The sequence below is a fragment of the Photinus pyralis genome, unplaced genomic scaffold (assembly GCF_008802855.1).
Source record: "Photinus pyralis isolate 1611_PpyrPB1 unplaced genomic scaffold, Ppyr1.3 Ppyr1.4_unclustered_Scaffold6229, whole genome shotgun sequence".
Lineage (NCBI taxonomy): Eukaryota > Metazoa > Arthropoda > Insecta > Coleoptera > Lampyridae > Photinus > Photinus pyralis.
In genome coordinates, this window is record NW_022171924.1 from 519 (window position 1) to 72,607 (window position 72,089).

At 36.1% G+C, this 72,089-nt stretch overlaps 2 protein-coding genes across 2 annotated transcripts; one reads left to right on the forward strand and one right to left on the reverse strand.

The window, feature by feature from the left end:
* Positions 1–479: 479 nt before the first annotated feature.
* LOC116182611 (protein FAM91A1-like) lies at positions 480–3,552 on the forward strand. Its single transcript, XM_031503156.1, has 7 exons — positions 480–1,261; positions 1,310–1,534; positions 1,582–1,767; positions 1,817–2,286; positions 2,364–2,470; positions 2,661–2,730; positions 3,262–3,552. The coding sequence occupies exons 1-7, from the start codon at positions 1,111–1,113 to the stop codon at positions 3,370–3,372; spliced, it is 1,320 nt and encodes a 439-aa protein (XP_031359016.1). The 5' UTR covers positions 480–1,110; the 3' UTR covers positions 3,373–3,552.
* Positions 3,553–6,988: 3,436 nt separating this feature from the next.
* On the reverse strand, positions 6,989–30,815 carry LOC116182610 (neurogenic locus Notch protein-like). Its single transcript, XM_031503155.1, has 10 exons — positions 30,803–30,815; positions 30,461–30,697; positions 30,109–30,415; positions 28,117–28,367; positions 27,551–28,063; positions 27,202–27,496; positions 17,041–17,330; positions 14,156–16,986; positions 13,881–14,100; positions 6,989–8,786 (listed from the first exon to the last, which is right to left on the reverse strand). Exons 1-10 carry the CDS (start codon positions 30,813–30,815, stop codon positions 7,765–7,767), a joined length of 5,979 nt encoding a protein of 1,992 aa, XP_031359015.1. The 3' UTR covers positions 6,989–7,764.
* Between the last annotated feature and the right edge of the window lie 41,274 nt (positions 30,816–72,089).

A 72,089-nucleotide genomic window follows, 5' to 3' on the forward strand; every position in this document is an offset into this window, starting at 1 on the left:
GGCACTAACGAAGCACTAACGATCAGAACTTGTCCGGTCGTTAGTGCTTTCAACGAGGGTAGGAAGTCAGCACTACATAAGGGAGGGTCGTTTTCTCGGAAACGGCCGGTCGTGCTGATGCAAGTTATGAAGCACTAAGAGGCACTAACGAAGCACTAACGATCGCTACTTGTCCGGTCGTTAGTGCTTTCAACGAGGGTAGGAAGTCAGCACTACATAAGGGGGGGTCGTTTTTTTGGAAACGGTCGGTCGTGCTGATGCAAGTTATGGAGCACTAAGAGGCACTAACGAAGCACTAACGATATGATCATGTACCGTCGTTAGTGCTTTCAATGACCGTGCTAACTTCACGGACCTACAAATAAGAATAGGTTTGCTTTTTTTCTATATCTAGGCGATTAATTAATTGACGTTTGTTAATTTATAGGTTGACAGTCTCAAATCGTATCTAATTGGACAACCTTGGACAGACTCGTTTACCCTGAAACTCACATACCCAGGCAATGTCCTTGACCATATTTTCGTTACAATTAGCAGTCCATGTACTATATGGTCTAAGGTGTATAATCAATGGTAACACATTTAGGTATATTTAAAAGCGACCTCTACTGAGCATCAGTATAAACTTAAACATATACCGTTTAAAACTGTAAAATGACCCTTATGGATATATGCATTTGATATCAGTCTGTTTAATTGAACAGTGGAGTTACTCATTTGCTTTAATTTTTTGCAGCGACATCTAATGCATAATCCATAAGTGTACACGTACAGTTTGGATTAAGGTTCGACACTTTTATGGTTTGAAAACTCGGCAAAATCTTCACCAATAACTTTCTTTGCTTTTAACTAACACTCGGTTATCATTGATTGATTGATTTGAGTAATTACGCAACCTAATTAAGTATGTTATTAGTTATGTGTGGTATCACAGCATTTTATCGCCTTAAATTTGATTAAAAGTACAATTCTACAAAATAAAGCGATTTCTCGCGTGTTAATTTTACATAAATATGAATTAGGTATAGACCAACATGAACCATTATGTGTACCTAATGGTCTTTGTTGGTTAGCTACTGTATTAACACCAATTTTAGGCTATTAGTTTCAATGGCACCACTCAGCAGAGAAGTGCGACCTGTTTCACTACTATCTCCTCCACATTTGGGACCACCTGTACCTGAAGTAAATTCAATATGGTTTAAAATGTTTCTCTATCATATGACTGGATATGGACCACCTTCACTACTGCTAGTCAAAGGCGAGTTCCTTACTACCTGCGGTTCAATTGTAAGAGCTTTTCTTGTAGGTACCCAATTGAAGCAATTACCTCGAATGTTTTTGGGTTTTTCAAAGTTCTTGGTAATGGCTTGGTTACACGAACCCGCCGTTCTTCCTGTAGCAAATATCATGTATGTAAATGCGGCTTTACAGTACTCGCCAGTGCTACTGCAAGCGTACGGAGTGCATCAATCTGCTCAAGTTCACATTAAACCATTCCCGTTTGAAAAAGATACAAACATTATGTGCCATGGTAGGATTACAATATTGCATTTATCGTTTATGTAATTTCTTGTACAGGCGAAGGTGTCCACGCAATTCCGTGGGCTAAACATCCAGCTGTACAACGATTGTCTGGTCTTGTGGATCTAGAACAAAATTGTGGGTATCTAACCTTCGTTAATATTGGGGTGAGAGATCTAGGATGTCCGAACAGGGACCCCATCGTCCGCCTAGGACGGCAGAAAGTAAACCCTAATAATCCTGGTAAAATAGTCAATTTATCATAAATATATACTAATGCATTCATTTTAAGGGGTGGCAAAATTGCATAAAAGCAATGTAAAAAAAGCATCAGAACCAACAACGTTCGCAAACGAAAATTTTAGCTTTACAAATCGCTCTAACGAAATAAATCAAAATGAAATTGTAACTGACAACCCGGAAAAGCAACTACAATCACCCGTCGAGTCTCATTTCGCGGTTACACCCGTTCATAGCAGTGAAAGATCGTCTCCTGCAAATGGATTTATGCACCAAGATTCGACAGAACTCTTAAAGGAGGAATTAGATTTGTTGGATAAAGATACGATTCTTTCTCAAGAGGTCAAAGAAAAACCATTAAATCAAAGTATACAAAGCCTCTACTCGTTTGAGACTCTTTTAAGTCCAACAGATGAAAATATTAGTATGTTTTCGAGGCAGGGTGATTCTGACCCACCAAGTAATAAAGCAACTGATGAGAATAGCGTAAATAAGCCGGTTGAAGAAGAAGCAAATGGTGAGGTGTGTAGATGAAATTTGTGGAACACTAGTCTTTAGTTTATACGAAATGATTATTAAAGTTAGTTTTTTACATATAGATGTGGACTTTGTTGGACTGCCACTTTGGAATACCGTTATTTGATGCAGATGCCAATACGAAAATATGTGATGCCATTGTCTCAGGAGGATTATGTCACTCTTCTAGGTGAGTTTGAGGTTAAAATCACAAAACAAAGTGTATATGAAGGTTCATTTTTGGGAACATTATCTTGCGTATGCTTGCACTACTGTGGTTGCATGTCTCTACGCCCTCTGTGTAGTGTATTGTCAAACTTTCCATTTGAACCAAGAGTCGGAGAATTATAATGAAGTAATACTCAAAAAATTGATTTCAGTCTCACACACTTAACCGAATCTAGTCGAATGCTGGGAACATCTTTGTTAGAATTTATCTCTCAATGTCAGGTAAGTTTTTTTTTAATTTTTGAAAAACATCATGGACGCTATTCTTGACGTCACTCGAATTGGTTCGTATTTGTGTTAAAACTATGTATGAACATTCGCATACAAGTATCATTTACTATTCCCTCTGTAACGCTTGTCATTTCAATTAGAATGATATGTTTGGCAACGTAGAGTTTGCTAGTAGTAAATAGCTTCATAGTTTAGATTAGGAAAGAGTATGGATCATCATGGTGAATTGTGCAGGTTATGGATGCAAAATCCGGAGTGAGAAGGAGGATCCAGGAATTTCATTTCAGACATAAATATTGAAAATGTGCCTAATGCCGTTACCACGTATTTTCCTATTTTTCATCATAAAGCTTTTTCTTGGAATATTCTTTATTTAATATGTTAAAATTCATCGTTTTGGTTCAAAAAACGAATGATCTTGATAAATACATAGAGTCAAGAATAGGGCCCCTGTTCGTATGCACATGGCACTTACTTATCTGAGTATTTAAACTTGTCAATTTTAATAAGTGCCTCTTTCAGTATTATCCAGGTGAAAACATGGGCATAATAAAACGTGGCAGGCTCACCCCTCTTCCCAGGCACAATTTAATGTTTGACAATGGCAGAGTTTGTGAATGGGGTGGAAAATAATAGAGAAGACAAGAATATTTATATTTTCCATACTTATAGCTACAGTCAGTATTTACAAATTGTTTTATGTAGGTTATTTTAATTTTAAAATGTTGTTATATTTTAATTATGTTAAATATTGTATATATTGTATATTTCAATGTAGATAAGTAAGCTAAAATAGATGATTCTTATACTGAAGTTTAATTCATTATCCAAGGTGTCAGGTCAATGTTGTGTTTGGTCGATCACTATTTGTTAATTTGGTTGGATAGTTCCGTAGAATAATACACGTGAACCATCCTTAAATTTATGTCGTATGGTGTATGCAATTTTGGGTCTGATGCCCTTTTTTCCAAGCCACAATTTTTCGTGGCAGTGAAAACCGGAACTGAGATGGAATGCACTACAATTTGCTTATATAGTAAACGACAATTGTTCTAGAAAGATCGGGATGTTATTGAATCACATTCGCCTTCGCTCTTTATCGCCGATGACTAATCTTTCATGGCGCCTCGACGTCTATCGGGATTTCTGGAATATTCGCTACACTTCCCCCCCCCCCTTAAAACTGTTGCGTCGGCTGACCGTTGTAGCGGAGACACAGTCTTAGACAACTCGGGTTCCGTAACGCGAACTTGTGGCAGTACTAGCACGACGACCTCCTCCTTCATCTTCCATTCTTGAAGAAAAAGCAATCCATCGTCTTACAAATCGGTTGCGGGGTTCCTCTGGAGAACAAACCAATAATTCTACTCCGGTACCCCGGAATACCGCTTCCAGCATATTGCGCACAATGCGCCAGTCCACTTTAGAAATGCTAACTTGGTAACGCCATGCATTTGTAGTTCTCGTTCCAAGTGCTGTAGCGCATTCCAAAAAATCTTCGTAACTAGGCTTATCACAAGACCGGTCGTTTGTCTCGAGATAATAAACAAATTGTTCCTGCTCCTATAGGCCTCTACTGCAATACCATGGCTATTGCAACCATTATACAGGGTGGCCATTTGAAAACGAAACAGAGCCTATTTTGGGAACCTCAAAACATTAACGAAAAAATCCTCGGACCCGTCAATTTTTGATTCAAAGGAGAACAATTTTTTTGGTAGCTAAGGACAAAGCCCTAACGGGGGTGACGACCGCTCCTAATTTGCCTAGCCGATACAGGGGCTAATAAAAGTTAAAAACGTGTCAACATTTTCTTATGAAAAAATATGCTTGTAAATTAATTAGTTAAATAACAACAATTAATACAACAATAAATACAAAAAATGTTGTTATCGTACATTCTGAACTGTACTTTTTTTTGTTCTTTTTTTTTCTTTTTAATATCTGTAGGTGGCTATGACGAATGTTCCTTTTTCCTAAACGGTACTGTGAATCGTCACAACTGTCGCTATTGGGCTGATTCAAATCCCAGAATATTTCGTGAGGTGCATACACAATGTCCCGAAAAATTGAATGTTTGGGCTGGCATTTTTGGTAACCATATCGTAGGCCCCTTCTTTGTACCTGGCAATCTAACAGGAGAGATGTACCTGGAGTTATGAGAAAATACGATTCATCCAGCATTAGTGCAGATACTAGAAAATAACAACGAGTAGGTACTTGAAAAATCGTCTAGTATTTCAGCAAGATGGTGCGCCACCCCACTATGCTGCAAGGGTTCGTCAATATTTGGACCAAACGTTTCCAGGACAATGGATTGAAAGAAGAAGAGGAGCGAATGGCCTCCTCGTTCCCCGGACTTTCCGTTAGATTTTTTTAATGGTGACATTTAAAAATTAAAATTTATACTAGTCAGTCAACATCGCTAGAGAACTTGCGACAAAGAATAATTGATGAATGTCGTCAAATCACCCCAGAAGTTTTTGAAAATGTACGGGAGAGGTTTGAACAAAACCTGTATTATTGTATGGAAGTCGAAGGCCAACATTTTTAATATTTACTTGATTGATTTTAGCTTTAAGCACTTAAAATAAAATTGATTAAAATGAGTTATAATCTACATAAAAATACCTTCAAAATAAGGTATCACTCGACCCCCCATTCGATTTAAAATTTTGGGGGCAGTTGTCACCCCCGCTATGGCTTTGCCCTCAGGGGGGCGAAACTAGCAAAAAATAGTTCCCCCTTGGATGAAAAATTGACGGGTCCCAGGATTTTTTCGTAAATGTTTTGAGGTCCCCAAAATAGGCTCTGTTTCGTTTTCAAATGGCCACCCTGTAGGTCACAATACAGTAAAAATATGACAAAACCGTAGAGGCGGTAAATTACCACCTATGCTATAAAGTATAAAGTATACTTTAAAAGTATACCTTATTATGCTATAGTGGGGGACGTGCCCACATGAATGTTAATTGAACTAATTTAATGTTATAATTTACGCAAAATTTCTTGAACTCTACACATTGAAATTGTGGTCCATTGTCAGTTTTAAGAAAGGTTGGAATTCCAAATTTTGTAACGAAGGACCCGTTTTCCGCCTTGAAGTTTCATACCCGAAGTTATGACCACACTGTATATTTGTGAAGTTTGTTGAACACCCGGTCTCTAGAAGCGTTTTAAGTTGGCTTTCTCGGGCGCTTTTTACTAAGTAGTTTCTGAATTTGCTTATGTACTCTTTTCTATGTACATAGACCTAACCCAAGATAGATTTTGTTTTCTATGATCTCTTGGAGACGAGGAGTGAGCTTTATGCGTTTCCATTTTGTTGAATTGATGAATATTATGATAATTGCTTCAGATCACACCTACTAAGGGTGACTTTTTCCTGATATGGAGTCAGTTAATTCCCACATGGCGCAACACTGTCCAAAATACGTGAGCCTAAAACTATTTAATCATCTGCCCCACGACCTACAAGAACAGGAAACCTCAATCAACAAAATTTTTGATATATGGCAAATGGCCTCATCGTTAATCATCCTTTTTATTCAAATAGCCGAATATCTATGTTCTTCATTTTGACTGTGTTCCTATTGTTACAGTATTGTTTTATTTAAATTTGTAGATCTATTTATTATACATTTGACAGCTCATATTACTCTATGGAAAGCATATACGTATTATGCATGATCTAAGATGGAAAGAGGAAAATAAAAAGAATAAGAATAATTGAATAGCCTTGAATTTGCATAAAAGATTGTCCTCTCCCATGCCTACAGTTTACGACTGCGTGGCACAAGTATTATCCCATTGAGCAAATTTCAATATTTAAACGAGAATTTATTGTTGTAGCTTAAATAAATTAAAATAAAAGCATTCTGTCATTCTATCTTGCCATACTTCTACTGGACGTGGTAAAATCTTAATCGTAAATATCGCTTTTTTTTTACAGAAAAACACATCCTTTTGTTATGAAGGATAATGAGCTCTTAGTAAAAAGAAGGCATGGGATGTTAAAGATAAAATAGCTACTTTAAAGGAACTAAAGCAAAGAAATCTATAAAATCAGTTTATTTATCCAAAGTATATAGTACACGGATGTAATATTAACTAAGTCTACAAGTAAAATATTCTCGTTTACTCTGTAAGCATGCGACATGTAAACTAAATGATTAAAACTTAAATGTAAATAATAAGAGTGTAAGACTAATTAAAAGAAGTTACCTAAAATCAGTACTTTTTACAATAAAAAACGTACTAAAATTTTTCAAATGATTTTTGTGAATGTACAATAATGAAAATCTACTTGTATATGTCTACTTTCTTGTAGGCGGTCACACGGATAAGGTTAAAGGTGGTGGTATTCTGCCAAAGACATTTTAATTTAACACAATTTCTCAAACGATATTTTAAATTCCTAATTTTTAACATTCAGTTATATAACTGTCTGTTTGTGATAAATCTTTAGCATAAAATTTAGAATACCAGATACCACCACCTTTAACCTTATCAGTGGCCACCTACAAGACAGTGGCTATTTAAATTAAAACTTATAAAGCTACTGTTACCTTTAGCAAGGATGTTAAAAACATAAATTACTTAAAAATCACAGACATGTAAGACACTTTTGTAGTTGATTTTTGAAATTTTGGCGATAGTGTATTCTACCTCTTAACTATATAAAACCAGTATCTTGCATTAAAAAGAGATATAGCTAACAATATTAAAATAACTATTTACAGGGCATTTTGTAAATACATATTACATTAAAATTACAACATTTTTAACAAGTGTCAAGGCACGTGATAAGTTACAAATAAATTTTTATTTAAAACATTGGCGTCATTCTGGTTAAGGTTAATATTGCCATTACCAAACATATTCTACTACGCAAATGTACACGGTACATTTGCCGCCATTCGACAGTTTTTCCGATATACTATTTTCGAAATGCAAATGAGATCTTAGAATATGTCATGTTAGGGGAATAGCTTAACCTAAACAGGACTTTAGTGTCCTCGACTCTCAAATATAAACGGCGTCGACACCTTTATTTGTCTGATGTCCGGAGGTGTGGTATGTATTCGGGCTGGTGATATTTTCCGACCAATCGGATACACACGAGTGGGGAGAGCTCGACGACCAGTGGCCCGGACTTTCCGGACTGGGCGTGGGGAAGTTGTCCGGTCCTAAATGCTGCGGAGTAATATCGGAATGTTGAGATGGAGGCGTTAGAAAGTAATTCTGTTGAAACTGCTGCGGATGCAACGTGGGCGGCGTGACGCTGTGCGGCTGCGCGGACGTGTACGCTAGGGATAACTCGAGTCCCGCTTGGCTAAAATCGAAACCCATCGGGAGATTTTGAGTTTGTGGCACTCCGCCGTGCTTTTGCTGGGTGGCGGCTCTCATTGCAGCTATGTGGGTCGGGCTTGTCGGTAAAGACGGACGCGATTTTGCAGGCGAAGGAGATCCGTTATATGCTTGAGGTGACAATGACATGTTTGATTGAACCGAATGGGGTGGCGATTGGTTGGAGTAAGGAGGACTAAGCGTATTTGGTTGTAACTGCCTTTGTAAGATTAGCTGATCTTGGAAATTTGATAGTGTGAAAGGCCCATAATTTTCCAAGTTTAGAAGATTATGAATGGACTGATTGGTTTTTATGACATCTTCATAACTTGGTGGTTGTTTATTACTTATTAATCCTTCTAAGGCAGACGCCATTCCCATGTTGGAATAAATCGAACCCGTATCGTAAGGGCTGGGCAGCGAATTATTGGTCATGGGTGATTCCACAGGACTAAGTGTGGAATTGACAGAATCGATGCTGTGCGGAATTTCAGTGTGGTTTACGCTATTTATGCCCTTTTTCTGACATTTCTTTATACTAGGTTTACGTCTTATACTCCCTCCAGTGTTTGCACCTTCTATTTCTGGACTTGCCGGATCTAAAGGTCCATTGTGACCCATCTTACTTGGCCTCTTCGATTTCTGTCTTTTAGCAACTATAACGGTGGGCTGCTGAATCATCTGTCCATTTGAGGATGCTGTAACAATTTATTATTATTATTATTTGATTCATAAAATTAATAAGGTACAACAAATGTACAATTACCTGGAGTAGTGACTACTTATTTATTTTTACTAAGATGGAGACAATTTTCTGCAGGGTGATTTCATCAAAACATAACTTGAGACTAAACGAATGATTGATATGAACACAAGGACACTAGCCTACAAGAGGATGGTGCCGGGTTCAATCCTTGGGCCCACCAACACATTACCTTTGGCGTTTTTACCAGCACGTTAATAAGGGAAGTATTACATTGGGGTAAAAAACGATCCTCTACTTTTTTAAAAGAAATACACGTTTTAGAGCACCAGGAATCCGAATCAAACAAAATATTGATGATCTCGGTCGATCTGTCTGTCTGTACTCGCATTTCCAGCTAAACCAATTGGAACCAAATTTGGTATGCATAGGCTTAGGCATAAAAGGAAGAGCTACAAAGATTGTGGGCAGAATCGAGGTATTATTACTTGTTGGAGAACCCCTGTAGCATCTAAAGCAGTTTGATAAGAGGGCTCCACCTATCGATACAAAGTTTATTCACGCAAATTTGACGCGCTGGGATTGGGAAATTCCATTCATTCTCAGCAAATGGTGTGTCAATTTCCTTAAGGTGGATTGTATATTAAATAAGAAGCTTTTCTATCACCTGTAGACACACAGGTTAGATGCGTGGATTTCCTTTCTCTTTTGATTTGTTTTAGGTGATCATTGCAACGTCAACGTGGAGAGCTCCTTCAGCCATTTACCCACAGGTAAGATTTCTCTTTTTCTTTGCGTTTTCTATATCGAAACAATTATTAAGTGTTGTCATATTGTGTGGGGAGACTTTTGTGTATTCTGCCCTGTAATTTGTATGCGATCATTGTTGAATTGGGGGGTTTTGGATGTTTAATTGGCTAATGCTCAGTTTCACAAACAATGATTAAGGTTAATCACCGATTCAAAATATTAGAATGGGAAACAAATGGGCATATAATCAAAGGTGGCCACGAACTTATAAATTAAGATGAACTGCTGATCAAACAGTTGCATAGAGGTAGAAATGGCCCTAGCATGAGCGCCGCCATGATGTGCACATTTCAGTTATTTTCTAGGAGAATTTTCCTAGTGCTCAAGTTTTGAGACTATTGCAGCCTTGGAAAATGACATGTGTCACAGTAATTTATTTAGAAAACGTGAGGTTTATGCTTGTTTATTAGTTGATTTGAATTTCGCGCCAAGTGAGTGCACATCATGGCGGCCCCCATGTAGGTGCCATTTGTTAATTTAGCATTAGCAGTCCATCTTAATTTATAAGTTCGTGAAGGTGGCTAACATTCTAATATTTTTAATCATTGAATTATCCTTAATCATCCTTCGTGAAACCGGGCATAAGAGTTTTGAGTCAATTTTAATCGATCATTTTGAATATTGGAGGAGTATTTTGTATCTGGGGATATGCTATCCATTTTTAGAGACAATTTTATTTTAATATCGACTAGAATAAACCATTATTTCTTTTGTTGATTTGATTTCACTGTTATTTCCCTTGTATCTTCTCAGTTTTATTCAGGGAAAGTAAAGTATTTAAAGAAACTGGGTGGCCTTCAACCATAATATGATAAGTTGTGACAAGGTACGATCACCGATTAAAGTTATGATAATCGGAAGCTTACTGCCACTTAGGCAACCAACCAACACTATCTAAAATGGCAACGTTGAAGATAAGGTTTACGGCGGTGACTCGGGTGGGATGGACTGCATGTCGTCTTTACTTCAGCGTTTTTTCGTCACTGCCTTGATATAAACGCTACAGTAGGTATAATTACCAAAATTGGGTAAAACCAGATTTTATGCATTATAGTAAGTGGCGTAAGCTTCCGATTATCATTACTTTAGTCGGTGATCATACCAAAGAATATATAGCCTAAACGAATCAACCGTTGTGAGAGATCTCAAGCACTGAACTATAATTACACTGGACGCACCGAGAGAGATATTGCAAGCGAGATTTCTGTCACTGTCATTAATATAAATTCAAAACATATCAAATAAGCATGCGCGAGAGTAGGACAGCAATCCCCCTTGTCGCCCTCTCTCCCGGATCGCGCGTTCCAGTATAATTATAGTTCAGTGATATCAAGCCTTTAATTTTTTCAGCTCTGAACTAGTTGGTTAATGACTAATGAACCTTAGAAAATACAATTTATTATCAATAAGGACCAAAGATCTACTGACGTTCAATAGGAATGCCATACCTCATAACTAGGGACCGGACTTATATGCATATGAAAACACGTCAAAAATGCACATACAGGGTGAGTTTTTTTTCATTTTAAGCACTGGGATCTCGGAAACCACAAGACATATGGATTCGGTTAAAGGAGGAAAGAGTTGTCGTTTTAAGAGCTTATTTAAGATATGCTTTTGTGTTTTGAAAAAATCCACAGTTCACTAGATATGAGCGAAAAACAGATTTAGTGATTTTTCATATAACTGTTGTAGAATCGTTATTATCAGAAATACAATAAAATGACACGAATAAAAGTTTTAGACATTTTAATGTTCAACATGATGAACATACTAATTTATTTTTAGATCTTACAATTTTTGAGTTATAATACAAACTTTAATTTTTTTAAATGGTAGTCATAGTTGGCTTTGACATTTTTAAAAAGGACAAATTTTTCTCTTTATAACGATATCAGGCTTGCTAAATGTACTTTAATAAATAAACGCCCTGCAGTAATTTTCGTATTATTGAGAGGTAAGCAAACAGAGTTGGCCATGGAAAACAATATCTAGTAAGATAGGTACCTTTCATTTACGACGAAAATTGGACAGGCCAATGTTATCTTCATTTTCTACCAAATGAATTTCAAGATATGTAGGATGGGTTAGATTTGGAAACACGACGTAATTTACTCTGGTTTTAACATAACGGTGCTCCGCCGCACAACTAACTGCAAGTTAAATATTATAATAGACAGTAATTAAATGAACAAAAATGTTTCCCATGGCAAAATCTGTTTTTACTACTCTTAATAATACAAACAGGTCTGTATCATGTTTATCTGTCGAAGTAAGTACAATGAACCTTATATCATTGTAAACAGAAAAAAATGCACTATTTAAAAATGTCACAGCCAACTATGATTCCCATTAAAAAAATGTATGTTTGCTAATAATAACTCGAAAATTAATACTAACCATCCTACAACAGTTAAATGAAAAATCACTAAATATGTTTTTCGCTCATATCTAGTAAACTGTGGATTTTTTTAAAAAAACAAAAGCATATCTTGAATATGCTCTTAAAACTACAACTCTTTCCTCATTTAACCGAATCTCTATGTCTTACGGTTTCCAAGATCCTAATGCTTAAAATGAAAAAAAACGCCTGTATACATATATGCACAAAAAATATGGCAAAAAAGCATGAAGATATGCATGAAAAATTAAATAATGCACAAAAAATTATTCCAACTTTTTTAATTCGACCTTTTTAAACATAAGCTGTATTTTAAAACAATGATTAAGTATTGTTCCAAGTGATCCATCTTAAAATTTGTGCGCCTGTTACTTAGTACATGGTTATACACAGAGAAGCATCTTTCCGTATCGAAACGAGTAATTGGAGCGTACTTTAGTTGAGGTATCAGACAAGATTCTACATTTAAATGTTCAACATTTTCCCCAGGCAACATTCGTCATCTCACTTGTTGAACTTGAAAATCTGCTTGCATTATAAATTAATGCTAATTGAACACCGCTGCCGTTTTATAATTTAACAAACTTGGGCGCCATATTTTTTTTGTATATCATTTACGAGATCATTTATTTTTTATTCCTTTTTTCTTTTGGTTTTTTTTCTTTTTATTTTTTTCTATTTTTATTGTTTTCTTTTGTTCTGTTTCTATCTTATAATTTTTGTTTTATTTGATGTATTATTTGTTTATAATTTAAAAATAAAAATATGATTGTTGCAATTAGTACCACTGGAAACTTGTTTTGTAAAAAAAAATGGGTCAAAAAATTAATAAAATGCTAATCTATCTTAAATATGCACAAAAACCCCAAAAATGCAAAATAGGCACTATTTGCTTTGCGCTGATAGGCGTATTCGTTTCTGGTGATTTATAAATCACAATCAGTTTCACTAAAATCAGTCAGTTAAATCACTTGAAGAAAACACGACTTCTGACAGTTTGGTGTTTGTTATTACTTAACATAACCTAAAAAGAAATGGATTGGTTTATTATAGTTTTTTAGTGGTAATATTGTTTAAATCTTGCTCATTCTATTCATTTAGAATTCATATTAAAAGAATTCTTGTTAATATTTAATGTCTAACTTTGTACAATGAAATTTTTCCGTAAATAAGCATTATTATTAGTATTATTAAATATGTGACACGTTGAACGAAAAAGTATGAACTTTAGTTGTATAGGAAACTGATTCAGGTGGCATTCGACAGGTACACTACCCATAAACAGTTCTTAAATGTCCGATAAAAAATAAACAAACAGCCTGGGAGGTTATGTATCCAGTTTTCTGAGGTTATGTTAATTGAAGTGATTTAACTGTACCAACTTTTCCCGCAATCAGATAATAGTGATTTCTGTTCACTTGGTCCGTAGTGGGGGGAACTGATTGTAAACGAAAAAAACAAAGTGCAATCACTTCAACTGATTTAACTTAGTTAAATCACTTGAAATGAATACAGCTAATCTGATGATTCATTTTTGTGTAAATTATTGCCTTATTTTGAACTGCATACAATATTTATGTAATGCATAAGAGCATGAAATCCGGTCATAACAGATCTAATGAAGGCACATCCAAGAAACAAGCCTCCAAGTAAATCCACTAGACCCTTTAAAGATAGATCACAGGTAGAGAGATCTTTGAGACATCATCCACCTTGTGATTATAGATCTGAAACTGCTGACATGAGTGGAGTGGGCAGTGGCACATGGTTAATCAGAACAAACTGTAAACCTAGTAACTACCAGATGATCGTCAGTTCCCTACATTCCCCACTATAGCAATTTTGGAGTCGTAAATAATAAAATAAAAAACAACTTACTTAGCATCGAATTGCTTTGAACCACATTAACCATCTGGGGACTTCTAGGAATGTGCTCCTCGAGAAGCCTAACAATATCGTGATGCAACCGTTCACTAGCGACATCTCTCGGTAATCTATCCATATGATCCGTTATTTCCCTATTTGCGTATGCTTCCAAAAGTGCTTTACACGCTTGGTAAGAGCCTTCCCTGGCAGCTAAGAAGAGTGGAGTTTCGTCCTAGAAAAGAACAATGTTAGGATAACCACATGCAAAGTTTCATTTCTCGTACTACCTTATCGTCTTGAGCGTCCCTATTAGCACCATGTGCGAGAAGAATATTAACCGCTTCTACATTGTTTACTGCGGCCGCCCAGTGCAGCGCCGTTTTACCCGAATTGTCCGCGGCATTTATGTCTGCTTCTGCGCTAATTAGATCTTGTACCATACCCTCTATAGCTAATCGGGCAGCAAGAATTAGAGGTGTGGTACCTTCGTGCATGCGTGCATTAAGGTTAGTAGCTCGATTCCGAAGGAGAATTTGGAAAACTCCAACGGCATCGGCGGCAACCGCGGCATGTAGAGGGGTACGACCAGTGTTATCTTGAGCATTCGCGTCCGCACCAGCGTCCAACAGTCGTTTTGCAGCATCTGCTCTGGCGTATCGTGCGGCCAAATGTAAGGACGTTTCGCCGGTTTTATCCATGGTGGCGTTGAGCTCGGCGCCTTGAGCTACAAGATCTTGTATAACGTTTCCTGCTGTATCATCTTCCTCGTCTTCTCCAGTATCAATACCTCCACCGCGTACAGCTGCCACCATAATTGGCGTCATTCCACAAGGACCTCTGGCGTTTATGTCGCTAATGTCGGTATTTTGAGGAGGTGTTAGCATAGAAGCTGGGGGTCTTAGATCGGCCGCCTCCAAATGCTGCTGGCCCCAAGTTCGTGGCTCCGCCTCCTCATAGTCGGTAATTGCAGTATGATCGCTCGCGTATCCTGCTTCTAACACGCGCATGCGTTTCGGTTGGTGCATATCAGATTCATCATCCGACCACTGTTGGGCATGTCCCATATGTCCGCCGTGCGAATTTAAGTCAAGATCCATACATGCTATGGATGGGTTTTTATTCAGATCGCGCATTTCTTGACCATCTGGTCCTCGGCGACGCGACCTTCGTCTTGTCCCGGAGTTAGTTCTGAGGAAGCCTTCTGGAAACCATGTAATTCCAGATGCGCGTTTTCTTTGAGTGGTGACAATAACTCCAATGACCGCGCCCACTAAGAACATTAGCAAAATTCCTATTATCACATACTTGGCGTTCGTGGGAGTTTCTCCACCATCTTCTATAGGAGCATTAACACCAGTGACTTTATAGATTGGGAATGACTGGGAAAGTGTGTGTCTAGAAGCTTTAGCCGCCAGAAACTCGGCAGCTGCATTTGCAGATTGGAAGCAGTAATCTGAATCAGATAAAGAGGTACATTTTCGGTTGTCGATTTCCAAGTAAACTTTAACCCCAGCATTTCCGTACTGTTCTGAAAATATCACACTGTGTTTTTGGCCATAATAAGTATCTTGAAGATTTGTTGTCGACGTTCCCGTCCAGGGATAAATCATGTCATTTCCAAGCTGATCTTTTTTCACTCGCACCGTCGTCCGTAACTGATAACTGGTGTCCCTCAAGAAAGCGACCAAATTCTGTTTGAATGCCTGCATATCCATTAGCACAATCATAACGATAATTCCCTCAGCTATTTCTGGTGGTTTTCGATCACAATCTAATCCGTCCCAATTACATTCAGCGTTATTACACCCGTAATCGCAGTGGCCGTTTGCGTAATGTTTTTGACAATAGGCGTCGTAAACTGGATTACAAGGTTGCAGTGATTTTTCGCAATCGCGCCCGTCAAATAAACACTGTGGGTTGTTGCACTCCTTATCACAATTCCCGTCCATAAAAACCTCCCAGCATTTAATTGGTGCAGTGCAATTTACCCACGGATTTATACCCAACGAACAGTCGTTCCCATCAAAATCACAAGCATACGTGTTACATTCTTCGTCACATCTGAAATTACCTCGCTTTGACGAGCAGTTGTTCTTCACACATTGTTTTCTTTGCAATTCCAAATCTTTCGCATAAAATGTATTGACATCCTTTCGCGAAACGACAATGGTTCCCAAACCTCCTGGGGAATTACGATCGTAAATTTCGCAATTCTTGCCTGTATGTTTCGGCGGGCAGTAACATGCGTAGTCGCCTAACTTATCCTGGCAAATTGCGTCAGGATGTCGACAGGGATTGCTATTACATTCGTTCAAAGAATCAATTTCACAATTTGTACCGGTGGTTCCTTCGAGACATTCACAAACATAACCCCCACCATCCGAAATTCGACACAGTCCGCCATTCTGACAAGGGTCTGAATCACAATCGTAACCACTAAACTCGCAATTTTTACCGTAGAAACCATCCGGGCACGTACATCGATGTCGTGCGTGTACCGCCGTGCAAACACCACCATTTTGACATGGAGAGTTTGCGCAAAAATTAACCTTCACCTCGCAATGCCTTCCCATGTATCCAGCTTTACAGTTGCAGTGATAATCATTGATGAGTTGTACACAATCCAAAGTTCCGGGTGTAGCGCAAGGGTTGGATAGGCACTCGTTAATGTCACCTTCACACCTAGGACCGACAAATCCGGCCGGACACTTACACTCGAATCCTCCAACTCTATCCATGCAAGTGCCGTTATTGTGGCAAGCACCCGGTCGGCAATCGTCAATATTGATTTCACAAATGTAACCCAAAGTTCCAGGCGGGCAGGAACATTGGAAACTGTCGACCAAATCGTGACAGGTTCCCCCATTCTGGCAAGGATTCGGCTTACAATCGTCAACGTTCAACTCACAATTTTGACCTTGAAAACCCTTGGTGCAGTGGCACGCGTATGCGCCGATTAGATCTTTACAAGTCGCGCCATTTTGACAAGGAGCAGATTCGCATTCGTTTATTTCTTTTTGACAGTACGACCCGGCGTAACCCTCGAGGCAGTGGCAACGATGAGAATTACCAATGTCTTCGCAAGTGCCATTGTTACAAAGTAATTTGGGAGCAACACCTAGACATGTTGAACAATTAGGAAACACAAACAAAAAAAAGGGCGTGGACAAACCTTTTCGTAACGCCGCATCTTTACAGCTGACCATTTCGACATCGCACACCTTCCCGGTCCAACCGGGCGCGCAAAGGCACTGATATTGATTTTTGATTTGCCTGCAGGTAGCTCCATTTTCGCAAGGATTCGTTATGCACCAGTCGACGTATTCGGCGCAATCCTTTCCCGCATAGCCATAGGGACAGTGGCAAGTGTAATGGGAGATATGATCCTGACAGTTGGCGCCGTTAAGACATGGAGAGCTGTCGCACAAGTTAATGCGATTTTGACAATTTGAACCGGTGTAGCTGTACAAAGAAAGAACAAATAAGTAAGAATTTTAATTGAATCAATTCATTGTGGTACAGACTTTACTCTGTACCTGAAATAAACTTTTAGTTAGAATCTAATAGGTACTACAGTAACATAGCAAGGCGTGATCACAGATTTAAACACTCCAGATATATCATGCTTAGTTATATAGGTTTCGCTTTCTTTGGATTAAAGCGTTTGGTGAGTTAAATCCAAACTAAAAGTAACCAATATCATTATTTAAGATTCTCATCTAAACTTTATTTTACAAAAACCAATCAGTACACATACCGCAGTATTTCATCATACAGATAAATCTATTTTATTTATTTCCTAATTGACACGGTTTACCTATCTTACATATGTCCCTATCTTGTAGCTGTTTTATTATACCTGCCTGTGATTGCAACCTATTTATTTTGAAACAGAAACAGAGGATTTGAAAATATTCATAATCCTTGCTTTTTAGTTTTGTCCTTATCTCGATATCGAAAAACGTAGCACTGTAGCATACGTTTGTGAGCACCAGCTATACAGTGAGTTTTAGAGCAACCCACGAAAGTTATGTCCTCACTTTTCCGTCCGTCGTTCCGCACTATACTCAGTCCCAAGACCTTGTATCAACTTCAAGTTTTCGATATATAGAAACTTATGGGTGCCAGATGTGCTGCTATTAAAAATTAAGCAAGCAAGCACTTTCCATCTTCCAAATTTTCATTCTTTACACATCATCGTCTGTTTGTGGAACAATAAAGATTATGCATGTATACACCTTATTTCTGATTAGTAATCTGTATTTTTACCTCCCCGTATAAAATAAAAGAGACACCTATCTGAACCTGATGTTGTATTTTGTTACAAAAAATTACAAGAAATACTTAGAACACATTTTATAATAAATATTACATTTTGAAATCTCTTATGACAGATGCCTACCCTGATATAAATACAACATCTTCCTTTTTTTTTTTTTTCTAAAACAAACAAATCAAAACAAACTTAAAACAAAACATTATTATGAGATTACATAAAATAATCTTTAAACTTATTCGGTAATTTAACAATCCGACCACTGTTGTTTTGTTTAATATTAGAATCAGGAATTGGGTCATTTGAAGGATCAATTTCACAGGTGGTTTGATTGTTAATAGTTTCTAAGTTATTATCAGCGGTGTTATCAGAAGAACGATCCATATTTTGAGTTTGATCATGATCATTTGAGCAGTTTGATGAGTTGTTAATTTCAAATTTTGTATTAGTTGGTTTTAGTTGGCTAAAGTTTCTTCTAACAACATTGTTCTTATTATTAATTACATTAAAAGATCTAGGAGTGGAATGATTACCAACTACTTGTCCTTTTTCCCAAAACTGGTCTTTTATAAGAACATTATCACCTGTTTTCAAATTTTGGTTAAAATTTTTTGCACTTTTATCGTGATTTCGTTTAAAATATTCCTGTTTGGCTAAAAGTTTTTTATGTGCATCTTTAGGAATTACGGGTTTTAGTAATTGTGTGTGAATAGGAAGCTTGGTTCTGGTTAGTCTGTTCATGAGCATTTGACTTGGCGATATACCAATACCCGAAACGGGAGTATTTCTAAACTCCAATAATGCGAGGTGGATATCAATATTGTCGTGAGAACATTTCTTGAACATTTGTTTAGCAGTTTGAACTGCACGTTCTGCTTGACCATTACTGCGTGGATATTTAGGAGAACTTGTGCAAAACTGGAAATTCCACTCTTTGGAAAAGTTCTTGCATTCAAAGGAAGAAAAAGGCATATTGTCACAAATTACTCTGTTGGGAATACCAAACGTCGCGAACAATATTTTGAGGTGTTTAATAATTTCTGGTGAGGTTTTGTTTTTTAATAGAATGATCTCGAGCCATTTCGAGAAATAATCTTGTACAATAAGATAGCTATTACCTGCATAATCCATTATATCACAAGCTATTTTATAAAATGGTATATTTGGTATCTCATGTGGAATCAATAAATCCCTTTGTTTAGCATTTTGGTAACGTTCACAAACATAACAATTAGATATCATATTCTGTATGTTGCTTGACATGCCTGGCCAAAATACAATTTGTCTAGCACGTTGTTTGGTCTTAACAGTACCAAAATGAGGTTCATGAAGAAGCCGTAAAATATAGAATCTAAGTTTATCCGGGACTATTAATCGGTGGTTTATAAATAACAAGCCATCTTCGACAGATAATTCTGCTTGAAACTTATAATAGTATTTAATTGAACCGTCCATTAGTTCATTACTTTTAGGCCAGCCATTTATAATATAGAACATTACCTTTGACAAAACTGGATCATTGGCAGTAGCCTGTATAAATTCCAACCTTTTAGCATCTGAAATATTTAAATTTTTGCTTAAAGTATGAACAGTTTCAGAAATCCATTGATCATCACCTTCGCTCTCTGGAAAATTTAGGTAAAATCGTGAAAGCAAGTCGGCAATAAACATATATTTTCCTGGCAAGAAATTTAACACTATTTTATATTTAAGTAATTTTATTCTCATTCTTTGCAAACGCGATGAGGCGATATCTCCAATTTTTTTATTCATTAGAGTTACCAAAGGTTTGTGATCAGTATTTACCTTTATTTCGCGACCATAAATGAAGATATGAAACTTGTTTACTGCAAAAACAATAGCGAGAAGCTCCTTCTCTATTTGGGAATAATTTTTCTCACTAGAACTCAAACTACGAGAAGCAAATGAAATAGGTTTGTCATCCTGAAGAAGACAGCGCCCCAGACCATCTTTGGATGCATCGGCTTGTATGGTGATTTTTTTAAATGCATCAAAGTTAGCTAACACTGGAGCATTAGAAATTATGTTTTTAATTTTATGTATCACAACCGAGTGTGCAGTTAACCATTTAAATTCAACTTTTTGTTTTAATAATTCACGCAATGGAGAAGTTATATCGGCTAAGTTCGGTATAAACTGTCGCAAATAATTTATCATTCCTAAAATACTTTGCAGTTCTTTTACATTTGTGGGATCTTTTAATCCTTTAATTGCTGCTATTCTGTTTGGATCAACTGACATTCCATCCTCCGAAAAGATATGACCAAAATAATTAACTGAGGGTTGCTTAAATTGAACCTTGCTAGGATTAAATTTAACTCCATTTGCAGTAGCTCTTATGATCACGGAATTTAAAATTTGATCATGTTCCTCGGAGGAATCGGCAGCTATCAAGAGATCATCAATGTACACTTGAACACCCTTCAAGTTTCCAAAGATTCTTTCATTAATGGCTTGAAAATATTCTGGAGCCATATTAAGCCCAAAAGGCAAACGATTAAATTTGTAACAACCAAAGTGCGTAGCAAATGTACAAAGATCACTAGACTTTTCAGTAAGTTCTACATGCCAAAAACCTTCCTTTAAATCGAGCACTGTAAAAAACTTTTTACCTTTAAGGTTTCCAATTATATCTTGAAGAGTTGGAATAAGGACATATGCGGGTCTTTTAATTTCTAAATTTAAATCACGAGGATCCAAACAAAGTCTTAAGGAGCCATCCTTCTTTTCAACAATTACGATATTATTAACCCAACCAGATGGTTTATCAACTTTTGAAATAATTTTTCTATTTTCTAAGGATATCAAGGTTTCCTTTAATTTGTCACGAATAGCAAATACCCCTAGGAGGGTTAATGACCGGTATGGCTTCATTATTTATTTGGATTTCACATTTATCCTTAAACTTACCCAGATCTTGAAATAATTCTAGATTATTCTTAATAAATTCATCCTTAGTCATAAACTTACCCAAGGCATCTACTTTGCGTGCAATAAGATCTAACTTAGTACAAGACTCAAGTCCTAATAACGGAGAAACAATTTTGTCTACAATTATGAAGTTATCAGTAAATTCAACGTTGTTACACTGAACTTTTAGTGGAACAATGCCAAGAGATTTTAAGACAGTACCACCAAATGCCTCCAAAATTATGTTTGTATTTTGTAACTGAGACTCTGGAACACCTACTTCACTTAACATTTTACGCGACAGGACATTCACATCTGCACCAGTGTCTAGTTTAATAAATTTAATAGGCACATGATGATCACCAACGTTTACATTTTGAAACCATGACTTAATTGACAAAACCTTTTTGTTCTGATTTCTTACCCCAATGCTGTTAATGGTGAACTCCAACTCGTCAGATTGCTCATCCTGTTCTTGTAGCACCTTCACATTTTTTACTTGACAGGAAACTGCAAAATGATTTAACTGTCCACATTTATTGCAGCTTCTCCAAAAGGCAGGACATTCACGAACGCCATGAACAGTCTGACATCTTCTACATTCAAACCTTTCACTACTCGTTTTGGAAACAGACTTATAATTTCGGTTTGCTGACTTTTTCTTAATGACCTCAACTTCGACTGAAGCCCCTTGCAAATTTCTAGCTTGAGATTTTGAAATTTCTGCAGCTCGACATAAATTCACAGCCTTTGCCAAATCAAGATCCTCTACCCGTAACAATCTTTCCTGCATGACCTTGTCATAAATCCCTAAAACAATTCTGTCTCGGACCATCTCATCACTTAATAATCCAAATTCGCAGGACTTGGATAATTTCTTGATATCAGTTAAGAACTGATCAAACCCTTCTCCTTCTTGCTGCACTCTACTAAAAAATTTAAAACGCTCAAACACGATATTTTTCTTGGGACTACAATGGTCATCGAAAGCTTTTAATACTGCTGGAAATGACACCATGTCAGTTTCGGACAATGTAAAGGTGTTGTATACTTCCACAGCATCTTCACCAATTATATTTAATTGAATGGCTATTTTTGTTTCATCGTCCTTTGTTGACTTATCGGAAGCTTTCAGGTAAATTTCAAAATTTTGTCTAAATTTACGCCAGTTTTCACTTAAATTTCCCTGTAGTGACAAATTAGCTGGAGGTTTGAATTCCATTTCGGCTTTTCTTCTTATAATTAGGTTCAGCCGTTCAACAATACACTTATTTGATGTTTCGGAACCTATACTTCTTGAAAACTTTGCTCAGTTTAATAAACTAACTGCCTCGACTGCGCCATGTTGTATTTTGTTACAAAAAATTACAAGAAATACTTAGAACACATTTTATAATAAATATTACATTTTTTAAAATCTCTTATGACAGATGCCTACCCTGATATAAATACAACACCTGAAGTCTTTTTCCCACAAAAATCTGTACATAAGTAACGATTTTGACAATTTTTTACCAAAAATATCAAAAATATGTTAGTCTCTAAAAATACATGTCATCAAGCATTGGTATATTTTGATTACAAAAAATGCTACTTCTTGGGCATCATAGAATAGAGTTTAGTGTTTTTCCCAACATAATTGGTAACTAAATAACGAGTTTGACCAATTTTTAGCAACAGTGTAATGAATGCCAAAATTAATTTTTGATAGTTGCATATTTGGAACCCATAAGCTGTTATACCTCAATATCTCATTTATTTGGCGATATACGAAAAATTTGTCAAATATAATTTTATATGTGACATTACTGTCTATCTGATAGCAAATTCAGACTTCCGGTATCACTTCCGGTGTAACGAAAAATCGATGCATCTTGTGTTTTTCAAATGCAATGCCCTTTGTTCTTTTACGATATTTCAAAAGAGCAATCAATTTGCTATATGACAACATAAAATATGCATATGGTTGATATACAAAAAAATGGAGAAATTCGTGATTTGTAGAAAATTTATGAAATCGAGCATGCCATGTGCTGTCAGGATGCACAGTGCCTGTTTCATTAAATGGGAGAGATTGTATGTATCATAAAAACGAAACATTGAACAACTTGATGTAGGTCTTTTTTGTGTGATATGGCTCTAACTGCACCCTGCGTTGTTCCAGTACTAGGTATTCTGCAATTCGATATCACAGACATTTACTATGATAGCACGGTTTTTAATCAAAATCAACCTTTGTATTAATAAATAATTAGAAATTATTTCACATATTTTGAGGTAAAAACAACTTTTTTTGGCACAGTTTGTGAGCGCGACCGCCATCTTGAATTTTTTAAATGGCAATATAGGTCTGTGATATGTCAGAAAGCTTATTTTTTTCTCTTTCTTACAACTTTAATCAAATACAGGCGAAAAAACTCTCATGTGATTCATATTTCACAAAATTAAGAATTATTTCTCACGTAATACCAATAGTTGTAAGGAAACAAATCATATGTAGTGTGTTTTTGTGTCTTATTAACCACCTACTCATTGCTGTTTGTTCATTTTTGACGTTTTGTTATTTAAAGGTATCTAAATTTAGTCCAATACATAAGCTAGTCAAGCATATGGTAATATTTTTCTAATTTTTGTGCGTTATTTTCTAACATCATACATGTCGCAAAAGACAGAACCATTGATGAATTGTTTGGAAAAAGTTGTCCACAATACTTACTTTTCATCCTGTTGTTAAAGTTGTTAGGAAATAAAAGATTTTAATTTTATTTAAATCCTAAAATATAGCTCCATTAGGGCGATGCTTTGCGATAGCATGTGCTGATTAAAGTTTACAAGTTTAAGTTTCAGACTCGCTTAAGTTAATCAAAACCACTACTATACGTGGGTATTGCCAGCGGAACACACTTACATAGGCAAACGATACGTTTATATTCTGAGCGTGGTTGGACTGGCAGACGGACGTAATAATAAAGACACAAGCACTACGGTCCATAATTCGTTGCGCAAAAAAAACTGACCTTTTCCTCGCCTTTATCCAAGAAAATTATTGCATAAATAGTGGTTTTGACATCTTTTGGGTAAAATATTTTGGTTACCAAAAATGCATATTATGGATCATTTCTTGTACATCATGCAATAGTTTTTTTCTCAATAAAATTGGTGCATAAAACGTTTTTGACCGATTTTGGATAACAACGTGATGGATAATAAAGGATTTTATTTACATCAAATAAATGGGCAAAGTTTAGTTCAAAATAATATTCAATACTGTTCTACCATTTAACTCAGAAAGAGAGAACAGTTTGTGCCCTTAAATGTCCTAATATAAAATGGTTACATATTTTCATTACGAATCAAATAACATTTGACACATCTATAACTCTCAATTTATAAAGGAGGCTTTCCTTTATTTACTTTAAGAAGGTAAAAACTCATTGTATAGCTGGCATACCCAAACGTATGCTATGGGTGCAACGTTTTTCGATAAAAGATAAATAAGGCACATATGTCATACAGTGCCGTCCATAGGGTGGAGCAGCCGCTCCAGGCCTCGCGCTCCTGACCTTACTCTCGTTAAAAAATAAATATAAGTTTTGGTTGAATGAAAATAATATAATAATATTTTAATATATAAATATACAGGATGCCCATTAATAGGATATAGTATATATCTCGGTTAAGATTTTTCTATATGAAAGTTGTTTAACAATTTATTTCCCATAATAAGGTAGCATTCCATTGTTTTTATTTCAGAAAACAAATGAATAACCAAAAATAATTGATTTTTTTTAAAGTAGCAATACACACTTTCATTAGCTCATTTGATAGAAATTTTTTTTCTCTTTTCAATGACATAACACAGCACCCGTGTAAAAGAAATTAATTTTTATTTCAAATTTTTTGTGATAGGTTATGCCACTGCCTTGCAGTTAATGGTGAACATTTTGAACATTCATTATGATTAGAGGTTCCACGCTGTATATACAACTTACGATGATACATACATTTTTGAGAGTTGGCAACCATGCAATTTCTAGGTGGGGAAAAGCTGCCTGCGCCATCTAGAAAAGCACGAACGTGGGTTACATTTGGCATCTTCGCTTGAATGGCGGTCGTGCACGCGTCGCTCCATACATGTTTGTTGTTATTTTGTGTTATTTAATGCAGGTAGTAATTTAAGCATTTCTTTATATCGTATTTGTGTTTTGTATGCCGCATTTTATATTTTCTGTGTGTTTCAATCTTTGTTTTTGAAATTTACTTGGTTTAACCGCAATGCAGAATGACATGTTTAATACCGTTATCCTTTTGTTTGTAATTGTTTACGTTTTTGGTGTAATGCTTGCTTAATTTATGTTTATTGATGTTGATTACTTGGTCTTGTCCCTGAAGTTACATTCATATAAGTTTTGATAATTTTATTTTAATATGTGGAAATTACCGATTCCTTTGATGTATGTACTGACTTGTCGTTTGTTATTAACATTTTTCTCTGTGAGTGAAGCAGTCACGGGGGTGGTAAAAACTGTAGTCAAAATTGAGTTAGGGTACCTAATTCCGTGCATATCTTCGAAACCCCGGAACCAGAGGCGGGATTACGCTAATAAAAGCTCTTCAGTTTAGAATCTATGTGCGATAAATGAGTGGCGATTCTATAATTTCCACATATCTGGTTTTTAGTTAAATTTGCCGACAATGCCATGTAATTTTCCATCTTGCTTTTAACAAAAGGACTTTATTGCACCAAAGATGAGTCACATCCTGTGTATTTCACCCTTTCTTAGAATCTTGGTACCTGTTTACTTGACCCATAATTCCCAAAACTTGTTTTTAACCTATTTGTTACCTCTTGAAGTCTACATGCTACTTTTTGTGATGTTATAATTTTATGTTACACATTCACATCTACAAACAATAAATTTTACAACACAATTTGATATTAATTTGACGGCTGGTTTTTTTTATTGGTAAGTTCTTTTTTTCCCAGCCTATTTCTATTTTGATTCGGTGAACTACCATTTTCAAAGTTTATTTTTGCAATGTAATTTATTTTGGACTTAAATTTCCGAGCTTTTACAGTCATAATAATTACGATCATTATTAAACAAACTTTTCACAATTTGAGTGTTTTATTTTACGTTCCTTTCCTACTGTACTTCAGATCATAGCGTTGTTTACAACTAACGTAAGGAGGCCCTGCCTTAGATGTTTGATCACGTGCCACTTTTCAAATTTAAGCGGGATCTTGTTTAGTTTTAGAAAGAATAGTCATTCGGGTGGCTATTTTTAAACGTTGCCGGGTTGACTTTATTTCCGTGTTCTTGTAGTGTGAAGTTAGCGTAGAACCGTGTATAATATAATATATAAAATATCTATCTGATTACCCGCGCAATATGTTCAACTATTATTGATTAGGTAATTAAAAAACCTACGAACAAAATTCTCATTCATACGAGATAGTCAGTAGTCGTGAGCAAAGCCTCGTGCTCGCCGGTGAGTGAGTCATCTTGCATGATCTCCTCCTCTCCCTTCCGCCGCGTGACAGTCATTCAAAGTGCTTAAAATGACGACTTTGCATGTATAATTTTGCAAAAATTTTCGGTGGAGGACCCCCTTCCTCCGAGTGTATTCCATAACCCCCCCCCCCACACCGGGCATTCATTTTAAAAAAGGCCCCCGCAAAAATATTTTGCTCCAGGCCTCGCATTTGCCAAGGACGGCTCTGATGTCATACACCTTTCCAGATAGGTACTTTGTGTAGTGAATTACTTTCGTGACTTGATAAGGACGAAATTAAAAAGGAAATTCATATGTAATATGTAAACTATGTAGGAAATAAATTTGCTTGTTTATCAAATTAAATAAAACAGATTTGCCTGCATGATAGAACACTACAGTACGATTTCTGTAAAATAAAGTTTTTGTGAGAATCATAAATAGTTATATTGGTTACATTTATTTGGATCTAACTCACCAGACGCTTCAATCCAAAGAAAGCGCAGATTATTTAAACCAAGCTTGATATCTCAGGAGTATTTAATTTTTTTTTTTCAATTTAGGTGTCTTTATGACCATAATTGCTCAACAAACACAGCCAAACTCACTTAAAAATAATATGAAGCTTACCCAGGTTTGCAGGTGCAAGTGTACGAGTTGATCCCATCATTACAAGTTCCACCATTCATACAACTACTTTCCGTACAGTCTTCGTCATTGGTTTGGCAATTGATTCCAGAGAATCCGAGAGGACAGGTGCACGTGTAGGAATCGACATACTGATTACATGTGGCGCCATTTAGGCAAGGATTTGAGAGACATTCGTCAATATCGACATCGCAGTGTTTACCTTCGAAACCATTAACACACAAGCACATGTAATCACCGATATCGTCCAAACAGGTACCACCATTTTGACAAGGATCTAAAATTGTAACAAATGACATGCACCGGAATGATTTTTTTTTTGGATACTCACATGAAGCACAATCATCAGTATTTACGGTACAATCACGCCCTTCATAGCCTCTCGCACATATGCACTGGTATGATCCATTGGTGTTACGACAAGTGGCTCCGTTTCTGCATGGTTGCGAAACTTCACATTCATCGACGTCTTGTTCACAAAGTCGACCAGTATATCCAACACTGCAGGAACAGGCAAAATCCAAGTAATTAGAACTGGGAGTGCACCGCGCATTGTGTCTGCATCGATTAGGAGAGCAGGGATCTAACTTTTCATGACAATTTCGACCAGTGTATGGAAGTTCGCAGGCACATTTATAATCGTTCACTTGATCAATACACGATCCTCCATTTTTACATGGGTTAATAGCGCAATCGTCGATATTTGTCTCACAGTTGACCCCACTGTAGCCGGCCAGACATTCGCATGTGTACGACGCCAGATGATCGTGACAAACTCCTCCGTGCTGACAAGGGTTCGAGGCACACTCATCAATATCATTTTCACATTGTTTGCCTCCATAACCTTAAATGGTGAATATTAATTGACAATATTAACAAATTATTTCCGTATATTACCCGCTAAACAATGACATATAAACTGATTGACCCCGTCCTCACAACTTCCTCCGTGCTTACAAGGATTCGATTTACACTCGTCGACATCACTTAGGCATCTTGCATCGTAGTAACCGCGTGGACACTCACAACGAAAGCCATTAATTAAATCAATGCATACGCCACCGTTGGCGCAAGGATTTGAAGCGCACTCATTTATATCTGTTTCGCAATGTTGTCCTGTGAAGCCGGGTATACATTCGCAGGTGTATCTGGAAATAGCATATCAGAGTCAAGACATGTTCGTATCATTATTAAAAAAATCAAACCATGCATTAAACTACATGGAAAATTAACACAAATTAATAAAATAATGTAGGATAATTAGTAAAGTAAATTAGATGGCAATCGTAGAATTCACATGCTATATCTTTATTCCTTTACATATGTAAGGTTGTAATTCCCTATCACAATTGACTCACTCAAAAAAATTAGCCATATTTGGAACACACTGTGTTTATATTATTAGGAATTTCTTTTAATTCGAATAGAGAGATTAAAGAAAATAATGACAAAATTGCAAGGAAAGTACTTCTTATTTTCTTAATCTCTCTATTTGAATTAAAAGAAATTCCTAATAGTATAAACACATTGTGTTCCAAATATGGATAATTTTTTTGAATAAGATTTCTTCATTATTTTTAGATTTTATTGAACTTATTTTTACCCTGGAAATAACCTAGACTAACTTTAAATTTTTTAGTGCACTTTCACTTTCAAAAAATAAAAAGTGCACTTTTGCGCTCTGTCTGAGTCACAAAGGCTCCGTAACTACATCACTTACTGGTCCACAAGGGCTATTAACATCGAAAAAACAAATTTGAAAGTGCATCTTGCTCTTGCTCACAAGCGGCTTATTAACGAATTTTTTAATATTTATCTTGAATAAACAAAATTAATCAAAATTTATAAAAATAAAAAAATGCAAATATTTCAAAAAAGCAAATGTCAACATATATATTTTTGAAATCAGAAAGAAATAATATATTCAAAATTTGAAAAATATACAGGGCATTAAACATTAAAAATTTACCAAATTTGCATTTTTTACTAACTTCGATATGCGTCTTTTTACTTTACATTTTCTAGCAATTTATGATAAACCCCCCAACTTTTGTATTTAAAGTTTTTTTACTATCTCTTATAATAACGCGCTAAGCGCTTCCTAAATAAGTCACAATAACATTCCGACTCATTTTTTACACGGACTGAAGAAATTTTGATCTAGCATGTGGTTCTACGATAGACCTCACAGATTCACTTCTAACATAATAACAATTAACAATGATTAAAGGAACTTACGCAAGAACGACTTTGTTTCTGTAAGCATGAAAAATAAGGCAAATAGCATGTTTAGTAGCAATAATAAACGACATTCGAAAATGAGTTTCAGGTAAAACCAACCCTCCAACTTAAATCACTCCAATTCAGACACTCAAAAACTGGATTACCCAAAACTCAGAAATAAGACTCATAGAAACTGCATTGTATTTCGAACAAAAAGGTTTAGCGATTCTCTACAATCTTCTGCCAGACTCATGTAGACACATAACAAACCAGGAACTGTAACTATAATAGTCATAGGCAATTTTTTACTGTTGATGTGCTCCGTTTCTCTAATTATTATCTTTAATTTAATTTTTTTCTGTATCTATGCACAATGTGATTAAACTGACAAGAAGTAGATTGAGAATTAGAATATGGTGTCATATTAAAAATTCATTACTGATCTTCATAACCTTTTTAATTCACTTCTGAAGGAAAGTGGATTAATAAGTTCGGATCATTAGCATGTCTGTACAAAGCCATCAATCACAAATACTCATTAATACCAAAATTGAAGAGTTACATAATAAAAGGCCAACACAGTTCTTAATGACGTGTCGTATCAATCATGTTAAGGTAACCTTTTTGAAGTATTTTATTAGCAAATAAAGCAAACACTAAAATTACCTGTTGATCCCATCGATGCATCGCGCATTGTTTCTACAAGGATTGCTGTAACACTCATTAACGTTAATTTCGCAATTTAGGCCCGAAGTTCCGGCTTTGCAAAGACATTGATAACCGTTGACTAAATCTTGGCAGATTCCTCCAAACTGACATGGATTCGACTCGCACTCATTGATCTGAGATTGACACAAAAATCCCGTATATCCCGGATGACAGGTGCAAGTAAAGGTGTTTTCGCCATCGAGACATTCCCCATGGTGACAAGGAGATGATGCACAGTCGTTGATATTTATTTCGCATGATGCGCCTAAACAACAATTAGTACATGGTGAATGAGATGATGAATACAGACCTGTAAAACCGGGAGGACATTCGCAGGTATATCCGGCAATAGAATCGTGACAAATGCCACCGTTGCGACATGGGTTCGAAATGCAATCGTCTATGTTCACTTGGCAGCGAGCACCAGCAAATCCGATAGCACACGTACATTTGAAAGAGTTGATGAGATCGTGGCAGGTACCTCCGTTTAAGCATGGCCTATCTTTACATTCGTCAATGTCTATCTCGCATTGAGTGCCGGTGAAGCCTGAAAATTAATGTAACACATTATAATTGGAGCAAACATCACGAAATCATCTTTACTAATCCGACAAAGTATTTCAGTTCTGTAAGAATTGTATTTTATTCTAACATGGCGGTGCCATTGTGGCGCATTAAGCCGGGAACGCAATGGTTCTAGCTAGATTGTTCTCCGCATGAGTCATGCCTAATTCGATCTGTTTTATATGTGGCTTACCATTGGGGTCATCTGCAATATTTTTATGTGCAGCCCCCCCCCCGCTCCCTTTTACGAAAATCAAGAGGTATTTTTCTAATTAAAAATGCCACGCTTGCAACACTCGCCGATAAAATCTTAGATTAACAAAATTATTATTACAATTCTGGTACCTACTAGGCAGAGATTTTCTTCTTTGAAGATCATAGTACAGGGTGAGTCAACGATTGCGCGGAGTAACTTAATGCTTGAAGATAAGATTTTTCGATAGAGAAATCGTTAAATGGTTAAATATTCTCCACATTGAAAAATATTTTGAATTATACAGGGGGAGTTGACAAAGTAGAACGCTAAAAACGTAAAATTTTTTGTAATGGAATCCCTTATATTTAAATGCATTTTTTAAAATTTTACGTGTGTAAAATTTTTTGTAATGGAATCCCTTATATTTAAATGCATTTTTTAAAATTTTACGTGTAATTGCACGACTTTTTTTATTATACTTATGGTTAATATATAAATATTACCTCATACAATTAAACATAAATTTACAGGGTGTTTTCCTTGTAGGTCCAAAGTTACAAAACTTCATATAAAAAAATTGAAAAATCGCAATTTGTTAAATGGAACCTGTCATCTTCTCCTTCCTTCAAAAATCTTCAACTTTTGGTAAAAATGTTTGATACCTATTTCTGATAGTTTTCGAAATACATATCTTGGTTTTCCTGGAGGGCTTCTAAGTCTAGAAACTTGGTGCATGAGACTGTGTACCACCCCTGTTTACACTAAATAATATTGAGGTGCAAGTCTCGATATTAATCACCAGTTCAGTTAATCACCAAGCCAACGATACCAAAATTGGATTTGTGTGAATCAGTACTACTAGCAAAAGTGCTGAAGAGATAGCAGATTGCAGATACACAAAAAAACTATAACAATAAATAACATCAGAAAAAGATAAATTCAAAATCGACAAAGTTCGGTTATACCAAGTAATATTTCTTCGAATGGAAACCCTTTATAAAATGAGGTGGTAAAGAGTGTAGAGGAGTGTTACTTCATTCACCCATGACATCTATTTCTTGCGTATTGATTCTGCCGAGGATTCTGCGAGGGATTCTGCAGTGCTTTGGTAATGAAAGAAACAAATTCATTTACAATTCCAGTTCACAAATGTCTTAGAACACGCCGAGGAGTATTATGGTTTGAGCTGTTTTTGCATTAAATTACCATAATATACAGTGTTGCATTCAAAAAATTAATTGCGACATCATACTTCCTATTGAAAATCCCCACCTACAAAAAAAAAACTAATAGAAGTGTCCACCAGTAAATGAATCTGTTCCTTTAATCATGAAAGCGCTGTGTATACAGTGTGTCGAAGATAAGAATATACAGTATAAGGAAATCGGAAACCATAAGAGATACACATTCGGTTAAATTTTTAAAAAAATGTGCGTACTGTAGGGCTTAGTAAAATAAAGTTTCAAACACTAGGAAATTCCGATCAGTTCCTAAGATATTCGAAAAAAACGGAATTAACCATATTCGTTTTTATTTATTTCTGGCCTTGTTTGGAAAGATATTAAAAACAATCAACGCCTCCTTATAGGAACTTTTTAAGCTCTACAAGATGGTACCCCCAGATTTTCACTGTGACGTTTCGTCTTTGAGAAACCTTCATCAACTACATATTTTTATATGGATCGGAAAAAACTACCTACTGTATTGAGTTTTATTACGACTAAAATTTTGTGTCACTATACAAAAAAAATTATCAAAGTCCTCGTTTGAGATCGAAGGGACTTCAGCGCATTTTTGTGTGGCAGATCAGTATTCTATTAGCCACTTTCGACTCAACCATCAATAACAGATCTTGTCGAAGGCTACTACATTCACTAACCGCTTCCCACTTTCCTCGTGCACCCGCAATTCGCTTTTAACCATCAGGAAGATCGTGTCGGGGGCTACCACATTTCCTTTGACGGTACCCCCTTCCGACGTCCCGTTCACCCGCAATTCGCGATTGAAGATTTGACTCCCCCATCAGTGAGATCGTGTCGCGGGCTACCACATTCCCTTTTACGGTACCCACTTCCGACGTCCCGTTCACCCGCAATTCGCGTTTGAAGATTTGACTCCACCATCAGGAAGATCGTGTCGGGGGCTACCACATTCCCTTTGACGGTACCTCCTTCCGACGTCCCGTTCACCAGCAATTCGCGTTTGAAGATTTGACTCCACCATCAGGAAAATCGTGTCGGGGGCTACCACATTTCCTTTGACGGTACCCCCTTCCGACGTCCCGTTCACCCGCAATTCGCGTTTGAAGATTTGACTCCACCATCAGGAAGATCGTGTCGGGGGCTACCACATTTCCTTTGACGGTACCCCCTTCCGACGTCCCGTTCACCCGCAATTCGCGATTGAAGATTTGACTCCACCATCAGTGAGATCGTGTCGCGGGCTACCACATTTCCTTTTACGGTACCCACTTCCGACGTCCCGTTCACCCGCAATTCGCGTTTGAAGATTTGACTCCACCATCAGGAAGATCGTGTCGGGGGCTACCACATTCCCTTGACGGTACCCCCTTCCGACGTCCCGTTCACCCGCAATTCGCGTTTGAAGATTTGACTCCACCATCAGTGAGATCGTGTCGCGGGCTACCACATTCTCTTTTACGGTACCCACTTCCGACGTCCCGTTCACTCGCAATTCACTTCTATTGGCGACACGAGAAAGAGAGACAGCGATTCGAGATTCACGAAACGTTAAACCGCGTGAGTTCGCAACGGAAGGTAAAAGGCGCCTGACTACTTCTCGAAGACGCGCGCGCCGCCTCGCAAAAGGTCGTTAATTTCGCCCCTATGACAAAAAACAAAATTCCGCCACGCAGGAGTTGTGCGCGTTTACAACATCTTTCCGACGACACCAATTTCAAAAGAATCGGACCAAAACTGTAGTAGAAGATAGGAAAAAACTGAAAAACCTTCACGTTAGTATACTACGCTCGAGGATGACGCCCAGATGTCGCCAACCCCACATCATGTAGCCATGTCCCTAAGGTTGACAAATTTCACGGCCCTGTAGATACACGTACACCCGTTGCCTTTCTACAAGAGTTCTTCTACGCGCCCACATTTGCTGCCAGCCAGCCAGCCAGCCAGCCAGTGAGATTAAAAGCTACTTTTTACAAAAAAAATTTTTTGCAAAAATGCGCTAAAAACAATTTAGAAACTTTACATCATTTAATTATTACTTTTGACAAAGTACATTAGCGGTAAGAGAGCGGATAAGGCAAATTTCAAATTTACCGCTCGCAAATGGTCATCGGAACAAAATGGCCACCCCGTTAACGACCTATTGACACCGGTATATAAATATCATTACACCCTGAATATTTACAATGACCCAGCTCACCCAGCCAATCAAAAATTTCAAATTTCTCACACAAATTCAAATTTACCGCCACAAAATGACGCAGCCCTAGGCGCAGCCAATCACAGCACAGCACGTGCAACGTCATAAAAAAGTGCAGGGGATGGCAGGGTCTTTACTACTGTCGGGAAAACGGCAAAACTTATTTCAAGAGGAGAATTTTAAAGTATTTTCAATCTTTTTCATGATTTCAGACAACATAGGCAGTACGCATGTAAAATGCGCTTTCTGAAATAAACGAATATGTGCTTTGTATTTAGAGGGGTAAAGTTGGATACCGATAGTCTTATCCCAACTTAAAATGTGTAGTTAGTAATTACACTTTACTTTCTAACCTTGGTAGTTTTGGTGTATCGTGACATTATAGAAAAACTAAAAGAGGTGCTAGAGGAGCTTTGGTTGTGAACATTTCTTCACCAATGGGATGTTGGACAAATACGCTTTATTTGCACTTATTAATTGAGGAACAGAGTTGTTGCTCCTCATCCGACTGTGAAATGGGTGGATTGCCTTAAAACAAAGCACCAAGTTTTTTATTTACTTTACACTTATGGTATTTTATTAATATTCAGGGCAGAGGTTAATTGGTTATCATTAACGTCTAGATTATAAACAAAAGACTTTCAGCTGCACATTTTCATTGTGTTAAATCATTAAAGTTCTGTAGCTACGTACTACTATTACATTATTTTGTATTAATATGTTATATAGATCAGACAGTTGGCGAGTTAGTTTAGAAAAATCGAAAAAAGTCAGAAATTTTTGCAGATTTTTGACCACAAAAATTCCATTGGCAAACCTGGATTTTCTCTCTCTTTACTATTTAAACAAGTCGGAAAAATAAAATCTTCTACCGGACCTATATGTAACCATAAAGTAGAAATTGACTGAACTATATATAAACTATGGTAGTTTTATTGTTTCCGAAATTTTGAAGAATCTCATTAATCCTATTACGCAAGATGATACCAAGATTAGTAATGAACGTAATTACATAGACTGAATTGTAAGAATATAAATTATGAACATTTAATGCAGTGGACGCATAACACGTACCCATTACTGTTCAACACTATAAATTCACCTTTCAAGATCCGTAAAATACAGTTATAAATTAATAATTCCTCCTCCTTGGAGTAATGAAATCAACGCTGCGCGACTGATATTTAAAGATTAATGCCATTAAAAAAACGTAAAATCATACAGATTATTCATTTATCCGCCATTTATCTCTGTTTACGATCTCGATAGCAATCATTTAAAATTACGATCTTTTCGTGCATACCCAATACCGTGTAATGGCAATAATAAATCGGCGTACAAAAAAAAGATGATAATGCGTAACGAGGTATTTTGTAATCGTGACTCTATTGTTACACATCTCATTCATCGGTAATTAAGCTTTTAGCAAAAAATTTTAGTGATTCACAAATAATGGGGGTGCTTCCGAGCGAGTGCAAAAAGCGCGCGTAATTAAGGACAATAAACATTTTTGCCGATCCTTTATTTAATAAATTGCAAGGTAATAATTCGAAAGTGGTACCAATAAATTTTATTTAAACGTTTAATTGCTTTAATAAACTCTTGTACTTATATACCTAAAACGTTAGCTTCTATTCCGTTATTTTATAACTTAGGGATTAAAAATCCTCGTATGTATTTAAACCCATATAAATTACCATCTGTTATTATTATATTTGAATATAGTTTAAGGTTTTTTGCTTTACCTACACAAATATAATTTATTAAAACAATTTACAACATTTCGTAAAAAAATTAAAAGATACCTACTATGTCATTCCCAAACGTATATAGTCTCCTTCCTTTCTCGTAAGGTAATTGAATACGGAGTACAATGTGTAGTCCGCTCTGTTTACTAAAATTTCAAAATCGGTGAAGTCCAATTTAATGAAATTTTCCACTGCTTAACTTGTTACATAAATTTGTACACACATTTCTACTGTAAGAACATTTACGATATCTAATTTTCTTATAAAACCAGGTGCCAAATTCTTGACACAACAGCTTCCTAGGTCAAACGAAAAAGCGTTTTTCACGCGCTTTTTTAGTGCATTTTTTAAAAATTCCGTCGGGTCCCACTTCTGCCGTGTTGAACTACTTTTATGGGAATGGTCGTAGACTCCTAGGATAGGTAGCCTATACCTTCAGCGCCAGACAGCATTTTAAATGCTACAACCAATTGGTCTCAGATTTTGCATAATGGAGGTTTGTCGGAGTAGAGTACTCACAATGGCAAAATGAATCACCTGCTCCTGAATATCTCGAAAATGTTGGAGGAAGGTATCTACAAAGGAAAAAACAATATTTTGGACAATTTTTCTAAGGGTTTAAATCTTTCATTTGATATAGCGTAGATTTCGGATGTATACCAGGCGGTCTTTCAATGTCTCCATCAATCATTTACCAAGAAAGTAAACATCGAGCATGTTACTACCTTATAACCCGATCATTTACTAAGCTATTTCAGTTTAAAAAAGGTGCTTCATCTGCACAAGAGTTGTGTACAATTTATACTAGTTTACTTTTGTTTGTGTTTATTACTAATAATAATTTATTTATTGTCTAAAGTCAAGCAACCTTGCTCCCGGTTGGTATTTGAATGGATAACCATTCAAAATCTCCGTTAGTTGTCTGTTTGTTTATTTTAACTTTTTTAGCTTCCTAGCTTGAGCTAGTAGTCACTATACAAAATTAGCGCTCAATTCACAATTTCAAGATAAAATATAAACATTTCGACAATATGAAGGGACGTATTCTCTTTACTATTTATATGACAAAAAATGAATTATTCTCACCCTTAAAGGCATGGTAATGAGTTGAACATACAAATACAAGAATTTTACAGCATTACAGATATATAGAAATCCCCGGGCATGCAACTTGATTACGGCCTGATTCACCAGCGTATTTACAAGAGGTCATCGAACCAGGAGAAATCCATAGGTGGAAATTTGGCAATTTTGAATTTTTCTCGAAAATTTCAAAAGATTGCACAATTTACATAATCCGACGGAAAACGAATTTGGTAATGAAGATTAAGTGTAACTTAAACGTGTCTGCTTCCACATATATAAACGCGACCATATTTGAATACATACTTTTCTGTTATCTATATAAATAAAATGGATCGCCCAAATGTATATGCGCGCATCACTTCAGAACGATTGCCAAATTAGATAATTCTTTTTTTGATGTGTTTGTTATTATCAGGACACGATTTGTATAAAAGATCATTTCCAAAAAAATGCACTGATGCCCGTTTGCACCGATAAATTTAAGCGGAGCTTAGCTTAAGCGTCCCTTAAAATCCATGGCAACCATTGTCTCAATAATCGTTGCCATGGATTTTAAGGGACGCTTAAGCTAAGCTCCACTTAAATTTGTCGGTGCAAACGGGCATTAAAGACGTAAAAAACAATTATTGTTATTGTTTTTTTCGTCATTTTAAATCGTAATATAACTAACAGATGGTGCCAAAGATTAATCTATACTACAGTGACTTTATAGAGACAGTGGCGACAATAGAGTGTCTAATTTTTGATTGGCCGTTAAAATCGGCCGCCATTTTGCGTCAAATTTCACGTGTTTCCGGTAATAGATATGCTCACGCGCATTCCCGCGCTTCTATAAACGTCACTGGTTGACAAATTTGAAGTACAGGTGCCATGATTCCTGCAAAAAATAGTATCATGACAGATGACAGCCTGACATTAGCGACTTCTGCAGTCAAATGCCAGAGGCAGACGATGAAAAATTTGTGTTTCGATGGCCGTGAATTCAGTACCTAACTGTATTTCCGCGTGCAATTAGCATTGGAGGACAAACGCATCGAAAAATAGCTGAAAACGAATGGGGCGGAATATGTGTGACAATGTGGCAGCAATTGAGGATATTGTTGTGAAACGCGATACCATATTCGACTCGCAGTGCAATAGCCCATCGAACAATTTCTATGAGTTGGATTCAGCGAAGAGCTTATGTTGACGAGGCAGAGTAAGACGTTCAATTGAAAGGATGGTTTTCAGAAAGCAGGTTGATGGAATCTGGACCATCCAATCAAGCGGAGCTGTGGAAGTTGAAAGATATGATGCTGAACCTTTGCTGAACCCACTGATGTGTGACCTGCAGTATGATCAAAAAGTGTTCTCAATTAGACTGAAGACTTACTCAATGGTAGCGAAAATCATAATTATAGGTATTTTGCTTGGACCAATTATTTTCTAATAAACTGATTGGAGAGGAATTTTGTGTTTTATTTAATAAGTGTAATAATCCGTTCTTCTTGATACTTATTACTGTCTTTTCATTTCCTTCACCTGTAAAGATATTCAAAATTTTACATTGAATAAATGTTCTTAATTCTGATATTCAGTCCATTTTCATCTAAAAAGGAAAATGTCATGTCACATACCTACGTGTATTGTGTGTTGCCAACTTTTTGACGCAAAATGGCGACCGAACTCCTATTGTCGCCACTGTCTCTAGAAAGTCACTGTAATCTATACTAAAGTCCCTAGATTACTAAAGTAACGCGAATGGCAGCCATCTTGGCTCAGTTTGGGAACCGCGAAATTTGAAATTGAACAACACTGGGAAAGTCGCTCTTGGGTAGGGCAAGTTTTGTGAGTGTATTAAAAGTTTTCGAAAAATTGTCTTCACTTCTGAGTAATTTCTTTTTTCTGTTTCGGTTTTCTTGCAAAAGTGCGTAGATGCGCTTCTCGTGAATATGTACACACAACTATTATAATACAAAACAACAAATGTCAAACCTGACACTAGGTGTCAAACGGCCATTTTGGCTCAGTTAGCAGTTTGTTTTTGTCTAATACACTGGCCTAATGAATCGCGTTACTTTAGTAATCTAGGGACTTTACCTATACAGCTCTAGAACAATCTAAACCGTCGACTTCGGGCGAGAAAATAAACTGTCAAACGTATCAATATTCAATTACATTATTTCCTCGAAGGTTTCTAATGTAATAAACACTTTCTAAAATTCCAACGGGATCATACAAGTACAAAATAAATACTGATCACACAATCCCTACAAAGAATACGCAGTGTACTCTTTTGGGATTATACAATGGACCAACACAGATTGAGAACAAGTACAGAGAAACACCCGTACACTATTAACAAAAAACCATATACATCACCCTCACACCTCTGCTATACGACTTTACCTTCCTCGTTCGCAAGAGGATAGAGGACTTACAGACATAAGACGAATGCACCAAACACAAATACTTCCGACAATGCTTTTATAACGAATCAGGCACTTCAATCCAAACTTACATATATCAGCAATTTTATTTATTTATTTATTTTTTTTACGCACGCTTGGTTTTCTCAATGTGATATCTTCCAGGAACTGAAGATTTCAGTCAATACAAGACCAGGTCATTAACACACGCAACTATAAAAAACATATAATTAACGACAAAATACTGCTACATGATACTTGTCGACTCTGTTCACAAACATCAGAAACAATGCAACACCTAATATCGGCATGTACACGACTTGCACAAACAGCGATCAGGTACCTAAAGTCATGCATAAAAAATTAGCTCTTAAACATAATCTCATAACATATAACACCCATACCATAAGCACACTCCACAGATAACACTTCAAAACCACATACATAAATTATATTTAGATAAGACACTATTCACTGACAGCACTATTTACTATTTACAATAATCGAACAGACATTACACTTATAGATAATAAAACACAAAAATCGATTTACATAATAGACATTGCCATTTCCACGACTCAAATTGACTAAAACGCAGATCAGATTTGTATAGTCTTCTTCATTTGCTTTATGCATCAGGGCACAGTGGCGGTTTTTAGGGGGGGGGGCGACAGGGGCGATCCCCGCCCCCCCCCCCAAACATACTGCTCAATTGTTTTTTTATTTCATTAGGTTTACATAATAATCGAATTAAATAGACCTAACCACAAACCACCTGACGGAAAAGTAAAATTGAATAAAATACAAAATAATGCCGGCGGGTGCGGAATCGTGTATTGTCCAGACTGCGACTCACGACTGCACTCAGCACTGATGACCACCGCACAAACTTCAATAAATGCATATTAATAACACGCCTGCTCATCTGCTGTAATGTCAAACAACCCTAATCCGCAGTTCGACAGTTCGACGATGATCCGAATGATCGCATTCGAAGTTTAGATTCTCTTTTTGTCTGTATTATTATTTATTCGCGATTTGCTCGGCTCCGGCTTTTCGTATTTTTTCTATCCTTCGTCAGTATTCGGAAATTAATGCGGCAATAGATAGTTTAACAAAAAAACAGCTGAAATTGGGTCAAGCTACTTAAAAAAAATTCCCGCGGACCTCTGCATCTGCAACTCTGTAGCTTTTTTGTTTTCGCCCCCCCCCCCCCCCCGATGTGTCAAGATGTATTTCTCCTTATCGAACGAGTAATTGTGAGAAATTATTGTATTACTATCGAGAGAACATAATAAATAAATGCATTTTGTTAAGAAAATATTAAGTTCGATCAGCTAGAAAAGTTGTTTGCAATCAGGAGAACAGAATAAGGAATAGGATTTCTGCATATCAGCTTAGATTTTAACTCTGATTAGCTGACTAGCACCTTGTTTTTTAGGTTAAAATGTTGTCTATCGTTCATGTTACATAAAAAAAATGTGTGTATCACTTCTGTTCTGTTGCTGTTCAGATATCACTTTTCCCGACGAGTACCTACCCTGGAATACTGGTACTGCACGAATGTCTGTGCTTTATACAATGTGTACAATTTTGATGTGGCAATAGAGTATCATGTTAGCTCAATTTCTACTTGATCCAAGAAAGATATATTCAACAGGTTACCTCCACATAACCTACCATAATAATAAATTACAACCATAAATCGAATTCCACCCCAATTAAATAAATAATGCGTTTTTAATCTGTTACATTTATGCGCATATAAAGCGCCACGTCCTTTTTTGTGATGCAACATTTATAATTGACTGGGAAATAATAAGAATTCAATTTAATTACCTTGCGCTATCCTTTTAACATGTAATTGCTCGATACATGTCAGGATTCTGGTTTATTATGATTTATGTCATTTTAATTTTAGCTTATTCTGGAATTAGAATTTAATGATTCACGTCAAAAGACCTCTTCGAGTTAATTGAAAGGAAAAGAAATTGTCGAGATGTACCGTCGAAAAAAAGAGTAGCAATCAGGTTTGATATAGTTGTTCAAATTAAATTAATGGTAGTTTAATAATGCCGTACTTAATTGATATACCTATTCCATTAACGAGCAAGTAATTATTTTTAGTTGGAGTTTTATGGAAATTCACTCTCATTAAAGCGGTGCGTTTTGCCGTTTGTTTACGAAAGAGTAAAGCAAAGTTTGTTAAATTTACAAAAACTCCCTTTTTGACATTTATAGAGTATCTCCCGTAATTGTTAGAGCTACAAAAAAGTAATATAGGGACCATGTGCTCTTTTTGAGCTAAACTTTAAATGGAAAAATCAAAATTTGAAAATATTCCGATACGAAAATTGAAAAAATTGTCAATTTCAGAATGACCCTATATTTTGTTAACTAAAAGAGATACCGAAATATGTTTATCACAATAATTTCTATAATAATTGTTGAATAAGTTTCAATTTCAAATGTCAGACAAAGAAGTCCTAACCTAACCTAATTTTTTAAATGAAACACCTAATATATTTTAATCTAAAAAAGAGCATATTATTCTCTTTTCAAAAATATAATACAGCAGGGATAATATCCAAAAATTATTTAAAAAGTACAAAAATAAATTAAATGGATGTTTGAATTTTTTTAAAATCTTATGAATTTTTTTAATCAATATTGAATATTTTCAGTGTTATATATTGAAGAGAATTTAATATATCTTCTTAAAACAAAATATACAGAGTGTTTCATAAAAAAATTAAGGTTAAGTCCATCCACTTTTTTACTTGACCTCGTATATTTATTTTAAAAACGGTAGGTTATTCATGGTATCTAATGAAAGGTCTCATCGAAAGGAATTCGTTTGTACAAAAAAGAACTTTCCTACGCGACTCTTTTTTGAGATTAAAGGGCGAAAGGGGGAGAGGAACTGGTTCTACCGTTCATGGCATTGTAATGAATGGTCTCAACAAAATCAATTAATTTCTATCAACCATAGTCCTCCTCCTCGACGCCTTATCGGGATCGGATATAATTCCTTATATTTCAAAAACAGATTGTCGGGAGAGGGTACTCAGAAAGGGCGATTTTCTGGAAGAAATATCCATTGGTAATGAACTTTAAAAGCGAATATCTCGAAAACAGTTTGCTGGACGAGACATATCTATTGGTGAAGTCGAAACAAATATCTTGAACACGAAGTGTCGGGCGAAGGTACTCATAAAGGGCAAGTCGAGCGTCAGGACGATACATATCTACTGGTGACGTCAAAACTTTCATTGCAAATATCTGCAGAACGGAGTGTCGGAGGAGGGGCACTCTCAAAGAGCGGAAAGATCGTCTAGACCTATAGATGAAACACATATAATGGCGATGTAAAAACTTAATTGTGATTTGTGAATATTTGAAAATGTTGGAGGTAGGTTTCTACAAAGGGAAAATGCAATATTTCTGAGAAAGGTCTTGATTCTTCTTGCATTATATAACGTTATCTGCAGAAGAGTTGTGCACAATTTACACTTGTTTCTCTATAAACACAAGTTGTCTCAAAATCACAGCCCAACGTAATTTACCATAAATATATATAATATAATATGTATAATATAATATAATATAACATAATATAATATAATAAATAATACACGTTAGTTACTTTACATCATAAGTAGATGGAATAAACCAAAATGGCAATTTGTTATCGAGAAAAACTATACCACCATTCAACAATAGTTTATGAAATGTTTAGGGGTAAATAAACAAACAGAAAATAATACAATCCCCAGTTAATGGCAAAGGTGCCATGTGGTAGGTATTACTCTCATAAATAAAGTCGAAATTCAAACGTAAAAAGAAATCAGTTTTCATGGACCAAGTTTGACCATCCACCATGTTTGCATTTGGCGTTGGACGATCATTCTTGGAATACGTTCACTTTTCAGAATGCCTTTCTTCGGTTAAATCCTTTTAAGTCTGACAAAAGAATACTTGATTGCCTGTATTCGAATTTTGCACAACGCTCGACCCACATTGAAAAGGTTACGACGCTTTTATTATGTTCGCGAAGAAGTGCATATTCGCCCATCGCGGTATTGCGAATCGTCCGTCCACTTCGTCATAGTCCTTTTGAGAATTGAGTATTATATGTGTGACAATCATTGACAGAAGATCGAAGTTAAAACCCGAACTCGATCTACCGCATTACAGAACCGATATGTCCGTATTTGTTACAACTGACCGCGGTTTTTATTGCACACCGATCCATTACAATTCTTTAGACGTTCCGGGTAGCGGTTCAACGTCCACCGACTCTACACCCTTATTTTTCATTCTCGGCATGTTTTCGGCTCGAAAAACAAGTACAAATTGTTATTCGCCAAAAGGAAGTTTCGTTAAAGACGAGCCGTGTTTATTTTAGCGATGCCTCCAAATTTATGCGTTTCTATTTTCTTCTTTGTTTAAATCTCTGTTCCCCGAGAGGTAATTGGCACAATAGCTGTAAATGTTGACAACATCTGTCGCTTAGCACGTGCTCGCCAGTACTAATGAAGCTTGAAGACTGCTGGAAAGGGGGTTAAAAATAGTAAGGCTCTCATTATGGTAGTTAAGCTTACAGTGAAACAATTTTGATGAGCGTAACTTTTGAACAAAAAATTCGACTACAAATTCTAGGCCGTAGAGTTCTTAGTATGGGGTTGCACTGCGTAAGCAAAGTATTTTTTGTCGGTGGAGTGGATAAATGTACCTACACCCTACCCTATTCGGCGGTGTATGTATTTCCATAGTACTGTGCAAGTTCATTACTTGATAGGTAGGTACCATACTACAAATGGCAGTATACGGGTATAGGAAAACAGTTGCCAATCATATTGCCATTGTAAGTTTTGCTAATTATTTACTGTTGAGCAAATAATAATTGACAACATTTAACACTAACTGCTTGAATTTGACACTTCACCACTTTACTGTTTTTGAATTTTACTACACTTGTGACATCAAAATAACACACATGGTTTTTGAATGCGGCAGCCATCTTGTATTTTTTTAAATAATAACATTGCTCCTGTGATGCTTCATTAGAAACCTTATTTTGGCATCTTTATTATTAGTTTAAACATGCATGGTGATAAATTAGAAAATAATGCAAAAAAATTAGAAAAACCTTGCCATACTCTTGACCAGCTCTAATGTATTGCACTTTGCAATTAACACAGGCAGGAAGAAGAGCCAGTGAACAAAAACAAATTGTTCAGGAATCAAGAAGCAAGATAATTCGATTTTATTTCGAATTGCTTTTATTGCGGTAAAAATGAAGAAAAAAGAAATAATAAAGATGTTTTAATGAATTTAGTTGCAAAAAAACGCTATTTACCTACTATGTCAAAATCGGTAGGTATATATCTTAAAACTGTTCCCCCAGTTTTTGCCGCTTTTCTTAAAATTTTTCTATTAGAATAATATTTTTTATTTTTGATTATTAAAATGTAAGTCCTTACGAAAATTTTGCAACCCACGCACCTCTGTACGATGAAAAAAAATAGATTTTTCATCCCCTTGAAAAAGAGGTGTTTTCAGAAATCGTGAGATCTTGGAAACGGTTCAACCTTATGGGCCCAAAAATTATCTTCTTTTTTATCATAAAACAAGTTATGTTTCCTCCAAATTTCAAACCCCTAAGACTATTTTTCGCAAAAATAAGAATAAAAAACGAAAAAACAGTTTTTCCGGTTTCTCTAAGAAAATTTGAGGTTATGTGAAAATAGTGCAGATACAAAAGTTGCTCATTTTTTAAATCTCTATAACTTTTACATTGAGCATTTTCGTCTAAAATAAATAGTTTTGCCACAATTTGCAAAACACCACTTTCCACCCCTTTCAACTCCCGGGATTTCACCCGCGGAAAAATTAAGCTGTTTTACTTATTTTTTCCCAAATTCTAATCATTTCACCTGCCTGAAAAACCCGGTTTCACCCGGTAACTAATGTTCAATCACAGATTAATCTGGGATTAATCTAGAATTAAACAATATTAAGTAATTCATGTAATAAGTAGGTATTAAGACATCATTATTATGCATAGATAAAGCAGGTCAATTGAGTAAGGCATGAAAATGCAAATAATAGAATAATAGTATCGCTGAGGTAGGTAAACAACTGGTAGAACTAGGACAATAATTTTGTATATAAACGTGTAAATATTATGAATAAACTAGTATTATAGCTTAGGCTGTTCTTACTCATTTGGGGTGTAAGTCTACAATTTGGCACAGTGACGGGTGCCGCCTTAAACGCCCTACAGACGGTACGATTTGTCGTACAACTTATCGTACGACTAACGACTTAGATCGATACTACAGTCTGACAGATAATCGTACCGTGTGTAGCGATGTCGTACGACGGATCGTTAGTCGAAATCGTATCGGATGGTAGTATGACCCTGCCATAAAACTTGGCGTACTACTCGACTTGCAAATTGCAGATCGTATCGTGTGTATGTGAACTGTGCGATATCTGACCAACTTTAGTACGATTTCGACTACAGGAATGAGGAAAGGTGATGAGTATTATTTGGGCATTTCTCGCTACTTACTTTACCTTTATTAGAATGGATGCTTAATATAAAGATTTTTGGGAGGAATTCATAAGCTTATATAGACAACATAGTTGTTTGTGGAATATAAAGTCGAAGGATTATGCAAATAAAATTAAACTCAAGTTATGAAGAATTGCTAATAAAATATAAGGAATTACTCCAACGCCACAATAGACATTTGTCAACTAAAGTTTGCTTTTAATTGCGGCATTTGTCGTTCGACTTATCGTTTACATTTGTAGGGAATCACGTCGTACGACAAGCTGAAACGATGTTTGATACGACTTGTCGTACGATAAGTTGTACGACAAATCGTACCGTCTGTAGGGCGCTTTACAATCTACCCCAAAACTATCTTAATCTCATACCGAGATTAAACATTTTTTTTTAAAATAAATTATTTTAGAGCTATCTAGCCTGGACTATGATGGCTGTGTATTTCGTGAAAAATAAATCTCAACTTTGTGAAATATAAACCATTTAACAGACCTTTTCTCCATTATTTTCTAATTTAACACCATTAATTATTAAAGTAGTAAGAAAGAGAAGAATAAGGATTGTAACTAATGACGTATCACATGACCTATATGCTGCTATTTAAAAAAATTCATGATGGAGGTGGCATTCAAGAGCATATGTCAAAAAAGCATTTTTTTTAACCTTAAAATACATTAAATAATTTCAAATGAAAGCGTTCTAATTTTCATGTCTACATCTCAAACGGTTTTAGCGTGAGAGCTTTGTTTCCATTTTTATAGCGACCATACCATATAGGTATATTGTTGCAGTTCACACTAGGCGCATTTAAAATTCTTACTTGTTTGTGAAAGAAAATGTGTTTCAAAATTGGATTTGTACTTCGTGACAAAATGACATCGGTCACATTTTAAATACTTGGCAGGTTCATGCTTTAACAAATGTTAGATCTTAAGAAGTGCTTTAAGACTGGATTTATGTTGCTAACGAAATCGCACTGGGCACATTTTAAATTCTTGTTGACCTTGTATGTTAATAGACGTATTTTATAATTAGATCTATGATTTGTTGCATGATCGCACCGGGCACATTTTAAATTCTTGGTAGACTGTGTACTAAAATGCTATTGCGCATGTGCAAAGTATATCTCTATCTGTGATAGGTATGTTGGCCCACTTATTGAAAGTAAATTGGAGGCTACGTCAGGCAATGATGAATTTCATTGAATTAGAGAATTTATACTGGCCTCTCATTCTAATGTAATGTAGCAAATGTTTAAGTTATTATAGTGTCCACCCAGGTATTCTTATCACGTTCTCCCTTTCATAATGTGTCACTTTATTTGAAATCCTGCGATCGGCATCATGATACGCCCATTGCTTAACCGATTCGTCAGATCCAGAAACGTGAAACTATACCCTTCTTCTTTGTCTGCTAGAGGTATTAAAAGGCAATTCGGGACGAAAAGTGACAGTACATAATGAAATGTCAAACAATTTAATCATCAGTGGTTACCTTCAAATGCACATTGTGGTTCTTGCACTATATTTTATAATCATTATACCGGTTTCCAGATTTCCTGTTGAATTTGGGAGGGAATCATCGTTTTATAACTGCTTCTACGGAGTTTTGGATTATAATTTCTGCATCGGTTATTTTCTACAAGAATCCTTAAATTAAACTGAAATCTATTATTTACCGTAACAATCAGTACAAGGTATTTTGATTTTACAAACAAAATTCTTTCTTTCAAATGTAAACTTTGATCTTGTATTAAACAACAACATTTAAGTCAAAGGCTGTTCTTTAGTACAATTAATATTCCCAAAGGAGAATGGATTTGTTTTTTTTTATCTAAAAATTTACTAAACTCTTCGTGCTTCTGCTTGAGACCACCTGATTGTAAAGAAATAGAATTGCGAATTTTTGGAATGTTGACATATATTAAAAGGAAAATTTAAAAATCAGTACTTACTAAAGTTGTACGAGATTAATCAAGTAACTTTTCTATTTAAATGTAACCTATCGTCCCCTTGATCAAATCGTGAAAACGATTATTACATTTTTTTACAAAGACATTACAATATTAACATCTTTGAACTCAACTGGAAGATTCTCGTTACTTAATATTACATTCAAAAGAAAAAAAAACTTTACTTTCTTCTTGCTCGGTCCACACATGGAAAATCAATCTAATGAAAATATCCGATTCTGGAAGGGTTTTTTCTTTACTATTTGATTGGCAATAATAAATTCTAAATTAAACATTCTTAAAGTACGAATAATCTAAGGATATGAAGAATCTAAAAACCGGAAAGATACGAAGCGGATGAATCTGAAGAATCGATCATTGAAATATGAAGTTTCAATGGAACTTGAAAAAAGTGGGAGTAGGTACAACGCTCGTAGAATCGAATGAATCTAAAAGACTCAAAGAAATGAAACAAATCCTGAGGAAGTTACAGACGTGCAAACATTGATAAATACGAACAGTATTAAGCGTCCAAGGAAATCATTTTAAAAAATCTTAGTAACAGAAGGAAACTGACGGATCAGTAGAATGCGAATACTGTGATATATACGAAGCAACAAAGGTAGTCGAAGAAAGTAAAAAATCGGAAGATCGAAAAATCTCAAAAATCTGAAAGACCTAAAAAACTGGGAAATAGGGAAAAATTAAGGAATCGAGTTAATCCTAAATATGAGAAGAAATGAAAGAACCCGAAAAACCAGGAAAATCTAAACATTTGAACAATCTGAATGCTAAAAATGATAAGATTTTAAACAATTTGAAAAACCGAAAGGATATGAAGACTAACCTAGAGAATCAGAAGTCGACTTTTCTGATAAATTCAACACGTCTTAAAAGCGTCTGGAGAGTCTAAAAAAAACTGAACGTTTTCAATAGTCTAAAAAATCACTAAAAAACTGAAGAACCCGCAGAATCTGAAGGACCTCAAGAATCTGAATACCAGTTTTTGGAACCACTAGCGGCATGCATATTCAAAATTTGAGACAAATTGGTTGTCGCTCCTATAAGACGTCAAAATTTGAACGCCGTCTGGAACACCTTCAAGGTATAGGGTACGTATTGCAAAATCTTCCAGGACTCTCCACCCAATTCTCCTAAAAGTAGTTCAAAGCCCGCGCAGTCGGTCTGGACAGACAGACGGACAGACACAAAACGCACACAATAGCATATATTTTTTTAATTCTTAAAAAATAAACTAAAAATGTGTATTGAGAGGGGTGCCCAAAAACTGATGTATATCCGTTAGTTTCACAGTTCTATATGCAGAGAAAAAATTTTGGGTCCTTCAAAAGCATGCTTATTTTGGTCGGATTTTCAAGCCAATTCTTTCAAATCATACCATGCGTTTGAGGACTGCATTGCAGAAAAATGTCGCCATTTTGATAATAAATGGAGAACTTTGCATTAGAACGGGAAAATTTGAGACCAGGGGTACACTGCGGTCGAGATGAGAGAGTCACCTCAATATCTCTTTTATTTGGCGAGATACGAAGAATTTGTCAAATATAATTGTATATGTGACATTACGATCTATACGAACGTAGGTATATAAAACTTCACTTCCGGTTTAACCAGAATTGGAGGACACTTTTGTTTATTCAATGCAATACCTATGTTTGTAAGTGAAAAGTACCTTTTTACCATCAGGTGACGCCACTACTGTTAATGCCGCTCTAGAAGTAATACTACTACTACTTTCGATACCAATGGCAACATTACAGCAGAAATTACACTTCAGTGGAAAAGGAAAAAGAATCTTCGGCTTGCTTTATTTGCCTTTAATATCAGCATGTTACAAATTTGCACCAAGTTAAAAAACCTGCGCTTTGATGTTTAAATAAAGAACATTCAGGAAGTTTTAGAATCGCATTATACTATTATTGCTTAGTGCCTTTGCTCTTGGAATTTCCGGTCGTTAATTGCAGCGACCTGTCTACATCCCTTATGGAAAGAACATTTTTAGTAGCGACACAGTACAATGTAACGCATAAACTACTCATTTATGTTTTTAAGACATGCTTATGAATACATGAAATTCGTCTTCTAATTACACGTTTCTGTATGCATACCGTATGGGTACAGACAATATTAGTGAGTATAGCTCATTACAAATAGTAGTTATTTCCCCTCGATGTACCTACACTTTGAAGTGTCTGACAGAAAGCCAACAATGGACAAGGCAACATCAATAATTATAAGTGTGGGAATAAAAGTGAATAATTCTGAAACTGGCATTCGTACATATGCATAGGTTACTACGCTTAGAAACAATGTAAAAATAGCGACTTCAAAGATCCAGAGTTCTATTAATACTAAATATAGTTACAACGGTAATGCAATAGTTCAAAAATATAGTTGACCAACTGTCTCATGTTGCGGTAAACTTTTTTTGAGATTGTCAGTAGTTAATACAATCGGCTACCTTCATCGTTCGATGACTAACCGCAAAAATGTTGAGCACCAATCGTCTATATTTTGTTTGATTCGGATTCATAGTGCTTCAAAACGTCTATTTCCGTCAAAAAGGGGGGGGGGGGGGTTACAAGGGGTTTCCCCCTATTTTGACCCCACCGAATCCGATTCTGCCTGTTGCCAAGTCTGAAAATGGACCGGAAGACATTCAAGATGGCGTCCAATATGACGGTTTTTGGACCTCTCTGGCGTATTCCCCATATAAAATACCCGATTTTTACAGTTCAAGGATCTCGGCCCACGTTTTTGTGATCAAGGAACAGTGAACACGATGGAAGGGTTAAAAATGAGGCCGAAAGTGATAAACCCCGACTTCTCATATTTGGGCCAAAATTGTGCTAAACATTTCGGTTTTTCTACCTTTTATCAGAATGCTCTGAATTTTAAGATTCTGGTATGCGGATATAGGTTTCTGGAGTCAAAGAACACAATAGAATGGAAAAAAATGAGGTCAGATATGGTAGAAACATGATTTCTCATATTTCGGCCGCCTAAATGGCGCCACATAATTGAATTGTTCTAACTTTTTCAAAAATACACTTTCATTCAAGTTTCTTTATCTGGCTGTAGGTTTTTGAGGTCGAGGAGTGCAATTAAAGGAACTACAACGGGTTATCCGCCACAAGGCATTCCCGTTGTAGGTTGTCTCGTTTTTCGTTGAAATGCGCCGGTTCGTATTTTCGCCTCTGTACGAGGAGTAAGATATTCGCATCGTGCTCGAAATCATATTTCTTTAGCGTTTCGGTTTTTTATTGTGGTAAGTACTCCCTAAAGTTTCCGCTCGCAATGGAAAGTTTTGAAATTTCGCGCTCTGTGCTTACTGCGAATAGTGAGTTTCCTGTCAACTCAATTAAAATCTCTGCCAATGATGCTCGAAGTTATGTAGTTTGGAAGTAGACCGAATTTTTTACACCAACTAGTGACGCCCTACGCCTTCACATAATGAGATGCCAATACCAAGTATAAGATTCATGCGCATGTCTTACCTGGCCATTATAACATTGGAAATGTTTATGTTTTCGTCGCATAGGCAATGCAAATGTCTTCGTGTTTAGGTGAGCGTGTGTACAAATGCTCACCTTCCACATTCCCACCAGTAGGGATTGCGCCAGTCAGCGTATCGATACCCACAGCAGCAACCATCTTCCTGGCATTATGAGAAAAGTAGCAACACTTCCAAATTTTGGCGCCATTTCAGCCCAAGACCAGATCTAGGAATGACATTCACAATTTAAACCTTAGGCATAGAGGGCTACTAATTATATCCCAACATAAAACAGTACTATTTGAGCGGCCATTTAGCTACACCATTGCTGTGATGTACAATGCATTGCCGTCGCCTGTTAAGAGTTTACCAACTCGTCAGTTCAAAAAACAATTGTTTGGCCTTTTATTTCACTCTTTAATTTGATTTCTTGTTGCTGTTGATTATTCCTGTTCGTATTGTCTTTTATCTTTCAATCTGTTTATTCATCATTTCACTATACTTAGTAAGTAATTACTCTAATATAATTTTGTTTTCTTTCGTTGTTTTGCTCTGTACAAATACTCTTTGTTTTGTGATGGTGTAGATGGAAGAGCAGCGTTTTGCTGAATCTATGCCATGAGGTTCTAAACATTTTTTTTAAATAAATATGATTATTATTATTATCATTATTATTAAATAAGAAAAATCGCGGTTTTCCAATTCCGGTCACATTTTTGACCCTTCTATTATGTTCTCTGGCCCCAAAAACCTACGCCAACATACAAGACACTTGAATGTAAATGTATTCTGGCAAACGTTAGACCAATTTAAATATTTGGCATCATTTTTGCCAAACTATGGGAAATCACGTTTCTGCCCTATCCGATCTAATTTTTTTTCCATTCCATTGTGTTCGTTGACCCAAAAACGGACCTATGTCGGCATACCAGAATCTTAAATTTCAGAGCAGTCTGAACAAGATACGAAGAGTCGCATACGATTTTCAATAGGGGAATTTTTTACCACTCAGTTCGCATTCCGAAACCAGACTTTTGACCCGGCTCATATTCAAAAGCACTGATCCTTGAACTCGTAGAAATCGATTGGTGAAGGTTATGGCATCGCTGTCTCTTTTCATTCTTGAGTTAGACGGGGAACAGACAGACGGGCAAAACCATAACATTAGGGGAATTTTTTTCTTTCGAAAAATTCCTAAAAAAAGGTAGAAACATAGGAATTTTTATCACCATTTTGGCTCATATATAAGAAATCGCGGTTTCTCATTTCCGGCCTCATTTTAACCCTTCCATCGTGTTCCGTGACCCTAAAAACGTGGGTCCAGCGCCCCTGAACTGTAAAAATCGAGCATTTCAGGGTAGTCCAAAAACTGTCATATTCGACGCCATCTTGAAAATCTCGCTTCCAGTCCATTCTCAGACTTGGCAACAGGTAGAATCGGATTCAGTCGAAGTAGGGGAAAACCACTTATAACTCAATTATTGTTATAGCCCTGACCGAAGTTTGGATTGGCGAAGGACCTCAAAGAGCTTGCGGAAATGTTGCTGGTGTTGCTCGTGGTCGGACGATGTATCAGTAATGTCGTCCAAATAAGCCCTAGCGAAAGGCAGGTCGCGGAGCAAATGGTCCATCGCTCGTTGCAGGGACTGAGCTGCGTTGCGTTGGACCATAGACGATCGGGTGAATTCGAAACGTTGTGAGTTGTGACCACCGATGAGTTGAACAATTGACAAATTCCCAATTTTATTGCAAACATTTGCGCGTCTGGTACCAAATTACGATTGGATAATGCAATTACATTTTTCCTTTAACCATCAGAAACCCAATGTTTGATTGACTTAATATTAGAGCGAAGAGATTCTATCTGAGAATGTTAGTTACAAACTAAATATTCGTAGAGAAGATCCTATCTGTATATTTAAATGATGCACCCAACCTTTGTTTCATCTATTTTTTATGAATAAGCAATAGGAAGTAATATCTACCACCGACGATCTGGTTTCGTTGAAAGAACGTGCTCCAAGTAGTATTAAGACACTTAAAATGGCCATGAAGTGCCTCAAGCAGAATTAAAGAAAGCACGTGCACGAGCCATATCCTCCCTTGATTGTATCGAGCGAGACGTAATAAGTTATTTCACCTTTCTTCAAGTTCTTGTCGGGCCCCTACTTGTAGCAAAAGATGACATGGCTTTTTATATAGATATGATTGATCTAACAATTGATTCTTCGTGTAAGTAAGCTACTTCGAACAAGAGGCAAGGGTCGCCCGGGTCAGGCGTTTTGTACTTTTTTGGACATACGGTCGGTTACGCCCAACACGCGGCGGAAAATACAAAGAAGATGCAAACGTAACGGGTAAGTTTAACCTAGAATTAATTTCTTACAACTTACACTCGACTGAAGAATAGGCACATACCAAACTTGGGAGATGGCATGGTCTTTGTGCGAGACGCCGGTTTAAGAATCATGTAATCGCATAGTTGGAGTCCGACTAATTTGTTGTGATGCGGGTCATTTGTCTTCGATGTCGTTTGCTTTTTTTCGTGCCGAAACCAGTTAACTACCAATTCACGAAAACCTACGATACAATACCCGCTACCCGTTGAGGGTGATTCATGCACCTGTTAAATTAAAAAAGAACCTCGACTTTACGTCTCATTAATTACGTTTGATTGTATTAGCAGATAGACTTGCATGACTTAATTGCTTTATTTATAACCGAAGAAATTAGTAGACGAAGAGAAAGGGTTACATTTCTACGATTCTTTACATAAGGAGAGCAGTTATTTTTAATATCTCTACAGGATGAAAACCGAAACTTACTGACCTTATTATCGGTTCTATATTTATAGTTGTGCTGGACGTATGCTACAACGAAATGAATTGGTTCAAATATCGCTAAATTAATTATTGATACAATTGTGGTTTTTATTCAATGATACAATTCAGTCCAATATATGCGACACGGTATTCAAATGAACTGAAAATATCACTTTTATAGAATCAACGACGAAAATATCCCAAGATTTTGAAACAGGAAGTAGTCGGCGGAAATCAACATGCCATTTTGAATTCCTATTTATATTGCTTTCGAAAAAGAAACGTACCTACTTTCTGTAAAAAAACCAGTCACCCTACACAAAATGTATATATATTATTAACAAAGCTTCCGTTGTGACCGTAGACCACGGGTAGAAATGAGCCATTTTGGATTTGGACTGTTTTCCACATCAATTACTATTTCCTCCGTTGTCAGATGAAGGCCTACAAGAAATAATTTGAAATCTTGAAAGCTAAAATTTCAAAATACGAGGTTAGAAAAGGGCACAAATAATATTGCACGCAGAGGTACTGGAAAGGAAATGTCAAACCGTCGGTAATCGACGGGTACTGTTAGCACCTTCTATGGGCCCTTTTTTTCGGAGAATCTGAATCTGTTTCACTATTTCCATAACACACTAGATGTAGGAGCTACAGGCCACTACTTTCTTATGGACGCCATATTGGATCTTTACAGAATGAGATAGACGACAAAAACAAGATCTACCCGTGGATGTTTTGTTGAGAAATGAATGTAAAACATTTTATTATTTTTCTTGGAAATTTATGTAAAAGTATAGAGTGTGACACGTCGATATTTTCTTTTTTCGTCTCTACCTCATTCCAACATGGCGTCCAGAAGAAGTAAGAAAGTGGTAGCCTGTAGCTCCTACATCTAGCGTGTTATGGAAATTCTGACAATCAGATACTCCGAAAAAAAGTGCCCATATAAGGTACTAACGGGAATCGTGCATTTCCAACCGTTTAAGCTAGGCAAAATGAAAACGAAATTTTCAGTTTTTTAATAAGATCTCAGTTGTTTTCGAAGACTTCAAACATTTTAAATGCGTTTTTTTAGTCACAAAAAGGGGCCACTTTGCTCTCATTTAACCTACACCTCTCTCACCGTTGCGGAGATCCTATTGATGAGTCACGAACTTGAACCACCCGGTACAAAAAAAATAACGGAGAGTAGTAAGTCGGTAATGAAAGTAATTTCAATCACAACATCGATAACCACATTTTCTTGATGCGAAGGTAGAAAGAAATTTTCTAGAGAAGTGCGAAGATACATAAATAGCCCTACCCCTTCTGAATTTGAAACCGCTTGAGGGGGGTCAGTATCTAAATAAGGTATGAAGTAAAATTGATAGTTCCATAGGTATCCCCAGGATGGCGGTTGTGCACCATTTTGAATTTTTTAATGGGAAGGGAGATCGTGTGATACCTCATTTTGGTATCCGGAGTTCACCTCCTCAGTTTCAAGTCTCGACTGTAACCCCAGCTAAAATTGCGCTGGGTCAAAATTTATTGTCTCTGAAATTAAAAATGTAAAAAAACAATACTACAACATTAAATTAGTTTAGGTATATTTGTGACCATACGTACTTATAGGATTGCTTATCACTACAAATTAATTAATGCCACGTAAAAATCTGAGCAAAGTAAATTGATTTAATTTGGCGTTAGACTGTTAATTGTAACAAAATGTTGTAATGTTTACTTGCAGATCGATGTGGGTGTTAATAATTACGGCCGTTCAAATTAAATGAAATTAAAATGCACCTGTTAATTAAATGTAGAGGAGAGAAAAAAAAACTACAAAGTTAGATTTTAGATCTTAAAAACTGGTCACAGTGGAATTATTTCAGTCCATTATTTTTTTAAGAAAAAAGAAGATGGTATATTTAGATCTTTATTGTTCGGTTAATTATTTCGATTCAGGGGTTCTTATTTTTCGTTGGTACAAGGAACTTACTATTTATTTAGTAGATCTCAGGTTTCTTCTCTCTTTATCGCTTTATCTTAACGTCTCGATAAATAGTACATTGCACTACAGTATTGTAATAACCTACACGCGCAGAGCCAAAAAAACCATTCAGTTTTTGGATTCAAGAAATCAAGTATACGGTCCATTAACTGAAAAAATGCAAAAAAGTTTTCGCCCTCAGGCACATTTTCCATGCATTGATCAGTACCTTCCAAAAGGCCATAGCTATGTTTTTTTAGTACAAGCATCTATGGTTACGGTTTTTTCTTTGCCGATTTAAATTGCATTTAAGTAACCGTCGATTTGTACTCTTATTTAAATTTTTACGCCATCCGCGCGGTATAGATTTTGTATTGCAATAGTTCTTTATTTTGCCCACGGACGTCGTGCAGATGTTCTATCCTGTTTTAATTTGGTCTTGCTGTACTTCTTCTGCAGATAGAAAAATACGAATTTTTTCTCAAAATAATCTATATTAAACTTTTCTGTAGGTTATCGATTTCGAAACAATGTTTCATCTTCAGACCTAGGCGTCTAAATTTTCTGATTAATATAAAAACAATTGAAATTAAAATATTTGTACATATTAAAATTGTTGGACGAGGACAAGTTACATATTAAAATCTGATGTTGATAGTGGCAGAAAAAATGGCAAATGTGTTGATTTTAAGGTGAGGTGTCACCTAACTTCCACTATCGACATCAAATTTTAATATGTAACTCGTCCTCGTCCAACAATTTTAATATGTACAAATATTTTAATTTCAATTGTTTTTATATTAATCAGAAAATTTAGACGCCTAGGTCTGAAGATGAAACATATCAAAAGTTGAGAAAGTCTTGTGTCAGTATTCGCCTCTTTCAAATTTCGAAGTTATCTAAATAACAATTTTTCATATCAAATTTTTGGCATAACACAGATATTCGTTTGGAACCGATTTTTTAGTTTTTTTGTTATAATTTTAACCTGAATTTTTAGCGAGGATAAATTGTTTTGAGAGACAAACATGCATCACTTTTACATGTAACGATCAATTTGTCTAAAAGTGTGTATACATATGGCCCTAGTTATACCAAGTTAAAGAGAATTGAAATGGGGGGGGGGGGTACTTTTCATGGGTTTCAAACAACTAAAGCCCTCCCTCCCACCCTCTTAGTTTAATTAATTAGTGAGTGGTTGTAGGGGGAATGGAGAATATTAAAAACTGGTTTTATCCGTCATTGTATTCTAGTTAACAGTCTCATTTCTGCCAATGGGGGTTTACAGTATAGTTGAATTCCGTAGTTGTAATTTAATAAGCGTGTACCTGAAACCATAAAACATTTTTTTGGACAGTAATAGTTTATTTAAAAATAAGAGGCTGATTAGCAAAAAAATAATGAACATGTGCGGTTTTAAGGGATTATTCAAAACGATATGATTGTGGCCGGCTCTGTGACGTAATAAGCCCGACCAATCAGGTCATAGAACCATTCAGATGACATAACGAATTGGCAATATTGCAAGAGAATGTCATTTGTAACTTGCGTCACCTATCACAGGCACTTGTCACTTGTCGTTCACTTTCGCGTTAGATGCAGTTAAACATGCTTCTTAAAACGTGAAATCCGACAAACGTCAGACCCTCGCACAAGGTTGCCGGCTCACTTCTACGTGATTGGTTGTAGGTTTGTGACGTATTTCGACTGAAGCGTTTCAAATTCGGACTAAAAACACAGATTTTCAATAAATTATTTTGGGTTTATTTTACTCGCAAATAAAAATTGAGGACACACGGGTCTATGTACCATGTATTTTGTCAGGTGATCTTTAAATGTTCATGTTTAGAACCCTCTTCCCCATTAATCATTTATGGAAAACTTGCGCTACCAATTTATGTGAAACCTTGACCTTGTCTTGATTTATTTCCAGTGGTTCCCAATAATTTACTAAGCTATTTTGGCTTAATACTGGCTAAATATACTTGATATATTTTCCAAACGATCGCCAGAAAAAAAACCAATGTTTTAAATCAAGGTTCTTGTGCGTAAAAGAAGAAATTGTTGCAATCTTACTCTCTCCCTCTCTCCTTTGAAATTGTATTGATAATCCGAAATGAAAGATTTTAAGTAGCAGATCATCCATAAAATGTGAAATAAAATGAAATGAAATGAAATTTTATATAATCCTATAGCAGACTAGCTCGAGGATGGGACATAAGTTTTGTTTCACCTTCACCTCACCTCGTTCGATTTGACTACATCGTAAACCTTGCGGGCATACGTCCAGCCATTCTCCAAAGTTTCATCGCCATCGGATGAACGATTTAGGGAGGCATAAGAGACATACACACAGACCGACAAACATTCATTTTTAGTTATAAGCAAAATTTAAAAAAAGTAGGTAGCTTTTAATTAGCTTTCAAATATTTTTTTCAGTGCTTATAATTCAGAGAGAGGGATAATTGTCAAATTAAAACTAAAAATCGACCTGTTTAAGGTTTTTTCGCAATACTACAACTCAGTACAAGTTGGTGCTAACAAGTTAAAACTTCGTAGGTATTTGTCGACCCGTGTGGCGCAGTTGAGTTGAAGCTCGACTGCGGTACTAAGGGTCCCTGGTTCGAATCCGGGTTCGGGCAAGGATATTTGTAAATGTATAGTGTGTTGGGTTGGTAGAGCAGCATTGGCTGATACCCCGCCCACTCGAAAATAAAGAAAAAAAAATAAAATAAACCCTAATAAAATGAATTTATTCCATACATATGGATTGTTGTTTATTTACCTCGTATAGCCTTCGTCCTTGCACTTTACAGCAGCAACCTGCGAAATTTCGAAAGAAAGACAGTGTGTGTCGTCAAATTAAAAGACATCCTTTCACAGAACAACTTCCTAAATGACTATCAGGGAAAGTTTCTTTGTAGACGGTAATTAGCGAATAACTATATTACGGGGAGTTAAAATGATCACTGTATTTCCGAAAACTACTTTGTAAATAATAGCCATTCGAAATATCATTACTTATCTGTTAGGCATGTTATTAATGTTAGCATGTCAGAAACCTACCACAATAGGCAAGTCAGGTCCAGCGCTGCTAACTGTCGCTCCAAACCATTGAAAATCCTTATCATCGATTGGCTTCTTGTCTCTTTCACCTGCAAATGAAAACGATTCAGTGCCACAATTGAAGAACACTCTGTAAGAGTCATGCAAAAATTCGAATTACGGAAGAATAATAGAGCTCTAACAAGGAAAGAGTTGAATTGGGTTAGACGTATGACGACATGGCATATTTAGAAATCCCACGATCTACCTACCCATTCACTTAAAGAAAGTTAGTTCCCAAATAACAAATTTGTCCACAAAGCGAAATGCTCTCTTTTCTAAAACGAGTCGAAAATTGGGCTGTAACGGTATTTAAGTGAATCTTCAGGTGCGTTACTGTAATTAACGAAAGTAATTGCGCAATGGCGCCATTGCGTTCGTAAATACTATAACTTTTTATGTAATATCTTACCGACCTTGTTAGGCAACAACAGGTGAGGCTGAATATATTATAAACCCACATTTGAGCGTCAATGAATTTAATATATGCATCCCACTAAATTCGTTCATTCAGGTGCCGGACGAGCGCAGCTACCGTTTAATCTTGCAAAAAAAAGAGATTAAAACCGACACGATTCGTAGGTATTCATTACGGAGTAAATCATTACCCCGATGGTAGTGATTAAAATGGATCGCATTCTTATGCTGTCAGATAAATTTTCAATGTCGAGGATTCAATTGTGTTAGCTGGACCACATGGTGTGCCAGTAACGATCTATCTCGTTGTCCCATAATTGAAGTTGAAACTTTCTAAAAAGGGTTGCAAATAGACTGTTTGTGGTTGCGGTTAGTGTCCGGTAAAGGGACACCATCGCGGAAATGATCAAATTAATCTTGATTGTGTTGTTCCCACTGACCTAATAATTTTTATATGAAAAGAGATACGAAAGCGCGCAACTGTTCTAACATTTCGTTTACGAACATCTAATTTGGGATGCAGATCGAAAGTTTTGATGACATGTGTGAAGAATAAGTATCGACGTAACAATTGTGAATGGAAATTAAAACCATTATTGTACTTGTGACCAAGATAATTAAAACTAATTAATATGCTATAAACGTTTGCTTTGCTTGACTGTATAGGTACCATTATCTACTACACAAAAACTTTATGTTTCTAACGAAATACAACCTTATTTGCATTTCTAGCTGGTTGTCTAATGGGGTGGCATGACATTCTCGTTCTAACGGTACAGAATCCTGTCGGTATAAGAAAGTTAGCACATTTTGGGAAGCTTCTAAGACGCCAGCAAGTGGTTTTACATTCAAGATATAACTGCAACATTGTGACTCATAATTAGGGACTGGACTTATATGCATGAAAACACGTCAAAAATGCACAGATATGTACAGTGTGTCCCCGCATGGACTGAACAAGAGGGAAAAAATTTTTAATTTTAACTTTACTCAAAAATGTCATTCTTTATAAAAATTTTTGCTTGCCTCAAAACCACCTATTCTGAAATAAAAATCTAAATATTCCTTTTAGCAGCTGAGAAAATTACAAAAAACGCAAAATCTACAGCGGAAATTTTTCTAAGTTGCATGTTTTTGATTAAATCAGACTATCATTGTATCTTCCATGGCAACCTGATAAGCAAATCAAGTTAAAAAAGACACCTTAGAGCTTAAGAAAAAGAATGACATTTTTGCGTAAAGTTAGAATTAAAAATTTTTTCCCTCTTGTTCAGGCCATCCGGGGACACACTGTATATGCACAAAAAATATGGCAAAAAAGCGTGAAGATATGGATGAAAAATTAAATAATGCACAAAAAATTATTGAAACTTTTTTAATTCAAACTATTTAAACATAAGCTGTATTAAAACAATTAATGATTAAGTATTGTTCCAAGTGGTCTATCTTAAAATATGTGCGCCTATTACTTAGTACGTGGTTATTACACAGAGAAACATCTTTCCGCATCGACACGAGTAATTGGAGCGTACTTTAGTTGAGGTATCAGAGGCGGTTCTACATTTAAATGTTTAACATTTTCCCCAGCCCCATCTTATTTGTTGAACTTTAAAAGTTCCTTACATTATAAATTAATGCTGAATTGAACACCGCTGAAGTTTTATAATTTAACAACCTTGGGCGCCATATTTTTTTGTATTTCATTTACTTTTGTATTTTTTCTTTTTTTTTTCTTTTTCTTTTTTTTCTATTTTTATTGTTTTCTTTTGTTCTGTTTCTATCTTATAATTTTTATTTTATTTGATTTATTATTTGTTTATGTTGCAATTAGTACCATGGAAACTTGTTTTGTAATAAAATTGGTTCAAAAAATTAATAAAATGCTAATCTATCTTTATATATGCACCAAAACCCCAAAAATGCAAAATATGCACTATTTTTTTGCGCCAATGTGTCATTGTTGTTAGTTCGTGTAAATTATTGCTTTATTTTCAGCTGCATACAATATTTAGGTAATGCATAAAGCATGAAATCCGGTCTCTACTCATAATGAATTAGGTATTGTCACGCTGTATACAGGCTGTTTCACGCAAACCGTTACCTAAAAGTATTCAGGCTCTCATTAATAATTTAAATCTGAAGATTTGCATAGCATAATAGTTTTTCGTAATCTATCGAAAGCACATATTACCATGATCGTTCCACTTCCGGTTTTACCGGATGTGGATAGCAACGTTCTTATTTTAAATCGAACATATTTTATTGCATTTTCGAGTATCAGAGGTTTTCAAATTGTTAAAGATTTTTCAAAATTTTTGACGTTTGACTTTATAAGTTATAAAATGATTTTGACCAGGACCATATATAATTATGTTGTAACATGCCAAACAAAGCATGTTTCTCGCAGTTCACACATTAATGGCACTTTGTATCTTTATAGGGAGCAGAATATTGGGTAATTACAAATCTAAAGAGTGTCGTCATACAATATTGTTGTGTAAACGGACGTTGTATGAGGCTTCAGTAAGTACCTACAGTAATGATGGGTCATCCTGTATATATAATTTCGATTATTTTTGACGTTAAATGTGGTTATAAATTGGGATTGAACGCAAATCTCGATCATATTAGTTGAAACTTGAATCAGAATTATTTAATGTTTAATTTTGTTTTATAAATTTAAATTACGTGTTAAAAGACTAGATTTATTCAGTTAGGAATTATTCGCGTGGTATTTGTAAAAATGTACCTCATATTGTCTCCGGCCGTAGATAGGAGTCTTTATCGCTGTGTAAGCTAATTAATTTCAAGATAAGATGTTTTTTGCTGATAAGAAAACACAGGTGTTTATTTTATTAGAAGACCCATAAATCTGTTAATGAGGCGGAAGTTGACAAGTAAAAGAAATTGTTTTAAATAAAAATGGAATTTAGGCTTCTTTGGTGGTAGACGTTTGAAACGTAGCCGTTTGTTTTGATGTATTGCAATTTTTCAGCGTAAATATTTGAAAAGACAGTCTGTCTGATTTAATTTAATACAGTTGTGTAGAAAAAAAAGAAAAAGAGTGTCATGATAAAAATCGAGTTGAGCGGAGGCGTGTTTTCACGTTCACGAAGAAGTTTAGTCAGAGTACTGTGGTTATAGAGCGTTTGTCGCTAAAGAGAAGATTTATCCGTTAAAGGGAGTTTAACCACCATGAAAGGACAAATACTACAATTGTAATAACAACCAGTCAGTGTCGCTCGAGGTGTCGTCTAATTCGGGTTTTATGTGAAGTTAAAAAAGTTCCGAAGCATCGTTAGCTTGGTTTTTGTGTTGTGTTAGTGCGCCTGTTTGTTAAAAGCTGCAATAAGGATTATTCAACTTAAGGTAATTAAAAAAACTTTATTTAAACTTAATTTGTTTAATCGATCGCTAGTTGCGTGGTACATGTGTTATCTGGCCCTGAATGCCTACTTTAGCACCTCACCTCGGGGAGGGGCTACAGTTTCTCGAAGACAAGAACCGTCCTAAACATGTGAGGGCGATGGTATGGGTTGTCGGGGTGCCCACAGGAACCGGAAAATCCACAACCCAGGCATGACCGTGGAAAGAGGAACATAAAAGGTACACTAGATTTCCAGAGGTGAAGCGAATTCAAAAAAATATCCATTACCTGGAAAAGAAGTGATATAACCTATGATTAAGGTGATTCAAATTAATCTGCGTCACTCATAGGCTAATACAGTGGCCTTGAGTGATAAATAAATGAAACAGGTCAAGATTTTTCCTTTACTCCAAGAACCCTGGGTATATAAAAGCCAAGTCAAGGACTTCGGCCTTTTTTGTGGCGGTTACCACATTCCCTTTGTTGGTACTCACTTCTGAGGTCCCGTTCACACGCAATTTCCATTCTAGTGGATTTCGCTAAAAACCTTCCACAAAATAGTACTCAATTTTTTTGGGGGCACTTCTCATAGCTCGAGCTTCTACTGTCGACACGAGAAGGAGAGGCCGCGATTTGAGCTCTAAGAAACTTTTGGGCGCCCAAAGTTGACTACCCCTCGAAAAGGCGCGTCTTGCAAAAGGTGGTTAATTTCACCCCTAGGAAAAAAACGAGATTCTGTCACGCAGACGTGCGTGTTTACAAGTTTTTCCGCCGACCCTACACCATGTAACCCCTTCCCTAAGATTGTAAATTACCCGGTCCCGGTAGGTAAACGCACACTCGTCTTTCTACAAGCGTTCTTCTACGGGCCCGCATTTGCTGCCAGCCAACCAGCCAGCGGGCCAAAGTGAGATTAAAAGCTACCTTTTTAGAAATAAATTTGCAAAAAAGCCCTAAAAATGCATTACTGTAACACCATTATGGAATGGCTTCGTCATGGTTTTGAATTAGTGTAGAACAAAAATGTCTCGGATCCGTTCAGGAACTTAGAGGTTTTTTTATGTGGCTGAGGGAGCAAGTGAGTGGAAGAGATATCGTACCTCTCTCACAGAGTATAACAAAGTAATAAGATGAGCTAAGAAAGAATCATGGGAGGCAGTATCGAAAAGATACTTGAAGTGACGAGGTTCCAAAGGGTTTTTCAAAAAGGGCAAATAGGAAACCTTCGAAAAAGTAATGGGAGCTACACGAAACCAAGAACACTGGAACTTTTGCTTCAAAACTATAAAGAATAGAGAAAACTCAAACCTGCCAATTCCAGATTGAAAACGAAAAGGACGAATAGGGAAGTATCAAATACGACTATACAGAGTGCCCCACAATAAAAGGGGCCAAATTTTGCTACGGGTTTTCTTAGGTGAATTTGAGTCGAAGATGGGTCCACAAATGCTTCGTTATCGAGACATGATTTTTTGGCTTTGTGCAAGAGTGCATCCGAAACCACGTCCAGCTGGCGGAAAATATCACGTCTAGCAGCTAGCTGATGTGGGTACCCGGACAAGGTTACGAAATGCCCGTCGACTAGCCAAAGAAGGTTCTCGGCAGTTGCCTGACAGGTAAAGGAATTAAAAGCATTTCAAAAGAATGGCACGAGAAATACTGAAAGCAGCTGACTGGGCAGAACTACGCCAAAGCGTTGGATAAGAAGCCAGATAAGGGGCTGAATACGTATATGCTAAATCACAGACCAAGCTCAGACACCATCTTTGTGTTTAAGTCCATAACTAGACAGTGCCAAGTCGCAAACATCTAGGTATCAGATCTTCTGCTGTGTTTGCTGGTGAGTGAATGGAGAAGGGAGCGGTTTGTAACAATCCAAACAGTCGGATGTATCGTGCGCTACTATTATGTCGTAAATGGGTCACATGCCAAATGGAATTGCTCGCCTCCACGTGTTACTGTAGTAGCATTCATTGGTAGTAGTTAATGGTACCTACGGCAACTGCGACTGCAATGATGTACCACGCCACCACAACTCACTTAAAAATGTATGAGGTAATACGAGAACTTGAGGGGGATATAAAAACGAATTTCAAAGGAACTTGAACAAGCTTGAGAAAAAATTGAAAGGAACATAAAAGAAGTTGACAAAAGTTGGAGGGCGAAGAGAATTTCGGGAGAGAATTTGATGGAAACTTTTTATTTATTTTATTTTATTTTGCCTTTGTTTTTGAGTGGGTGGGGTTTCAGCCAAGGCTGCTCTACCAACCACTCACTATACATTTACAAATATCCATGCCCGAACCCGGATTCGAACCAGGGACCCTTAGCACCACAGATCAGCTTTAACTGAACTGCCCCACACGGGCATGTTCGTCTAATCCGTCTCTGAGGATACGAGGATGTAAGTTTGTTCCACTAAGGGACGAGAAGGATAGAATAGGTTCCTAGTGACGTCACTTTGTCGCAGGTGTCTTCCTTCTACTATTGTCTGCATTAGTAGTGACGAGATGTGTAAGGTGTAGTTACGATGTTTATTAGATATTGATCAAGTCAGGTTAGCGGTGTCGTTGCCGTATAAGTAGCAAAAGTTGCAGACTATACGTAACGCTAACTTTTTGTAATGAAAAAAGTCTAAGTGATTGAAAAATCTTGACCTCGTTATGCAAATATAGACTTTTGCTAGAAATACGCTTACAACAGGATTGCATATTTAACACATGGGTACCGCTTTGGATTCATAAATGACAAATATATTTTAGGTAGAAATTAAATTTGGAAGTTGACTTTGAAATAGTTATATCGGGAAGCATAGAATAAATAAACAGATATTGCATTGCAATCTACGTCATACATATCTTATACAGTTGTTAAAATTAGCATAAATAAAAACTGAAATTCGAATAAAGCGCAGTTCTCTTCGAAAAAGGAAAACAGTTTTACGATATTACAAAATCGGTGTAATAAAATATATCTCTATATATAGAGTAAAGCGTGCGGATATCTACATACAATGCGGCCATGAACAGGTCAGAGGCGTCCGTCACAGATAGTTGTGAGACTCTGCCAACTTGATACCATATTAACATAAAATATGTAACTACCTTATATAACAAACTACTGTATACGTTCGTGCTGCATGAAGAAATACTTACATGGGCGAGGAATAATTCCTTTACGTAAAGCATCAGACGTGTTAGTTAAAATTAAGTGCTGTTAGAAAAAGGCTGATTAAAATGATAAAAAGTGTTTAATTACTTCTTTCGTCGTTGAAAATAATTTCATCACAACCATTATCGCTTGTTGTTATGCACTTGTATACGGATCCTCCTCGTACGATTCCAGTGTTTAATTCACTCTGTGCTTCGGGAGCACCGACAATCACCCTGTAACAAAAAAATATATGTACTTTCCATAACATAATAAATAAAAGGTGATATAAAATGCAGTCCTAGTATGTAAAATCGAATCGGAAGAAATCAATATAATAATCAATAATAAATTTTTAAAATCGCTTGAAAAAATTATTTAAGTGTTTTATAGTTTCTCACAGCTTTTTGGCATTCTGAAACTTGTACGCCTTGTTTAAAATTCATCAAACTGTTCTAAATGTTTATGATTATTTCATAGTATTTTCTCTACCTTTTCTAATTTTTTAATAAGGGAACGTTTCGCTAATTTACCTTTGGCGCCTACTTTTTTGTTATTCAAACAGCTCCTGTCATTTTGCTGAACGACTTTTTTGTATCTGATTCTGAATTTTTTGAAAATTTCAGAGACCTTTGGGATCAAGGGTAGAGGTGGAAGGCGAAGTTAAAACAAGTAAACTGGACTATCGTTATACGCATGGATACGTAAACTTGATTATTCTTTTAAACGTGTTTTTAGTTAAGTTCTGAAGTTTTCAGCAAGTTTCTGAATTTCTCAAGTTTTCTTTTTTGCACGAATTTAACGTGTACCTAAATTTTTTTAATTTTCGCAATTTCCTAAATTTTTCTGAATCTTAATTTCGTTGAATATTGGCGAGTTTTTCGAATTTTTTCAATTATGACCAAAGTTTTCAATTTTCAAAATTTCCGAATTCTGGAGATTAAAAAAGTGTTTAATTCTGTAAATTTCTTTGAATTCTTTTTTGTACATTTTTATACATTTTTGGAGAGCTTTTCGAATTTTACCCAATTTCTTGAAGATTCAAAATTTTTTAAATTCCAAAAATTCCTCTGGATTTTAAAATTTGTTAAATCGTTTGAAATTCTTTGAATTTTCCCAATATTTTTTCTGAATTTTAATCCATTTTTTAAAATTTCGGCAAACTTTCCGAAGTTTACTTAATTTCTTGAATGCTCGATATTTTTGTGAATTATTCAGATTCAAATTTTTAATAATGTTAAACTTTGTTCTGAGCTAAAGATCCAGATTGTTCTTTTTAGTGTATTCCTATAATAGCTATATCAGGTGTCCAAGATAAAAATAAACAGCACGAGGATTTCGGATGCCATTAAACTTAGAAATCCGTATTGCATAGTAATTTTGCGAACGTCATCTTGTACAACTATAAAAGTTGCAATGACAAAATGCATTTTATTTCTGTTTCTCTTGAAGTAACCTAAAAAAATAAGTAAATCATGATATTTCGTATTTTTTCATCTCGGGAAGTAAGCATACTTTTCTAATTGTCGAAATGGCATAATTTTGAAATGTTGTTGCTGTTCATTTTCATCTTGAACACATGGTCTGCTTACTCCTACTTTGAGAAAAAAAAACACTTTCAATTTTTGGTTACATTTACTAGAATTTTTAGAAATTTTCCGAAGTTTTTAATTTTTGTTCTGCATTTTTAGAAATTTTGAATTTTCTTCTTAGAATTTTAGTATAAATTTCTTTAATTTTCTCATTTTTCCGAAGAATTTGGCCGTGTTTCTAACTCTTAATGGAATTCCATTCCTATTTTTTGAAATTTTTTGTTTTGTTTACTTTTGTTTTCACTTTTCTAATTTTTCGTAGGATCCTGCTAGATTTGAATTGTTGTGTACACCTAATTGTCTATCTATCCGATTCTGCCTCTAACAGTTAACTTATAAAGACCATTTTCAGAACTGCCATAATTTAGCGCCTATCGGGTAATAAATAGATTACTATTTGTAAAAGTGAAGATCCAATTGCTATCCCATCCACAAATGTTATTTTAGTTAGCTATCTGCCCAATCCTTGCTTTTTAATACGCTTTTATTACGTGAATAAGGTCCTAGTAGGCCTCTCCGTTAAACTAATTACTTTGCAGATTGTACGTATTGCATGGGTAAATATTTATATCGAACCTTTAGCATCAATAGAATCTGCAGTTATATCTGTATCGCAAGGTAAATTTCACGCACGAACTAGCTGGAATAGCAGCGATCCATCTTTCATGCAAAAAAGTAGTAATGCTGACATTTTTAAAGGGTAGATAACCAACCAACCTACAGACATGACAGAAAGATTTTAAATAATCTTCTTATCGGCCTATAAAATTAAACTCGAAAGTTTTTACAAGCTCGGCAACGTATTTCAAATATCGCCCTAAACTAAAAACCTAATAACCCTCAAAATGTTTTTAAGATGCCGAAAGATCATTAAAATTTTTAAATCTACTGAAACTAGAACATTTTTACAAATTTTGAAACGTATTTCGAATATCATCCTAATCTTTTTTTACCAGCATAAAATCGCGAAACTGCGAAAATTATCGACCACTGCCTTTTTGGCATTCCCAACGCTGTCTTGTAAACTATCCATTCGGTTTTGATAATATTTGAAATATGGTTAATTGGCATTAAGGTAAATAAGATTCCGAATACAGAAAAGTCCTTTTGGCACACGTAACCCCAGACCACGACTTTGGTTCAGTTTCCAAGGCCACGACTTTGGTGCAGAATCCAAGACCACAACCTTGGTCCAGAATCCAAGGTCCCGACATTGGATCAAAATCCAAGGTCACTAAAAAGGACGTGCAATTACCAAAAACCGGTTCGTGATTATTGAAATAGATTCTCGATTTCTAAAAAGAGATCGTCGTTTCCAAAAAGAGATCGCGTTTACTAGAAATAGTTCACGATTGTAAGAGCGATATTTTATGGTAGTCCTTGATAATGAAAAAGTAGAATGTCAACGCAACCCCCGTTTCATAGATGTGGCAAGCTGACTGGTCAAGTATGCAAGTTTGGCGTATAGGTAATAGCCCTGGAATATGAGTGTCTCTCACGTATAGTGTAACGAAGCACCTATTTTCCGCTTTGAAGTTTCATAACCGAAGTTGTGACCGCACCGTATGTTTGTGGAATCGGCCAGCTGTGCTGAACGCCTGGTATAAAGCAGCGTCGTTGCGAACATGTTGTGCCGAAAGTGTTTGTGTTGACAACCGTTCCCTTCAAGATATTTCAATTGTATTTGTTGCGTCCGAACGCTCTTGTCATTTGGAGGACGAGGGCGAGTTAATGTTTTAGAATTTCAGTCACCTTAAGCCGTTATTTACAGGTTTTAGTGCCCTATGTTAATTTAAAACGAGCATTGGAACTACAGGACTATTCAGGATTGCGCCGTTTTCCGCTTGATAGCGCCGACTCCGCCAATTGATCCCAACATTCTAATATCGATTTTAGACATTTAAATCCGGCCAATTAAGTAAGTGGAATTAACAGTAGTTAGCTACAAATGCGTTGCAGTAAACGTCATAGTCGCGTGGGGTGTCAAATGTCTTAATTGATTTGAATTTTGGGACCAATTACAGATTTTTAGGACGTCAGCAGGCCGCACTATTAATTAAAGAAGTTGTGATTTTTTTATGTAGATAACCGAAAACGCAAGCCGATTTGGAATTTCCTACGTTGCCTCCATGGCATAACCGAATTTAATAGAGGTAAACGCTTAATTTTGGAGGGATCTTTTGCCTTTTGCATCTTTGCAAGTTACGTTTGTTGGTAAGGTAATTTTTGAGATTTCCCTTAAATTTACTTTGTACCGTACCGTATCTAAATTTTGTTTTTACATTAAGGGTGTACCGCACCGTATCTAAAGCTTTTGCTTTTTCTTGCACAGTAATTTCTACCGCTCCTCCAAGGTAAGCTTTTTGTTATTTTCCGTTTCATTAATTGAAAGGAGGGATATTGTTTCGCTTTCCTGCTTTTGCTTTCCCGTAGATACGTTACCGACCCAATACGAAAAATCTATGGCCTAACATAAACAGTGAGGGGGTGATCTCGACCTGCAGGTGTGTTCGCAGGGGGTAATGACAGACATAGATCGACGTTACTGATCTACTGGCCGAGGATCCTCGTCAGAGGGCCGAGGCGAGATGTATATCCTAAATACTACACGTGCGCGTGGCGTAACCATTTCTCAAATTGGCGATGATGCGAAAGATGACCAGTCAGACTGAATGTTGCTGCCTTGCTACTCCTTATGATCGTACGCCTACATTACAGAGGGATGTTCCTAATGAAAGGTATACAGTACATTTGTCGCGCCTTTAATAATGAGTTCTGCTTAACAATTCGCCCCATTTAATTAGCTATACTTCCTTTGTTAAAAATTAATCCCTCCATCTCGTCATTAGACGATGGTAAAAATAGTCTTCGCCATTATAAAGAATTTGCTGTAGCTAGCACAGATACCACCCGCACACCTGTTTGGTTCCAATCGGTTCAGCCATTTAGCCGGAAATGAGAGTACAGACAGACAGACCGATCGACATCATCGAGATTTTGTTTGATTCGGATTCCTGGTGCTTCATAACGTGTACTTCCATAAAAAAAAATGGGAAGAGGGAGGTTATTTTTACCCCAATGCAATACCACCCTTACTAAAGTGCTGATGGTAAAAAATAGTTCCTCATTAGTAAACAGTGTTTGCGGTTTTAAACGAGATGAATTCATGATTGGGAAAAGGGTTTCGGTCGCGAAATCGCGATTTCCAAAAGTGGTGCTCAATTTATAAAAAAAAACTTCATTAATTCAGCCATGTTGATCGGGAAAAACGCAAAACGCCCTACTACTTTTTTTCTCGTTTTTTTCATTATTTGGGATACAGCATACAAGCTCAAAAGAAGTTGTCGATGGAATCCGAAATTGGAACGAAAAAAAATCAGAGTTCAAAGGACTAAAAGAAGCTGGTACAGAATAAGATTAAAATGTAATGCAATGATAGAAATGAAGTCGAGTTGGTTGACAATGTTATCTTACCGGTTGTGCTTGAATAACACAAAGACTAACCTGGAGTTAAATGTTAAAAAATTCAATTAATAGCCATTTAATTGAACTATTTAATACCTTTTAAGAAATCCTGCAATTATCCCCTACTGTATGTGAACAGGCATTAAACTTGATTCAATAAAAACAATTTTATAATAATGACGGAAACAGATATTTATTTATTTATCTTTTAAAAAACCTCATTATCTATCGCTTTCAAGTGTAAGGTTATCGTCGAGTATGTACAACATTAAGTAATTAATAACTGAATCCAAATTGTCGAGATGAAGTAGAATGCAATGACTTTTTATGGCAGTGGTAATTTGTCACGTGGCGAGAACTTCCGGCCCGGATATCAAGTATTGAAAGATTTTTAGAGCTATAGCAGATTCTACATTGCAGTTATCCTCGTTAGAAGGAGACCTATACAAGCAAGGCTGTACATCATCATCTTTCATTAATCGATGGAATATTGCACCATTACACAGCATTAAAGGTGCGCCGTCTTCCTGTTTCAATTTATCAAATTAGTTTATTAGGTTATATGAGCCCATTGTCTGCGTTATGATTACCTTTTAACCTTTT

Excerpts from the sequence above, each read along its gene's own strand:
- LOC116182610 (XM_031503155.1), bottom strand. Across the intron at positions 14,101-14,155 it reads GGGACGCTCAAGACGATAAG|GACGAAACTCCACTCTTCTT; the intron begins GTAGTACGAGAA and ends GTTCTTTTCTAG. Across the intron at positions 8,787-13,880 it reads TCAAAGCAATTCGATGCTAA|CATCCTCAAATGGACAGATG; the intron begins GTAAGTTGTTTT and ends AAATTGTTACAG.
- LOC116182611 (XM_031503156.1), top strand. The coding sequence starts at position 1,111 with ATGGCACCACTCAGCAGAGAAGTGCGACCTGTTTCACTACTATCTCCT. Across the intron at positions 1,535-1,581 it reads TACAAACATTATGTGCCATG|GCGAAGGTGTCCACGCAATT; the intron begins GTAGGATTACAA and ends TTTCTTGTACAG. Across the intron at positions 2,471-2,660 it reads GGATTATGTCACTCTTCTAG|TCTCACACACTTAACCGAAT; the intron begins GTGAGTTTGAGG and ends AATTGATTTCAG.